Below are 72089 nucleotides of genomic sequence, written 5' to 3' on the forward strand. Positions count from 1 at the left end.
TCAGTAAACCATTTACCAGTGGTTTTGGCACTGTGAGCAGGTGCCAGGTCGTGCTGAAAAATGAAATCTTCATCTCCATAAAGCTTTTCAGCAGATGGAAGCATGAAGTGCTCCAAAATCTCCTGATAGCTAGCTGCATTGACCCTGCCCTTGATAAAACACAGTGGACCAACACCAGCAGCTGACACGGCACCCCAGACCATCACTGACTGTGGGTACTTGACACTGGACTTCTGGCATTTTGGCATTTCCTTCTCCCCAGTCTTCCTCCAGACTCTGGCATCTTGATTTCCGAATGACATGCAGAATTTGCTTTCATCCGAAAAAAGTACTTTGGACCACTGAGCAACAGTCAAGTGCTGCTTCTCTGTAGCCCAGGTCAGGCGCTTCTGCCGCTGTTCAAAAGTGGCTTGACCTGGGGAATGCGGCACCTGTAGCCCATTTCCTGCACATGCCTGTGCACGGTGGCTCTGGATGTTTCTACTCTACACTCAGTCCACTGCTTCCGCAGGTCCCCCAAGGTCTGGAATCGGCCCTTCTCCACAATCTTCCTCAGGGTCCGGTCACCTCTTCTCGTTGTGCAGCATTTTCTGCCACACTTTTTCCTTCCCACAGACTTCCCACTGAGGTGCCTTGATACAGCACTCTGGGAACAGCCTATTCGTTCAGAAATTTGTTTCTGTGTCTTACCCTCTTGCTTGAGGGTGTCAATAGTGGCCTTCTGGACAGCAGTCAGGTCGGCAGTCTTACCCATGATTGGGGTTTTGAGTGATGAACCAGGCTGGGAGTTTTAAAGGCCTCAGGAATCTTTTGCAGGTGTTTAGAGTTAACTTGTCGATTCAGATGATTAGGTTCATAGATCGTTTAGAGACCCTTTTAATGATGTGCTAATTTTGTGAGATAGGAATTTTGGGTTTTCATGAGCTGTACGCCAAAATCATCCGTATTAAGACAATAAAAGACCTGAAATATTTCAGTTAGTGTGCAATGAATCTAAAATATATGCATGTTAAATTTTCATCATGACATTATGGAAAATAATTAACTTTATCACAATATGCTAATATTTTGAGAAGGACCTGTAGATGCTGATGGCTGTGGGCAGGAAGGATCTCCTGTAGCGCTCCGTCTTACAACAGATCTGAAGAAGCCTCTGACTGAAGACACTCTGTTGTTGTAGGACAGTCTCATGAATAGGATACTCAATGTTCTCCATAATGTTCTTCATTTTATGAATAATCCTTCTTTGCACAATGATCTCCAGAGGTTCAAGAGGAATCTCCAGAACAGAGCCAGCCTTCTTTATCAGCTTGTTGACCTTTTTCAAGTGCCTGGCTCTGATGTTGCTACCCCAGAAGATGATGGCAGAAGAGATCACACTTTCCACAACAGACTTATAGAAGATATGCAGCATCTTGCTGCAAACACTGAGGGACCTAAGCTTCCTCAGGAAGTAGTCTGTTCTGTCCCTTCTTGTCGACGGCTTCACAACTGCATCTCCACTCCAGTCTGTTGTCCAGGTGAACACCAAGGTATTTATACTCCTCCACCACCTCCACTTCTTTTCCCATGATAGAAACAGTGTTTGACCTATTCCTGTTTCTCTTAAAATCTATCTCCTTTGTTTTATTCACATTCAAGATGAGATGATTGTGTCTACACCATGCCAAAAAGCAGTCCACCGCCTCCCTGTACTCATCTTTTCGTCCATCTCTGATCCAACCCACAACTGCAGAATCATCTGAGTATTTCTGCAGATGACCGGAGTCTGTCTTGTACTGGAAGTCTGAGGTGTACAGAGTGAAATATGGTGATGAAATGACTCAGAGATAACATTTTATTGTTTAATTGCTTACTGTATAATCTCCTCTACGAGATCATCACAGAGGTAGGTCGTCAGTGAGGCACAGGAGTAGCAGCCCCCAGGCCAAAGAGGCACAGGGTGAGAGGCGGGGCCGCCATCCCTTTAGCAGCCCAGGGCCCGTGCCAACCCCAGGGACAAGACAGCCCAACACTAAGCAGGGGACCCCTCCCCGAGCCCCCAACATGCCAGGCATGCACCAGACCTTTGTGACCGGTGGAACTCAGAAGGACCAATGTAGGGTGGGCACACATTACATTCCTACCTGGCCTGACACATTCCCAGAGGCCATAGGCCACCAGATTTCCACTTCTCCAAGACATGGCCCGAGTACTCACACAAACAACACCACACCAAGGAGGGTAGCCCCCTGCCAGCTACCCTCTTTGGTGTTGAGGATCACCGGTTCTTATTCCACCAGTTCTTTTTTATCTGTCTTTCTTTTTGCAATGCATAGAACTTCAACATGGGCGTGGCATCTATTTGTTTCTAAATCTACTATTGTGTTTTCACCAAGAAGACAAACTGAGGGACAGACTGGGACTTTGTACTCTAGGCATATTGATTGGTCTTCACATAGTTTTAGCCAAGAGTCATAGGCAGACAGTGCCAGAGAGCATGTACACAATCATCGGTTAAATCTCCCATGCAGTTTGGACACAAGTCAGTGAGAAACCCATTTGGAACATCCTTTGTCCTGTATAGTGTGTTCTATAAAAGATTTTGTATTGTATCAGCTGAAAGCTGGTATTTTGGGTCATTCTGAAAGTGTTTGTGCAAATTTTACTAGTAAAGTAAATCTATACTGGTAGATAAATTAAAGCTCTATTTACTGATAGCAAGTGAGATTGGTAAATCTAATTTTATGAGTTGTTGTCACTTTTGCAGAGTAAGTTCTATTATTCTACTGAATAATAGATTGTATTTGGTAATATTCAAATATTTTTTCATCAATGCCATATGAAGCTTCTAAAATATTAAAGGATATGACAGCTTTTCCATCAAATATGTCCTCTAAATGATTTTTTCCTTTATTTTTCCATGTTGAAAGTTAAGAGCCCTTTTATTTTGCAGGATGTCTGGGATGTCCTAAATGGGTGTTTATCTGCATGGCAGAACTGAATACCTACTCATTCTGAGATATTCCCACCAGTGTCACAGTTTGGTTTTTTGATGGACCAATATGCGCGGAAGAACTCCTGAAGCTCCAGGTTTGAAGGTAAGATGAGCCTTTATTTTCCATGGCAGGACACAGACAGGGGGGTAGCAAGCATGCAGCAGGAAACACACATACACATAACGTAACATAAGGAACCAGCAGGGAACAAAGGAAACAAACGGGCTTACATACATAACTGAACAGCAGGGGGAACCAATGACAAACGTGACAAGACAATCAGGGGAAAACACAGAACAGGTGTGGGCTTGGGGTGCAGGGAGACACAAAACAAAGGACTAAACCAGGTAATATAACAAAAACACAAACAGGTATAACAACCAGGCTGTCAGAGATGTACAGATATTGGTGCATTTAAAGACCGAACCTAACTCTAATTGAGATTCTGTGGCAGGAGTTGAGAATTGATGTTTAAAGATGGTCTCCATGCAAACTGATTAAGCTTCAACTATTTTGCAAAGAAGAATGGGCAATAAACGTTTCTCAGCTAGATATGTAAAGTTGTTAGAGATATACTCCAAACAGTTGCAGCTGTAGTTGAAGCGATAGTTCTACTCTGGTAGGCTAAATACAAGGGCATGAGTTTTATTTAGGAAAAGAAAAAAATTGCTAACTATATCAATTTATGTATGAATTCCTGATGAAATACATTTAGCAAACATGAAAAAAACAAGGGGTATGAAGACCTTTGCAAGAAATTAAAAAGTCTAATAATAAATCAATAAGTGCTTAACATTTTAAAACTAACTTGTCAGACTACTTAGTCTGAGTTTTTAGATTTATCCCACTGAAATAAACAAGCTGATGATTTACCAGTAGAAATAAAATTAAGGCTATTTTGCTTAATTAATCTGCGATCAAGACGTACATAAACCGATATATTTTCCCCAGGGCAAACTTCAATCCTGGACAAGAGATTAAACATTTTCAAAGTGATGAGGTATATTTCTAAGTAGTTCAATGGTTCTCACACTAACTTTTGCCAATTTCTCATTATTAGACCTGGCGCTGAGGCATTGAACCAGTTGATACAAAAACTGCCAAGAGAGTGAGTGACCTATGAGACATCTTTCAAGGGTGTGGCCATAGCCTGTAAGCCTAACCGTAGATCTGAAATACTAAATAAACAAAGTTTGTTTTACTATTTTATTTAGAGGAATGTTGAGTCTTGCTTTTAAACATCTACCAAAATTTTTAAGATATCCTCCAAAGTCAACCTATCTATTAAATATAAGATCTGCAGGAATTCAGAGCAAATTAAGTTTGGAACTAATGTCAACTTGTCCAAACTTTGAGATTGTTCTGTACAAATGTCACACAAACAAACAAACAAAAAACAAAAACTGCTGCAAATCCAATCTGTGAAACAAAAGAGTCATTAGATCAGAGAGGAGCTGAAGTGAACTGCAAATATCTTAAAAAACATTAATAGGGATGGGAAGGTATATGAGGGTCACTGAAAGGGGAGATGATAACAGATAAAGGAATGAGATGGACCGATACTGAGTAAGCCCATTTTCATTGAAAGCGTGAAACTAATGACACAATGGAAATGCTTTAGTAAGTCACATTACACCAGAGCCCAGCAAGTGTGATTGCAAAAAGCTTTGCCACAATCTATGATAATTTTCCTCTGAGACCCTATCCCAGGCAGACAGAGCCAATCTCAGTGGCTTTGGCATTGCTCCGATTATTGTCTCCTGTTCTCCAGAGTGAGGCCATTAGCTACACAATTACAGAGAGTTATATTCAAAAACAATTTAGCAGTTTTTTTTTCCTTTCACAATGCCTACACATTAACAATCAATGAGGCAACATATCAGCTCAGCTCACTCTCTATTCATGTGTATGACACTTATGGCATTAACTCACACCTTGAAAACAACCACGACAGCTTTATGCTTGTTTTATTTTAGACGCTTTCATAAATCCCCAACTGAGAACAACAGATTACATCCAAACAAGCAACACTAAATTACAGCTGCTGTGCAAATTTTTTACGGTATGAGTACTTTTTCACAGCACAAAGTGACTGGATTTGGTCCAAAAAGAGCAAATGTAAAACTCCGATATCCACACTCTAGAACAAAAACTGGCATCTGAAAGTACTTCCACAAAGAGCAGCAAAAAGAAATTTATTATTTCTTATTGTTTTGTCAGATCAGAAATATATAAAATCATATAAAATATGAACATAATCTTTATCTGGAGCTTCAAAAAGGTAAACATTTTATGAAATACAATGTATTGGGAATGTTTCATATACTATAAAAATACATATAACCATGTTTTCTCACTGTCTGACATTGAATCTGACAAAATTGTTCCTGTTTTTCACATGAATTAGTCTCTTTATGCAGTGTTTGTAAATATTTTGTTTGAGATGTATGTGGTAAAAGTGTGAGCAAAGTTGGTCATTTGGCAAAACTCCTCATTGTGATCCACTCTTCTGAACACGCTGCCGGCCACATTTGCTTAGTTAAGCACTTTAATTATCTCACAGATGCAGACTGGCTGCATTTATCAGGCATCCTGGAGAGGGTGTCTGTTATCACTGCTCTCCCTTCTTCTCCTTCAGGAATCCCTTGGGTGTTATTCTGTGGAGAGAATTGGCTTCTTCCACAATCTCACATTTAAATGGAAGGCAGAGGGCAGAGCATGGTTCTCCTCTGTCAAAACAGAATAATTGTTTTAAATTGCAACACTACAGCCTCCAAAACAGTTAGTGAAATATTCTTTTGAAATGTACTTTTCCCACGCAAAAAACATTTTCATAAAACAACTACTGCCGGATTGTGAGGCAATTGAGGGTAACGGCATCACCACTAAAATCTTGTCTTTCAGTAATTTTTTTTTAAAGAGCGTTTTGCAAATATAAAAGAAGCAGAAAAAGATGGGAGATTAGCAAAAGTTTAAAAATCAAAAAAGAAAAACCTTTGCAAAAGTGTCTCATGGCCAGCACCAATAAAATCTTGGAGTCTGCTCTTGTTTCCTGGCAACTGGAACAGAAGAATAAATTAAGTAGTTGTGCACAGACACAAGTGGCATTATAGCAATCCGTTCTCCCAGAAATCAGGTGTTTCTGTAACCACACTGTTTTCTTTATGTTTTAGGTCAATCTTTGTGTAAACTTGCTCACAATTAGATTTTTGGTGGCAAAACAATAAAAAGGAAATTATGTATTATGATGCACTCATTACACTAGATAAAAGTTAGGCTATTTCGAGTGGGGGAAAAAGTAACCAGTAATCAGTAACAATATGAGCATTTGCCTCCAGTTGGTGCCATGCCTTTATTTGAATGAGAATGTAAACCACGTATTTCATTTCTTCCATAGTTGTTTATCTGTGTAGCTGCTCAGAAATGCAGTTATGAAACTGGATTACATATTTTTTTAAGCAATGTTAGCTTTGATGGAAGAAAGAAATAACCTGAGATGACGTTTTGTTGTTATTCTATGCAGTAAAAAATGAATTACATTGAACTAAATTGTGGAAGCACTACTAGAAGATGCTTCAACCTTAAAAATATCTGCTTTTGGTTTATTTTTTAAACATATTGACTTCTTTATCTTACAAATTCTCAAGCCTGAAGCTATCTTGGTAGATTGGAGTCTGCAAAACAATAATTCACAACTTTTGTGTCCAGACATGCAAGTCCTCAACAGAGTTTTATTTTTTTGTGACAGGGGTACACAATGTTTGTTCTTGCATGGACGGTGCCCTGAGCGAGCCCCTTCTTCTGCCACCCCATACACAACCAACCACCCCCCACAGAGCCTTTTGCAAAAAAAACTGTTGGAAGGGCAAAAACATGGTGACATGATAACATTTTGGTTGTTTGTCCTGTGTGTTGCTCTGCGATGGACTGGCCACCTGTCCAGGGTGTAATTCGCCTCTCGTCCATAGACTGCTGGAAATAGGCACCGGCTCCCCCTCGACCATGTAAGGAAGAAGCGGGTATAGAAAATGGATGGATGCATGGATGGTAATATGTGAACTAGATGGATGGGTAGATATGGGATGGGATTCATTAGTTTCAACAAGTTGTTTGAGAAAACTAAGAATCCCCCTTTTTCACAGTTAGTGCTTTCAGTCTTGTCTAAGTTAGTCCCTAATGCATTCAAAATGTTCTTTGTGTTTTCACTAATATTATATAGATTTCACTAATCTTAAATTGCATTTAATAGCAAATACCACGGAGCAAATACATTAATACAGACAAGCTGCACTATTTCTATAAATCTCTTTGCATTTAACATTTTACAGCTGTCTAATTACCATAATAAATGTTGTTTAAAATAGAAAGAATCTTTTGCTTTCATAATTCCTGTTTTTAAGAAAAACATCCCAACTTTACATGTAATATATATATATATATATATATATATATTTGTTGCCTCAGAGAGTGGTATCCCAGGAGCTGGTACTCATCCACCACTGCCACTGGTTAATTAGCAAACTTTCTCCCCAGAGAAGTGTTGTGACTTGACCTTTTGTGAATGTAAGGCAGGTTCAATAGGACCACAGGAAATTAGGTGAATTGAAAAGGTTTGCAATGGCTAGTTGTGTGCATGTTTGTGTGTCTGCTTACAGTAATCATATATGTTCTTCTTTAATGGGGAACTTTTGATTAGATCAGTGCAGATTTTGTCATTTGCATTGCATAAGGCATGAGGAAACTGGGGACACACTGACACATTTTGATAAATGCACCAAGATCAATCTGCATGGGAGATAAGTCTTTTTATCTTATTTTACATATTTTAATTCATAGAAACGGCTTGAAGTACCCGACGATGCACAGTGACAGAAAAAACCCTAGGTACTGATGACAAATTCAAAAGGTGCATCGAAGCAGATAGGGGTTAGCTTGCATGCCACTTTAGTGTTTAATGAGATTTCCCCTGGAGGGGTAACAGGCTGCCAAGTTTCGAAACATCCAACAGAGCGTCTGTTCTTCTCATTGTCCATTTGAGAAAGGGAACATGCTCATTATCTGCCATGGCTTTGGCTCATTAAGGGGGACAAGAAGATGTCTCGGAATAAATACTTCAAATCTGTCCCCCAAATGTAGAAAGTCATTTTGGAAAAAAACTGAACATCTCAGCAAAAAACAAGGCAGGGATCTGTTACACCTGGAAATGTCAAGTCATGCAAGAAAATTTTAGCTGACCTGAAAAAGTACATGTAGCATGCCCTTCAAATATTCTAATAGATTGTTTGAAAAGGGGATTTGTTTTATATATTCTGTTATAATCAATTTTATACTCTTAAAGGGCATTCAACACATTCATCAGTGAATAGCTATATTTATTTCCTTGTGCAAAATCTAGAAATAAAAAAGACCTTGAAATAAAATAGCACATGGCAGCCAAGAGTTTCCAAAGGGTAATTATGTTACGTTTGGAAAGCTAAACTCGGACATTGAATTACAAAACAGTTGCCATCCATGGGGGAAAGTAGTGATAACAAAGTTTCCAGCTCTAATTTGAGTTTACAAGGTAATGATTTAAATGATTATTCATCCAGTGAGAAGAGGGAAGTCAGGAGAAATGTTGTCTGAGAGCAGCAGCTTGGAGACCTATTAGACTGGCACCATGTGCAGGGAATTAAAAGCAGTCTGGGATGAGCCCAGTTTGACTTTTTTTTAACCACAGTGATAAATTACCACTTATGAAAATAACTTTATTTTAAAACACTAAAAGTCTGGCAGCATTCAAGAAGATGCCAGACTTTTAGTGTTTTAAAATAAAACACTAAAAGTCTGGCAGCATTCAAGAAGATACAATTTCTGCTCCAGTTCTGGCCAGAATTGTTACTGTGATGCATATGGGTTTCAGGACTCCTTTTCTCTGAACAACAGTCTGACTAGAAAAGCCAAATGCAGTGGTTGTCTAATTGTCATTGGTAAAAATACCAGAGGAATGTTTGAAGAAAGCAGATATTGATTTAATGAGATTTACAGATATCAACAGACACTTTGTACTGACGAAGAACACATACAGCTGTTTTAAAAGAAAGCATTTTCTTGCCTGATAAACTTTAGGCTCACAAAATTACCATCATATTTTAGCCACTTTATTTTAATGGAGCTAAATCACATTTAGAGCATTGATAATCTTTAAAGCAAAATGCTTTCTCCATCTTTTGTCAGCAAGTGCCCACACATCCATTCAATATATGTTGGAAAAATCGTTTTTGTCAAGATAACAATTTGTGTTTTGTTTACAACAATGACAAGACAGTGACAAGCTTGGTTGCAGAGGCTGTCATCATTTATAAATTAAAGTATAATTCTTTCTCTCTTAATGTGTCAGAAAATGACATTTTAAAATGACTTATTTGTTTTGAAAAAGTGGAAAGGCCTAAGAACATTTCATACTTTATAGATGTTTAGTTCTTCTAGTTCCTTTGATACTTGCCCTTTAAATGGTTTTTGTTTTGTGTCAGTCTTTCAATTTCTTTTATTTTCACAACATCTCATATTTCACAGCTGTTTCTCTTTGAAACATTTGTTATTTAAGCTCGAGGTTTAGATGGAATTTAAGATCTTAAACAGCAGCAGTTATAAAAGCCTTTTGGACTGATTATGTTTTAATTTATTGAAAAGGAAACAAAATGCACTCTCACTTAATGGATCCCAGTGTGGACTGTTAGACATTTCTGATGAGCAGCAGAGGTTTATTTTACCTCAGAGTCTTTCAAAGTTCGTGACATTTACAACAGCTTCTTTGGTATTTACGTTGAAGGTTAGAATGGTCAGTAAGACAGCTTTTGGTTTTCCAGTGAACCTTTGTTTCTTTCTAATGAGGAGTTACTAAAATAAATACACAGTTGGCATTGCAGGTTAAATTTGAAAAGCATATTAATAAAATCCTGACTGTTTTTCCGACCTTCTTAGTGCAGGATCCTCTGCTTGGAGTTACAAAAATGACCAAAACGTTCATCTGATGTTTTATAACTAAATCCTCGCAGAAATAACCCATCTATAGAACTAATGAAGCATCAGAGTATGCATTAAGTGTCATATGGTGTGTGAGGGAGAAAAGTTTCCTTAGTGCCATGTCTTCTAGCCCTAAGCATTCTTGGGGAAAACTTATAATTAACTGAATGGAGATAAAGTTCAGCTTATTGCTAAACTGGTATGTCTGCTGATGGCTCACTAAGTAGAAGGCAGCTACAGACAGCACTGGCATGTTAATCAAATATTAATAAGGAATATCGCAAATGACAGTTTAAATACTACTGTTGGCCATCAGACATGGGTTCATCAATTAGGAAGTAAGTGAATACCCAATTTCCTTAATATGGAGGGGTCACATTGTCGTTTTAGTCTTAACCGTGCCTGTATAAGGCGACTGGACTCAGGCATGCAGGTAGGGATTCAGCAATAAAAATGAAACTTGGATGGATAAAGCCAGAGGAATCTTTCAATGCAGTAGTCCAGGCATACAGAAACTGGTGTAGTCCTTACAATATTAGCTTCCACCTATTTCATTTTTTTCTTTAATCCTGTCATTATATAGATCAATATTTGTTTTATGTTACAGTTAAATATCTTAAACTGAAAATTTCTTCATGGAAATACGAGCAATTCCGGTTTGTTCAGATACTGAAAACATCTTCTCAACTTGTCAGGTTCAGCAGGTGCCTACTGTGTTCATGTAAATAACACATGGAAACACGACCACCCTCCCACCTAAAAAAAATAAACTAAACAAAAAATCCGGCATTTAGCTTTAGCTTTTTTCTATGCTGTCAAAGTTTTTGTTTCATAGAAGCTCTATAAATGTTGCACATGCAGCAGCTGCATTAAAAATTTATAGTTTTTGCCAAAGAAAATCAACAATATAGTTTTGATAAATCCACCAATGTTGGTAACTGCTTCTCATAGATGTTTAGGTTTGAAAAGACACCTGAAAGACGGTCTCAAATGTACATTTTCTCTTAAGGTTTGCTGATCCCATTATTTCCTTAGATAAGTAAAGTTATCCTAAATTAATTTTTATTAAATAAAAGCTAATAAAAATATTTTGATTGCTTTGCTAACCTTCCTTAAGTGGACATATGCTTACATTGAGAAACATTTGTTATAACCAGCATATTAAGTTCAAAAGCTCATGCCAATCAGTATAACAATGTGGCCCCTAGGTTATGGTCTTGATGCATGAGTATTATCAACATTTCGTTTTGTTAGACGTTCTGGTTTTACATAAAACCCACATGCTAAAAAGTCTAACCTTGATGAGAGGTCATTTTCGGTACTAATCTGCAATTTAGCTGTAATGTTCTACATAAGCTTTGGGTTTATAATGCAAATTCACATACAAATAATTTGAGTTTGTTATTAAATAATTATTGCTTTTTTTCAAAAATGTAATCCATTTTTACCCCCTTTAAAAATTCCACATCTCTTTCTTATCAGTAATGCATTGGTGTAAATCATTAATGATAACTCTGATTGGCTTCAGAGCGAAAAAGCAAAAGATTAATGCAGCTGCTCAGCATGGAGAACCATTCAGACCAGTGACACCATCAAATCTATAAAAAAAAAGGATTGTGAATGAAAATGAGATCAATGACATGCAGAAAAGCATTTGGAAAGGAAAATTTTATTTTTTGACAGGATCGCTGCAAACTGTCCAGCTCAGTAATTTTTATATTCCACATAATCTTCTCAGTGGGATATGGATGAGTACTTTTTGATTCACTCTGTGTGTAGAGGTTTTATTATATCACCACAGTTTTACCACTGGGAGAACTTTTAAGCTGTGATTCTGACTATTTTACAACAAGCCATTAAGTCATTTATGAAGCACTGTCTTTGGGCTGTTAGGTGGAACCACTTAAATGAGTGCATTACAGTAATTAGTGTTAAATTAACTCTGTAAAACACTGAATAAATAAAACTGTACTGGACTGAATTGCTAGGAAGGTGATTTTAGAGAAAGAAGTGAGAATAAAATCTCCCGAGATATGAAAACAACATTAAATGTGAATAACACCATAAGGCATTCCTGATATTACCTTTAGAAATGTGTTGCACAGACTCCTACAACTATACCTATGAATCATGCAACATAAAAATTATTATTGGAACTTCTGGTTTACAGCTTAAGCAAATGTAGTTGTAATGTCTGAATTCATTTATTTGTAATATAATGTAACAGCACATTCTTCTGAGATCAACAACTTCACTTTTGTAGTAGTTTAAGTGAACCATCAACCGTTATGACAGTAAAGGCACAGGAAAAATACAACAGCTGAAAAAATAAAACAACCAGAAATTGCTGTAATCAACCCCTCACTAAAAGAACAACGAGGAAATGAACGATTGTTTTGTCTGATCATTTTCACCTGTGTTAAGCACCCTGTTTTATCTTCTGAGCCTTATAGAATTACTATGTAAATTAACCACAGGAAAAATGTTTAAAATAAGTACTTTATCCCAAGAGCTATTGTGATTGATATGAATATTAAGCATCTTCATTTAATTGTTTTCTCACTATTTAACTGTAAAACAAGCTTTAAATGCAGGATTGAAAAATTCTTAATTTTGGACAATGTACATGGAAAGTTGGTGGTGCTGTAGCTGGTGCTGGGCTTTACTGGAAGTTGACCACCAAATGGCCCTGTTAGACCACAGTCCTTATTTGTTGAAAGCTCACACATTTATTTGCATGTGATCTCATGTTTTTTGATAATCAAGGAAATGCTGTAGCTTGTTTTAGTTTACATTTTCAAATCAGCTTATTTATATTGCCTTAGTTACAACAAATGTCACAACAGTCACAAAAAAATGTTTTCTTAAGAGATTTTTAAAAAAAAGTCAATCCAATCAGTTAGACACATTTAAAATCAATGACATACATTTCAATTCGATTCTAGTTATAAAACAATGCAGTCAGTTTTGATTTATTTTTCCGATTGATAAAACGTTTTCTATCTAAGGAAACCCAGGCAACTGCATTGACTTACTGACCTTTCTGTAAGTCAATGCAATCGGCTGAATGAACATGTAGTGGCAGTGAATAGTCGACTGCATTGTATCGTTAACTTTACCGCAGTCTCTTATACTGAGCATGTATGTACAACAGTGCAGATGAATGCCCTGTTTACATGACAATGATTTCTGATGAAAACGGAAAAGTTTAATTGTGTTTCTCCTGTTTGTTTACACATTTTCTCTGAAAATGGCACAATTTAAAATGGGTCCCAGAGTGTAATGGTTTGAAAATGTCCCGTTCCACTGTTGCCGTGTAGACGGGGAAAAAAAAATCTTTCTTCAGGTGGAAGCCCTGGCTCATGCGCAGTATGACTGCAATTAGTATAAATTAATGCGTATGCGCACAATATAATGGCTGCCGACCTTTTTCCAACCCCCAGAAGATGAAGATATCAACAATAACAATGATGGATTGCATGGTACTTACTTTTAATGCTGACTCTTATTAATCTAATGACACTTCTCCAACAAAGTCCTAATTTTCTCCCTCTTTTTTTAAGCAGAAAGTGTTTACGCATGTTGGTGAGTTTCAGAGAATATACTGCCAACTAGTGGCATGGCAGGGGAATTACATAATTTTTAGTTCTACTGTAGCCATGTGAATGGAGATGGTAATGGAAACAGTGTCATGTAGATGTGTTAACGGAAATGGAAACAAAAATCGCGTTTTAAATTTAATTCAATTCAGTTTATTTATATAGCGCCAATTCACAACACATGTCGTCTCAAGGCACTTCACAAAAGTCAGGTACGTACATTCCAATTAATCCTAATCATTGAACAGTGCAGTCAGAATCAGTTATTTATTAATGCAATCTGCTGGGTTTCTTTAGATAGCCTTTTATCCAATTTGAGTCAGAGACTCGTAGCAGTCACTCCTCCTGGATGAGCAAGTAGCGACAGTGGGTAGTCACTGGCATTGACTGAAGCAATGATGATCAGTAGATCATCATCGTAAACAGGGTTGAAAACTCCCCTTTAACAGGAAGGAATCTACGGCGGACCCAAGCTCAGTGTGAGCGGCCATCTGCCATGAATGTCTGAGGGTTTGAGAACACAGAGAAAACACAGAAATCCTTAACTAGGATGTCTGATCTGTGTTAAAAAAATACGTACAAAAAGGCAAATTGGTTATGTCCGCAGTAGCTCCTTTAGTAGCTTTATACGGGAGAGAAACACAGCTAAACATACAAACTTCGGGGCAGTTGTAAAATTTAAATGGGTGACAAACAGAGTACATCACTCACTTAGTCTCAGAATTTGCACCTTCAGTTGCTTGGCCTAGGAGAGAGGTGGTTAAACACAAAAAGACAGGGTTAAGTGCATCATCTATAGAAAGAGAAAAAGAAGTTAATAGCAGCAATAGCTCAGCTGATGGTCCCCTTATAAGCAAGGCATCACAGCTAAACAGAAACGCCAGACAAAGTGTTACTTTGATGAGCTAAAAACATAAAGTTAATGGCAGCACTAGAAATCAGTAAAATTGCCATCTTCAGGACCTCTTAGAAAAAACCGAACATGTAACTTGGTATTGGTGTTATGCTGCTGGATAGTCCACTTATTAGAAAGTGGCAATATTTTCACCAGGTTTTGTCAAAAAGTCAAAAAACTCAACTAAATCATAATTTTGTTTTCACTAAAAACATTCTAGTCATTTTTATATGCTTGGTTGGACATAATTAAATTAAACTTAGAGAATGCAAATTTCTGATTAGGTTTAAGCTCTGAAACTATTTGGTGAAGGTTAAGAGAGTTCTGAATTTAATGTATGTTTTTGCTTTGTTGAATTCCTAAAAGGTGTTCATCATTTCCCCTCTTTTCCTTTTTATACTTAAGCGCTGATCCATCACGTTTCACAGCATGGTGTACTGTATATCGTTCTGGCTTTTACATGAGTTTTGAAAAGAGGCTCTCCACTTCACTACATGTCAAACTTCTGTATAAATCTTTGTGGTAATTTGAATTACTGTCACTAATCCGTGCTATTTTGATTGTGCTTGCTTATTATCCTTCCTTTGGCAACCTTAGGTGTGGGTTCGACTATTTCCCTCTTTGTTTATATGTTTGTTTGTTTTTAAACTAAACTACTGCACTAACCATCCAGCAAGTATCAGAATCATCTTTTATGTTCAAAAATACAGGGGTTGGACAATGAAACTGAAACACCTGGTTTTAGACCACAATAATTTATTAGTATGGTGTAGGGCCTCCTTTTGCGGCCAATACAGCGTCAATTCGTCTTGGGAATGACATACACAAGTCCTGTACAGTGGCCAGGTCACTACGTGATAATGGTGGAGGAAAACGTTTCCTGACTCGCTCCTCCAAAACACCCCAAAGTGGCTCAATAATATTTAGATCTGGTGACTGTGCAGGCCATGGGAGATGTTCAACTTCACTTTCATGTTCATCAAACCAATCTTTCATCAGTCTTGCTGTGTGTATTGGTGCATTGTCATTCTGATACACAGCACCGCCTTCAGGAAACAATGTTTGAACCATTGGATGCACATGGTCCTCAAGAATGGTTCGGTAGTCGTTGGCAGTGACGTGTCCATCTAGCACAAGTATTGGGCCAAGGGAATGCCATGATATGGCAGCCCAAACCATCACTGAGCCACCCCCATGCTTCACTCTGGGCATGCAACAGTCTGGGTGGTACGCTTCTTTGGGGCTTCTCCACACCGTAACTCTCCTGGATGTGGGGAAAACAGTAAAGGTGGACTCATCAGAGAACAATACATGTCCTTGCACCATTGAAACCGAAGTTTGGCATTGGCATGAGTGACCAAAGGTTTGGCTATAGCAGCCCGGTCGTGTATATTGACCCTGTGGAGCTCCTGATGGACACTTCTGGTGGAAACAGGAGAGTTGAGGTGCACATTTAATTCTGCCATGATTTGGGCAGCCGTGGTTTTATGTTTTTTGGATACAATCCGGGTTAGCACCTGAACATCCCTTTCAGACAGCTTCCTCTTGCGTCCACAATTAACCCTGTTGGATGTGGTTCGTTCTTCTTGGTGGTATGCTGACATTACCCTGGATACTGTGGCTCTTGATACATCACAAAGACTTGCTGTCTAGGTCACAGATGTGCCAGCAAGACGTGCACCAACAATTTGTCCTCTTTTGAACTCTGGTATGTTACCCATAATGTTGTGTGCATTTCAATATTTTGAGCAAAACTGTGCTCTTACCCTGCTAATTGAACCTTCACACTCTGCTCTTACTGGTGCAATGTGCAATCAATGAAGACTGGCTACCAGGCTGGTCCAATTTAGCCATGAAACCTCCCACACTAAAATGACAGGTGTTTCAGTTTCATTGTCCAACCCCTATAAATAAAGCCTGCCTGCTGAGCAGTAAATACATGTAGGACAATACTGGTCCATCCAAACTAATATGTTGTCATCTGTTGTAATATTAATCACTATGTGAAATGGGATGAATATTTTGTAAATTTTGAGAACAGAAATCAATTTTCTTTAGTGACGATATGTTTTGACATATTTAATTATAATTTAATTGATCACTTGCATTGGCCATATGGTTTTCTAAGCAAACTGCATGGGGTGGCCTGGAGGAGTGGTCACATTGGTGGCAAAAAAACCCAGCAAAGTCCTAAACACTACCCTTTAGACGAGAGGTGACGAAGTCCAGTACTGAAGAGCTACTAGCCTGCATCCCTTCCCCAACACACCTGAATCTAATGGCTAAAATCCCTATCAGCAAGTCATTCAGCTCTGCAGAGGCCTGGTATCAAGCCATTCATTTGATTCCGGTGTTACATTCAGTTTATCCTAGTAAGAAATCAATTTTAACTATCCATAATGTTTATTCTGTATATGTGGATAAGTATTATGATTTGTGGGTGTTTGGTTTTGGGTTTTTCTCATTTTTGTTCTCACAGTTGAGTTTTGAAATCTCTTTCTGTTTATTGTTGTTGAGGTGGTGCTGTAGTTGTTTAGGTTTGTTTTTTTTGTGGATGTTTTTAGTTCATAGTGCTTTCGGGTTTATTTTCTTCTAAAGTTATGTACAAATATGTTCTTGAATTTCTGTTTTGTTCCAGTCCTGTTTTGTTTCCACTCCCTGCCTCTGTCAGCCAGTAATCTGCTTCATTCGGTCCACCTGCACCATGCAATCAGTCTCCTTGCTTCACCTGCATCATGCTCCATATATACACTGCTATTCTGTTCATTCCTTGCGGAAACATTACAGTTTCACTATCCATCTGTTATGCTAAGTCTATTTTGCCTAAGTTTGTCCATGCCAGCATCTGCAACTACCTGCCTGCCTGTAAGTTTCTTTTTGATAATTAAATCTTTTTCAACTCACCATGGCATGCTGCTTCCTGCCTGTCTGCATTTTGAGGTCCACCACCTCATCATGTCCTGACAGATAAGTGCAGCTTCAAACCTAATGCACATGAATGGAAAATTTGACATAATTTGTCCTAGGAAAAATAAAATTTAAGAATGCTGAAATGTTCATTTTGGGTAGTAAAAAAGCCTGGTTATCTCAGTGTCCAAACAATTCTAAGTAAAAACAGACACTGAGTTTTAAACTAGAGGAAAAAGATGATTACTTTGATATTTCTTAACATGGACATAAATGAATAGTTTATCCTAACAACTTCACAGTCATAAACATAGTATTGAGAGATTTTCAAAAGTCTTGGCCAAAGTGTTATTTATAAAACTGTGTATGCAAATTTGTGTAAAAAGTCAGACTTCTGAACATTTGGCTTGTTACTTAATTTAACAAGACAGCATAAAGTGTTTTTTATGCACATTTACTGGGAAAAAATGTATATCCAATAAATCTTTTTTGTGTTTAGGACTTTTATTCTGATGATCACAATAAGAATACAAACAAAGAATAAGCTTAAGTCTACCAAAAAGTAAACATATATCAAAGTTAAAGCATATATTTCATTAAACCTGTTATTTTGTTATTCTCACAGTATTTTCAGTTCTGTTTTCCACAGTTTATGTCACAATGAAAACAAGTTTAGCAGCAGAGAAACTGAAAGGCTGTTTTTATTATTTGTCTGACATTTTGAGGCGACTTCATGTGGAGTGCTCATTTTAATAGTAAAGAGAGCAGATCATTTTCAGAGGAAATAATGAATAAATAAGCAATCTGGATAATAAATATTTAAGCTGTGTCATGACTGTATGGCTGGTGGTGACTGTAAATGACAAGAAAGATGGTTATTTAGTAAATAGGTTGATGCATTAAAATAGGTGGCTGATTATTAAATTGGTGTGTTGATGGGAAGAAAATCTGTTTTTGGTATATATCTTTTGAATCAGTAAATAAATTACACATCTCCCCAGAAGGACCCACAGGAAAAACCCATATTTATAGAATTATATTCTGAATATTGTTGATTTTCTATTAGTATTAACTCTGCATACCACTCAATTAAATATTTTTTAAATGTATCCTCAATTAACTTGTTTCCAGAGGTAGACATTTTATAAACAGTTCTCATTTTTTAATATTACATTGAATCCCACCTAAAGTCTTGTCCCACAGTTTCATAGAATTTGATGTTAAAAGGTCTATAAAACTCCTGCAGCTGCTCTATGACCTCCTGCTCAATCTGTACATGAGTTCTGCCCTTGGATTTCCCAAGGCATCGCGGCTGACTGCTGCTCTCTGGCTTCTTTAAACAGGGAAAACCTTTGGTACGATTGAAGTAGAAGTGCTTGTCTGTGATTATCCGTTTGAGCCCTAGAAAGTCCTGGACACGGCCCATTTCCCCTGCTGGATCTGTAATCAGCCGCTCACCGCTCACAAAATGCATCTGTGACAGGCGAAAATACTGCAGCCAGTTTTCCAAGTGAAGGATATACATCCCAATCCGAATGGCATTCCAAGATGTATCCACAAGACCCAAGCTTCTGTTTCTAAAGGCCAGCTCTTCGAATGTGGGGATGTCGGGCTTCTTAGAAAGAGTCTGAGTATAGTCAGAGATGGCTCTGGTGACAGGGTTTCGTACCACCACAATCAACTTGGTATCATGAGACATGCTGGAGATGCGATGGGGTGCCTCTCTGGTCACAAAATAGCTGGGAGTCTTCTCTAATGTTATCTGGCTGTCGAGTGTGCGTGGCATTAATCCCCTAGTGAGAAAAAAACAGAATAAAACACACATTAAGTTGGAAAAATTATTTTTTATTTTTTTATTTTGCAGGAACACTTCAAGATGTTTTTGTTTTTCAGGATATATACACTATCAGTCAAATGTTTCAGAGCCACTTTCTTATTTAATGGTTTTATTTATCCTCATGACTATTTACATTGTACAAAGATTGTTACTGAAGGCATCAAAATTGCGAATTAACACATATGAAATTATGTTGCAAAAGTAAAAGGTAAAGTAGCCACCCTTTGCTGTGATGACTGAAATATTAACCTTTAGCCATCTCTCAATGAACCTCGGGGAAATTCTTTCAAGACTCTTTGGAAAACCGTTTCAGGGGACCACCTCATGAAGCTCATGGAGAAAATGCTAAGAGAGCAAAACAGTAATCAGAGCAAAGGGTGGCTAGTTTGAAGAATTTAAAATATAAAAATGTTTAGTTATTTCACACTTTTTGTTTACTATATAATCCCATGTGTGTTTATTCATAGTTTTGTTGCCTTTGGTGAGAATCTACAATGTAAATAGTCATGAAAATATAGAGACCTATTAAGTTAGGAAGTGCATCTTACACTGATAGTGTGTCTCAGGGCAATAATTCAACTGAAATATACATTACCTGAAACTTGAGTATGTAAAAAAGTTAAAAAAAATACATTAATGAAGTGACAGCTGTTAATATCACAAAGCAGACTTGTTATCAAAATAAAAAAAAAACAGAACAAATGTAAACCAAAAGCTTTGACTAAAATGTCCACTTCTATAACAAGTGGTCAACATAAATATCCAATGATATCCTATTGAAATTCATTTTAATACATTTTTAATACATTGAATAATTGAATGTATTAAAAATTTATTAAAATGCACATAATTTTATAATTGCAATGCAAATTGAAGTTGACTGTATAAGAGCTGCAAGTTCTTAGCTTTATGTTTTATTTTATGAGCCAGGACACATATGTAATAAATAATTTGTGTGGAGTCATTTGAGGTCAGCAGGTAGTCCTTCATCATGGCTTAGGGCAATTTACAGTATATAATCAGACTACTAAAGAAATAAGAGCAAACATATCCCTGAGTATTGACCTTCAATTTCATCCTAAGATTGTTCATTCATGCTTAAAGCTCTATCTAGGTGGGATCAAATTGCCCAGGATGGATGTTAAGCTGCTGTCACTGTTTCATATTATTATCACAAATATTGGCTTATCTAAAATACGTTTTATGTGAGTCTAACTGTAAAAAAAAAAGTGCATTTTGCTAAACATCAAATCATATCATGTCTATGAAGAATGTATCATTTGTGAGTCAACTGCATTTTTATGTGAGTGCCTCCACGTGATCAAATAATCCTAAAGTGGGTTGAAATGCCAACATTTTGTAGCTACTCCAAGCATTTAGGATGCCCAAGTGAGCCTATCTTCATTAGCGAAGACAGAGTGTCTGCATCACTTAATATAAGATGACTTAATATAATATACCTGTCTGAACTTCAGAGTAAAGTTTGAAGTGGAAAAAAGGGAACTTAAAGGGTTGTAGGTAGATTAGTTCTGGCACGTACTGACTCTGAAGAACTGCTTTAGATAACAAATGACATGCCTTACTCTTGGCCTGGGTCTTGTTGTGTCACTTCAAAATGCACCGGACTAGTCCTCTGGACCTGCGGTTCTGAACGCTTGGTTCTAAGGGAACCAGGAAAAACCTCTGCACATTTGTTCAACCTATAACATCAAGGTTCTCTTTTCAACAAGCCACTAAATTCTTTTATTTGGCTCAGTCAGATGTTTGATGGCAATGGATGCCTAAAGTTAGATTTTTTCCCATAACACTACTCCTAATTGGCAAGAAAGCCTTCTATCACTGTCTGACTGTTGGCATTCAAACAAAAAATAACAACATTGGATGAATTTGGGTGCGAGGGAGATGGTGGGCCTTGAAGAAGTCTATTTCATTATTAAGTTCAAGATACATTGTTTTCAGTTGAATGATCCTTAAAGGAGGTGCCAGATTTTAGGAGCCTTTTCAGACGGTCACCCAATCCTGATGTTTTTTTGTCCACTAATTCTTGCACTGACAATATCAATGTACTTTGTCCACTTCTCCCCCTTTTCACACAATGAAATGTCATTGCATTGCAAAAATATTTTTTTATCATGGGGTTGAAACTATTCATTATCCGGGTTGTTAAATTCAAAATACTTCACTAATGTATTGACAGTAAATCTGGAATAAATAGGAATATAAATAATTTGTTTCACATTTTAAGCCGTTCAGGAAAAAAAATAAGGACAGTGTGAGTCTCAAATTTTCTGCTGAAATAAAACACCCAAATATACAAAATTTGGATGAATTTGTTAGGTACTCTGCAGTGACATGCATCATAATTACCATCATAATACTGCAACAATAATGGGTTTGCAGGCTTCAGGCAAATGACTGCATTTGTCATGTTCATCAAGGAGAGGTTTCTGTCCAGCTGTAATATTTCATTTTGCTCTGGCACTTTTGCCAATAAAAGTTGATTAATAACCAAGTTTGGCTGGCAGTTTAGAGACCAAATGCTTCATTTACAATCCAGAGATCAGCCATACATTCATGGCTGTCTGTTTTCTCCAGATAGAAATATGACTCAGTTGCATCATCAGCCCTGAAACTCAGACGTTTGGGAGGAATCTCATGACAGTTCTTTTGAAAATGGCTATTAAATTGATAATTTCAGAAGATATAGTGTCTACATTTCTACAGTTGCTGTTGCAACATGCAGAGTAGTTCTTGATTGCAGATATATTACAACACGGCGCTGATGATAAACAGCACTCTTTCTTTATTATTGCCAGAGGAAGTCTTCGATTAAAACCTAACCTTTCTCAGAGCTTTCTCTCTCAAGGTAGGGAGAGCCATAGGTTACTGCTAAAGTCTTGGAAATATTGATCCATTTAGTTTTATTTATGATCCCGGGTTGTTGGCTTGGGTGCCTCAGGGCCACCAGGGAACTATTAATCTTTTATGAGAACGACACCTTTCCGAGCAAACAGCTTTGCTACACACGCAGACACATGCACACCGACACACACATAAAAAAAAAAAAAACGTTGCAGCTATATCCAAGATGTTGGAGAATCTTCAGAGCCCTTACTTCTGCTGAAGGGAGGATCTTTGAATTCTTACTTGTCAGTTCCATACATTTTTACCATCTTTAGAGAAAAAAGTAGAACTGTATGAACTGGTTCAAAATTGTAACTTGTCATCTTAGAACTCTGAACTGACAAAACTCACAGTGAAAGTTTACAAATGCTGCTCCTTAAAATAGAACCGCTAGCGGGTTTCATGACAGTTTACAAAACCTGTCTGTTGACTACATGTTTGCGTATGTCGCATCATGTGCATGAAGATGCTGGGACATTCAGGAATGTGGAGAAACATTCACAAAGCTATATTTCACTCAGGTTAGCTGTTTTGTTGAATACAAACTATAAAGATGAGCCTGTCCATCAGATAAAGTTGCAGTACCTAACTTGTCTGGAGTTATTGATTTTTACAGCTGTTCGGTTTGTTTACTCCCAGGGAGTCTTAGTACCTTATAGATTAGATGACTGTTACACAGAAGACAGAAAGAACTGATGGAGCTGAAAGAGAAGATGAAAACACTTCAAAGTGGAAAGCTTTGAAGAAAGCAAAAAAAAAAAAAACATGTCTTCTTTATTTGTTTCTAGTTAACAGTGATTTGTCAATAAAATAGTTTTTAATGCAGAAGTAAAATTTTAAAGTAGATAATTTCTTTAAAGCACTTTGTCATTGTCAGTCCCTGGTAAAAATCTATTTGCATTTGGTAATAGGATGAGATCCAGCAAAACACATTTTGAAAGGTGTTAATGTATACAATACACATTGGCAATTAAAATCCATCTGGATTGCATCTGCAGGCGGTCTCACTCAGTTTGACAGGATGATGTCAAGCTCAGTCTGTCAAAGTCGGTCAATTTTCTTAAGAAAAGACGACAGATGTTTAAAGAAAAATATAGATAAACTACGTAATGACATAAATAATCAATAACCTAATCACCAGAAAATCATTAGAAAAACAACAGCATATGTTAACTAAGAGTCTATGGTTTAATCTTATGTATGACAGACTTGCCACAGAGTCATCAGGTAATCAGTGACCGTCTAAGAGTGAATACATATTATTACCCTTTTTTAGCCAGTTACCTGCATGGTGAAACAGTTGTAAGCATGGTGCCTTGCAGTTAGAAGGTCCATGATGATGCATCAGTTTCCTCCCACCATCCAAAAACATTCATAATATGTTAACTGGCGATTTTAAATTGTCGTTAGGTGTCCATTTTCTACTGGAGATAGGCATCAACCCCCCATTATGACCAAGGATAGAGCTGGCATAGAAAACAGATGGATATATGGCTGAATCAATCCTAACCAGTTACAACTGGAAACTCAAGAACTTATTAATAAATGCCCCCATCAACAGTCAAAATGTAGCTCACAAAGGATATACAGTGCTACTTCTCAAATTAGGGATATTATTCTAAAGAGTAACATGTATAGCTAATTTGCTATGCATTTCTCCTATGGAAGGACCTACCCTTGGCTAATGTCCAGTGCTCTGTTCTGTGTTGGACCCACATCCTGTCCAATATGTGTCAATAGCAAAAAATAATTAGTGCCAAAAGAGCACCTCGTAGCAGCAGTGCTGGTGTGTTTTTGTCTTAGGTCCATCCAGCCAACTGGTTGCACATCATTATGCATGATGAGGATACAATTCCAGCATTTAGTAATGGGAATTGTCATTTAGATACCAGATTTATGAAGATAACACAGAAGTTTGACTTATTTTCAAATTTATCTAGAACGTTTATTGCCAAAATAAATGTTTAAGAAGGATGGATTGCTATGGTGACTCGATAGAATGACGGGGAAATTAAGTTGTGTGTGACCACAGGAAAGGAGAAGATAGTGCAATCAAGTGATCAAAGAGCATTCGTCTTTACTTTTGTAATGAAATCAGGGATGCTTTCATGTCAGTGGGAGAACTCTTGGCTGATAGGTTCCATGTTGTATTGCTGTAATGTTAATGAGGAACACTGTGGGGTGGCTTTAGTATCTAAACAAATCTTTTTTGACCTAATATTTGTAGTGAAGGCATGATTCAGGCTCATTTCTCTAGTTTTAATAAAATCAACATTCCCCACTAAGATAGCTCTGTGTGACAGGATTTATTATGTTTAAGAACCAACGATGTTTCTTATAACAGTGAAATATTTTTATACTAAAATTTGTTAAATACATGGCAGCACAGCCCTATTTATGTGTCTGCTGGTTACTGAGATAGCCAGAGGTAGTGAGAATATTTTACAAATGAGGCGGATTTCTAAATCAACCATCAGAAATTTACTTTTCACCTTTTTTTTTTCTTTCACTACACCCTGAAGAAATTAATAACGCTGACTTTAGTATCTGAAATGAAAAGATAAAACTGAGTTCCAAATGCTTCAAGTTCCTCAGTTAGAAGATAATAATTATAAGCAATCAGAAAACCCAGATAGGAATTCCCGTGGACTTGGTCCAAGGGTTACTAAAGTTTATGGAAGTTGGAAACACTCTCCTTCTGCCTTGACAAGTGGGGAAAGTTGCTCACACTCACGTCTCACATCTTGATTAACAGACATGTCGGAGAAGTGCCTTGTTTGATTACCTCCGTCTCACTCAGAATCAACAGCAAACTTCTTTGGGGTAATTTACAATCTTCTTCACAATTCCTGGTCAAACGTCAAGTCAGGATACATTACAGTTTTGGCCGTGATGATTTAATCACTCTGAGAAAATGAACTCATGTGTGAAAGATCTGCTTGATACTGTAAATAAAACCTTCTACTAGAGAACATGGTTGAAAGCTAATTTGTACAGGATCCTTTACCCCTGCGATTGGTGCTGTAACTGCAGAGGATTTGAGCTAAACAAAGAACAACTTACAGAAAGTAACTACTGAATTTGTTTAATACTAAAGACACCAAAGAGAAAAAAACTATAAAATAAAATGGTTTGCTAAAAGACTACCAAAAGTTAGAGATATGCTGTTCCTTTCAATGGATTTTTGATCTGGGTCTCTTTACAGTAGATCGACTTTATATTACAGTGTTTATGTTGAGCCTTTTTACTTTGTTTGTTTTATACATATTCTAATGCTACAAATAATTCTTTCAGGCTTCATTTTCCTACAAATAATCCCTTCATCGATCTATTGTTTATACCCGCTTGTCTTTTGGTTGTAGGGGGTCTGGTGCCCCCAGTGGTCACTGGGTGAGAGGGTGGTACACCCTGGACAAGTCACCAGTCCATCACATGGCAACACAGACACATACAGGACAAAGAACCATACACGCACACACTCATACTTGAGGGAAATGTAGAGACCAATTAACCTAATAGTCATGTTTTTGGACTTTGGGACCTGGAGAGAACCCATGCATGGACTGGCAGCACATGAAATGCAGACAGGCTCCAGGCCAGGATTCAAACCCAGGACCTTCTTGGTTTAAGGGAACAGTACTACCAACTCTTCCACCGTGCAGCCAATTGAGAAATAAAATTTGTCATTTTTATTGTGATATATTTGGTCAGTGATAATATAACATTATTTAAATTATTGTTAGAAAAGAAATCTTAAAAAAATACCGTAAAATAAATGCTTTACTTTAGCTTTTCATCTTTTGCTGAAAACATAGCAGTTATTGCCTCTCATTAAATAAATATTTCTACTAGATATCCACGATTTAGTCTTGCCTTGGTTTTTGGGTTAGGTTATTTCAAAGTATTTCCACAAGAAGAGTGAATGCATATCACTTACACTGATAAAGTCAGGCCAGTCATATAAATCTGCCAAATCTTAACATGCAATACTTCATGCGACTGTATACCTGGAGCAAATTTATCTGAACTTTATGTCATTTCTTTACATTTTTCTAGAGCAATAACATTTCTGAATTCCTGCTTAGCCCTGGAAACAATGAACATATGTTGTTAATATATGTACTGCATCAAATCTAGCAGTATTAGAATGAGGAAACAGACTGGTAAGTCTGCTGCAGACAGGTTTGTTCTGCTGAAAAACCTCTACCACTTAAGAACAGTGCAGTCTCATCAGTGATGAACATTATGAACATATAAAGGTCAATTTTGAATCATCTTGTGCACAATCAGTGAACTTGAATTTATAACAGTAATACCAGAATAGTTTGAACTTTAAACATATTGTTAGATGGTGTCAATCAAAGAAAAGGTCTCTCTGCAGTTTTCAGCACAACATATTAATTTTACTGTAACCATACAAAGCCAAAACAATCAGAATTGGTAATTTAGAGAACAGCAACTTGTTCAGATGTTTTTTTGTTGAACATCACACATAACAGGACAAAAGAAACATGTTTTTTGTTTTCATGTTACAAATTGGTTATAATAACACTTCAAAAATTCTAACCATATCTGAAAGAATATGTAATTAGTGTAAAACAATTTAGTCCAGGTTTGACCAAAATACGTGCTTCACTAAAAATTCTCTTTTTGGGATTTCACAAATAAAATAAAGGTTTTATAAATCTCCAACTATGTCTTAAAGAAACTACATAAACCATGGAATTACTCAGTTCAGCTTTTACTAGTCTAGATTTTAAGACTAGAGCTCATTAAATTCAGTCCGAAGACTTTGAAAACAAAGAAATAGCCCTTTAATTAAGCACCACTGAAATAAATGCTCTGCTGCTCTCTGACACAGTGGTGCCCTGGGCAACCAGCTATATAGCCTCTATCTAAAACCACCAGTGTTGCCAAAACTTTAAATATCTCAATCTGACATTCACATTATTACAAAAAGCCTTTAAAAACTGTCACCAACAATTGTGGTCAATGATTGAATGCTTGAAAACAAAAAGTAATCAAGTGTGTGAGCATTTCTAAAAGTAGAAGAGGAGGCAGATCCTTTAGTTATCAAGCTCATCTCCTGTGCAACCAGCTCCTAGTTTTAGCCTGTGAGTTTACACCCTGTCTACTTTTAAGACTAGGCTTAAAACCTTCCCTTTTGATAAAGCTTACTAGTTAGAGTGGCTTAGGTTATTCTGAGCTATCTCTGTAGTTATGCTATGCTATGCTATGCTGCTAGGCTGCTGGAGGACATAATGACCACTTTCACTCTCTCTGCTACATTCTCATACTGTTCTCCAATTTTGCATTATTTGCTGTCATTTCAGCTTTTAACCTTATGTTCTCTCTGTTTTTTTCTTTCTACTGACTTGATGCAATCTGGTGGGTTTCCTTGCAAAGAAAAACGTTTTAAGCAATTTGAATAATAAACTGAAACTGACTGCACTATTTCATAGTTAGGATTAATTTGAATGTATTGTAATATTCTCTCTGTCTAAGCATTGTAACTCCTATTAAGAATGACTCTCGGTAAAGATGGAACGATTTATTGAAATAGCTGTGGTTGGCCACAGCCACACCGTACAGAACCAGTCAGAGAGAGAAAAAAAACCCGTCTCCTTTTTCTTCCCGTCCGCAACCCCTCCCTGCTGTAAACTGTCGTGAAGGCCAAACTACAGAGCTGCTTCAGGAATGTATAACTATAAAAATGCTCTGGAACAATTTAACTACAGAACATGCTACACTACCCCACCCCGTAGCCAAGTCCTTGACCCGGAGGACAAAGTCTCTGAACCTTGGTGGGAGCCGACGTTTTCTTCTTGGGTGCCGTGGTGTGATGACATCCCCCAGGAGCTCCACCCTTGATCGAGGATATTCCTCCTGCCCACCCCCAGTGGCCATTGAACTGTTTGTAGCACTCTCCCCTGAAGAAGACCATGTGGGTGGCACTCCCTTGTCCTGACCTAGAGGAGCCGCAGTGCCCCTGTAAGGTGCAAGTCGGTCCCGGTGCAGAGCTACCCGGCGTCCCCGCTGAGGCAACTGCACCCGGTAAACAACCTCCCCCGATCTCTCCAGGATTGGACACGGCCCAACCCAGTGACTGCCTAGTTTAGGGCACCTGCCTCTCTTCCGTGTGGGAGAGTAGACCCACACTAACTCCCCAGAGACTCCCCAGAAAAAAGAGCCGCCCCTTGGTGTGCATGTCATAATTCCTCTTCTGTTGTACTCCAGCATCCTGAATATGCTTCCTGGCATATTCGTGTGCCACGTCCAGCCAATCCTGCAGTTGCCTAGCATAGGCAGGTCCAGCCGGGGTCCCTGGTGTCTCAGGCGGATGCGAACTGTGCAGGAGTCCTCAGCTCACGGTCAAGCATCAAAAGGGCAGGTGTACAAGAAGCTGAATCCTGGACTGCCGTGTAGCATGCCATGAGGACCAGTTGCAGGTGTAAATCCCAGTTGCTCTAATGACCAGACGTTATGATGGACAGCTGCTCTGCAAGAGTCCGATTAAATCGCTCCCCTAACCCATCATTTTGGGGGTGGAGGGGTGTGGTGCGCGTCTTGGCTATAGCCACCTTCTCACACGTTGGAGAAAACCCTGGATTCAAAATTTCTCCCTTGATCACTGTGGATGGATTCTGGGACCCTGTTAGGATTATGAATCTGATAATATTATTTAATATTTAATTTTAATATTTTAATATGTTATCAAATAATATTCCGGTCTCTTAAGGGTTGTCCTGGGAATACCAGCCCAGTAAGGCGATGGTATTAGGACAAAATAGAAAGGTGTGAGACAAGCTCTGACATTATTGAACAGCATAAACTCTGCACACACATGGAATGAATTCACACAATTTCTTAAAATACAAGAATTTATTAACAAAAATAAGTCAACTCAAAGTCAAACATATTTAAATCAACAAACTCTTTACTATGCTAAACCAATCCAACTAACTACCAAGCAGAATGAAAGAATAACGAAGACTCATGGGCTATGTACAATATAAACAAGTTGATTAAAGATGATTGAAAACCATGGACCAATGGGAAAGGGGGGTGCTTTTATGCTCTGTAGACCAATCAGCAGCTCCGAACACTTTCAGCTCTCCGCACTTGGGACTGGTTAACTCATCCTCCTCTATGTCCCCCCGGTCAGCCGTATTTAGAGCCTGCTCTCGAGATTCTCGTCGGTCACAGTAGTGGCAGCCATTGTCACTGCATGGTCTTCGAGACAGAGCATCTGCGTTACCATGGCGATCTCCGGCCCTGTGGGTGACTGTAAACTCATAGCTTTGTAGCTCCTCCAGCCACCGGGCCAGTTGTCCTTCCGGTTCTTTGAAGGTCATAAACCACTGCAGTGATGCGTGATTGGTATGTATGGTGAAGGACTGTCCACACAGTTAATATTTGAAATGATGGATGGCCAAAACAACAGCCAGCAGCTCTCTGCGGGTGACGCAATACCTTCGCTCCACCTTACTCAGAGCCTTACTCTAGTAGGCCACTACTCGTTCTCCTTCAGGTCTCACCTGCGACAGGACCGCACCTAGATCCACACCACTTGCATCAGGCACTACTGTGTCCAGGATGAAGGATAACTGTGGGTCTGGTGGTGCCAAGATGGGTGCACTTGTGAGGGTCTGCTTCAGGCTAGCAAAAGCCCCGTCACAGTCCTGTGACCAGATGAATGGCTGGTCCTTCTGTAATAGCCGGAACAAGTGGGATGCAATACATGAAAACTCCTGCACAAACCTCCTATAATAGGACGCCAGCCCAGAAAACCTTTTGACTGTCTCTGATCAAATGGTGTGGGCCACTCATTGATAACCCGCACCTTTTCTTCAGCAATTCCCACTCCTTCACTGCCAATGCTGTTGCCTAAAAACTCAATTGTCTGGTCAGAAATCTACACTTCTCAGGGTGCAACTTCAGCCCCATCTCTCTAATGCTCTCCAGCACCCTGCGCAGTGCTCTCACACCGGAATCAAAAGAGTCCCCATGAGCCAGAATGTCATCGAAGAACATCAAACATTCTGTTTGTGGAACACTCGACAACACCCGCTCCATCAGATGCTCAAATGTGGCAGGTCCATTGCACAGGCCAAAACAAAGCACTTTAAATTGCCACAGTCCTTTGCCCATGCAGAAAGCAGTCTTGGGTCACGTGTCTGGGGCCAAGGGAACCTGCCAGTAACCGCTCCTTAAAAATCCAAGGAAGACAACCTGGAGGATCCAGCCACCAAGTCTAGGCATCCGTCCACATGTGGAAGGGGGTATGAATCTTTCTTGGTGACCTGACTGAGTCGTCTGTGGTTGACACAAAAATGCCACTCCCCCCCCTTTCTTGGCACCTTAACCACAGGCGATGCCCAAGGGCTCTCAGAAGGCTCTATAATGCCCATCTGCTGCATTTTCTCCAAAACCTGATCTGCTGCCTCCAGATGACCTAGGGGAAGATGCTGTGGACGCTGACGTTGGCGCTCCCTAGTATCAATGGACTGCTGCACCAGAGAGGTACACCCCAGCTCATCCTTCTCACATGAGAAGCAGTCTTGAAATTCTCTTAAGACTCCACATCACCTCCTTCTGGTTGTTATCCAGATCCACGACACTCCTCTGCAGGAGCCCCTGAGCAGCTCCATCCTTTTTCTCTGGTTCACAAGTGCACAGGCTGTGTCTGCGCCACTGGTACCGATGTCGGCAACACAAGTGGGTGAAATAATTGCCTGTGCAGCATCAATCTGGAACACACCACCAGTAGCAGCATCCAGGAGAGGGACCCCCCCACACACACACAGTACTGTTGGGGCATTACTGTCAGTTCTGCACCACCACCGACATCCTGAGGCCTCATATGAACAATACAATTCCCCCCAACACTCAGTGTGGCCCTCTTTAAGTCCAACTGACAGTCATGTGCTCTCAAAAAGTCCAATCCAAGGATGTATGCATTCTGTACATCAGCCACCCAGACAGGATGTGTGACTTCCTGTCCCCCAACTGTGAGCAGCAGGTTACCCCTCTCCTGCATTGGTGCTAACTCGCCAGTTACAGTGCGAAGCAGAACAGTTGTTTCCTCCAGCTGGGTCCCCGATGGTACCACCTCCGGTCGCACCAGTGTCACTGTTGACCCTGTGTCCACTAATGCCACACTGGGAACCCCCTCAATGTATATAGGAATATGGCAGAAGTCTGAAATGGAAGTCCTCCCCACCACAGCACCCAGGCTCTCTCACCCAGCCGTCTCCTCCCAGGGCGATGGTGGGCATATTGGCTGTGCGGGACCAAGGTGTGGGGAGGCGCAGTTTTCCGCCTACTGCACCCCTGGTTCGTTTCCTAGTTGTCTGGTCTGGGTAGTCCTTCACCAGATGCCCAGGGTTCCCACAGCCCCAGCAGAGATGCTGCCGCAGCCTTGGCGGTGTCTGCTGACGTTTCTCTGGGGGTACTTTCAGACCCCTTATTAGTTCAGTGGCTTCTTCTAGTCACACTGGTCTCTCTGCTGCCCTCTCACCCCCAGTCACTGACCTGGTCCTTGGTGGCACTTCCTCTGTGTGCCCTTGCACAGAAGCCCTCACCATCTCTTTCTCCAGTGCATATTCCAGAGCCTCTTGTAGCGTGCGTGGGCGCGTGAGCTGGGTGTGGGCACGTAGGTCAGGAGGAGACGGAGCCCTCATAAACTGATCCCGTGCCAGTTCAGTCAACACATCCAGCGGCATGTGAGCATAAGCTCTCCTAGTCAGGTTCTCCACATCGTTCGCCAAAGCCTGCAGAGATTTTCCTTCACATCTTCGTTGCCCACTCAGTTCCGATCGTAAGAGCTCTGGACGGAAGCACTGGCCGAACCGCCGCTTCAGCGTGCTCATCAGCACGTCATAGTCACCCCTCTCAGTAGGATCCAGCAGCAGCAGACAGGACAGGCTGTCCCCTGTCAGACACATGGCAAGTTGAAGAGGTCTTTCCGCCAGCGACCAGCTGCTAGCAGCTGCCAGTATTTCAAACTGAGCCCTGAAAGCTTCCCAGTCCGATTTACCATCGTCTTTAAGTGTTTTACCCCACACAGTCTGCTCGGTCCATGGGTGGCCCCATATTTCTTTACGTCCATGGTGCTGGGTCCTGAAGCTTCTGGGTCCTGAAGACCGTGGTGGTCTGGACTGGGTTCTCTATGGAACATGGCTCTGTCTTCACCTTGGCACCAGCAGCGTGGCCACCCAACCACTGCGCAGCCCCTGGTCCTGCCTCTTCAATCCTAATGCGGACCGGAACATCCATGGTAATGTTGCACTAGATAATGACCAGCACACCGTAAACTGTTAGGCTGCGCTTGTTACAGGTTTCCAGGTCCAGTAAGGTTCACTTCTGACACCACTGTAATATTCTCTTTGTCTAAGCATTGTAACTCCTATTAAGAACGACTCTCGGTAAAGATGGAACGATTTACTGAAATAGCTGTTGTCGGCCACAGCCACGTCGTACAGAACCAGTCAGAGAGAGAAAAACCCCGTCTCCTTTTTTCTCCCGTCTGCTCCCCCTCCCTGCAACAAACTGTCGTGAACGTCCAAACTACAGAGCTGCTGCAGGAATGTATAACTGTAAAAATGCTCTGGAACAATTTAACTACAGAACATGCATGTACCCGACTTCAAATCTGTGTGATTCCATCGAACTGACTTTGTGCAGTGCCTTGAGATAACATGTGTTGTGTATTGGTGCTATATAAATAAAACTGATTTGTATTTAACTGAATTAACATCGTCCTCAGAGATCTTATATCCAGGTATGAATTGTATGGGCTCCTGTAGTTAGTAATATTTTTCACACTATTTCAAACTGCTGCTGGCTAGTTAGCTGAGAACCAGTGTTTTAGCTTATTGCTGTAGCTTCTATTACATGCCCTGATCTTCTTGGTCAGTTTGTTCCTGGCGCACTTATACAGTGCCCAGTACGTACTGTTGTAAGCCTCTTAATTGGTTCTATGCAGCTTTCTCAGATGTAAAGTGAACTATGGTTTATTGTTGTTGTTTGAAAGGTCTTGGTCTGCACTCCAACAAATACTGATGAAAGAAGTCACGGTTTCAGCAAGTTAGTCGCTAAAGTTTGAAAAAACAACCTGTGCAGTCAAAGCAGGTCTGTAACATCTGCTTTGACTACTCTGTCCACCTTCTAACAGTCCAAAGCACAGGCTTTTCTTTTTTTTTTTTTATCTTTTAGGAGTTTTTAACTTCTGCCTATAGGTTGAAATGTGATCAAAATCATCCAATTTATACGTAGAAAGATATAATCAATTCAATCTAATCATGCAGACAGATTCAAAGTCAATTACAGTATATGCATTGTAATGTGATTATAGTTATTAAACAATGAAGTAAAGTTCAGTTTATTATTCGAAATGGAAAAAAAATTCTACTGAAGGAAACCGAGTCGATTGCATTGAATCACTGACTTGCAACTATCAGTACGGCATCAGCATGTGATGACAAAGGACAGTCAATTGCTTGGAGTTAGTAACTTTGCAGTAATCCGTCATACTGAGCATGCAAGTATCATGCTCAATGTAAAAATGCTGCATTGTAAATTTGAAAAGTGGACTGTTCTTAACCTTTCATTATACTTCATGGTTTTGTCAAATCAGTTGTAAGCTATTCCAAAAACCTAAAACATATTCATCTATGTTTTACATAGTGCTTATTCAAAACTAATGGATTTTGTTATATAAACTCCAAGATTGTGTTTAATTTTTTCACATACAGCTAAATTTGGGTGTCCTTCTCTTAATTAAGTAGAACAATTGAATTTGCACTGAGTTTATCCATTACCCACTATTTTCCATTACACAGAAAGCATATGAATGTGTTGGTATAATAAAACTCACTATTGCTTTTGCATATCATCCTTCATGTTGCTTTTATGTATCGTAGCCACATACTGTAATGGCATTTAGGACTTCATGTTTATTGTTTTGTATTGAGGTTTAATTTAGAAGTTTAGCAACTTTTTATTTTTTGAGATCTTAGTTCTCATTTTATTTGGTAGTCTGGCTCCTTGGGTGCTACTTACTTCCTGTTTTCCTTAGTTTTGGTGTGTTATCTTGACTCATTCTTGTGATAGGATTTGCTTAGCTTCTGTTCAGTCATTCCTCTAATTAGATTACCTCGGTTTACTTCATCTTATGGTTTCCCACTCATCTGTTTTCACTCTGGTCATTAGTCTCTTGTCACCTACGTGTTTCTGGATTTGTTTCTATTACCTCTCTGTTCTGGACTTTACATACGTTTCCATTTTTAGTAGACGTCCTTACTTTCAATCTTCTGTCTTTCCACCTGCATTTGAAGACTCATATTAACATTAAATGAGAAATAATTTAATGCAAACATTGATCACCAGATTTACCTTAGTTTGTTAATCACAAATGTAAAAGTGTCTTCAGGCAGTGGGCTCTAGTTAATAACCCTAACCTCCCATGGGACAAAAACCAAATGTTTGCCATTAAAAAGGTCTAATAATGAATCTTACCCATTTAACAATATGTTTTCAATTTATCCATTACCTTCTCTAGTTGTACACTCTCTGGGGTAATTTAGCAACAATATAGCAAGACGAAGTAGTTTCAAGAATAAAAAGAACTATTCTTCGCCTGGTAGTCAACATTTCTGGTAGACTCATTTCTAGTGAACCTGGCCCCTTGATAGTTTTGTCTAGTTTCTTGTTTTTGCCTATTTTTCTTGTAAGCTCAACCTGATTTTTGCCTCTCAGTAAAAGTCAGGTTACTGCATTGCCTACACGAATCCCTGTGGCAGAAGAACAAGGACCTCTCAAAGACATTTTTTGACCAAACAAACAGCCCCATCACTACCTGCCTGTCCACTCTCAGACTTTGTGCAAACTACCCACAGACCTCTTAAAACCACTTGGCTGCCACACCTTAAAATACATGGATCAATTGCTACCCGGATCATTAGCCTGCCGTTCAGCCTTCGCCTTTCCCTGAACCTGGTAAGCCACCTGTCTGATCACCATGCTGGCAGAGATCTCTACCATCCTTGCTAACTCTCTTCTCCTTTTCCCAGACCCAGATGAATATATTGCCTGAAGTCATCCATTATTATTGTTGTAAATAAATATTTAAACTGCTTCCCAAGTCCTGTTTGATTCTGCATGTGGGTCAAAATACTCCCTAGCAAGATAACATGGACAGTAATGGTAACAGTTTATGCTTTATCTGGAAAGCAGTTATATAAAGAAAATAACATATTTACATTGTGACATCTACTGAGTAAGGATTTTGGTATTTTAAATGAAACTACAAATATTCATTTTATTATTAATTGCAAGTTAGGTATATTTATTATGCTTATTTATTAAATGTGTACGATCTTTGTGTCTTTATTCTTAAGGTAATAGTACAAACTAGTTATCCTGAAGTTTCATGAAAAGGCAGCATCAAACAGAGATGGAAAACTTGCTGTCCAAACTTATCAACAGTATCTATTACACAGATTAGAGCAGAGAAAATGTTCTTGTGCTGTGTGATTCTCATGTCTGCGGCACCTTACTTCCTAAAAATGGCATCGTCCTCCCTTCTGATATGACAGGATAAATCTTCTGCTGAGGCTGCTCCATTATTAAACTATCACTCACTTTGATTACAGATGTGATTTCTGATCATTAATCACCAGCAACAGAAGACTGTCACGTCCAAAAGTCTATTAAGAGTTAACAGTCCAGCAGTCCAGGTGATTACAGCAATCCTGTGCCCATTTTAGCTCAGTGAGGAACAGATCTGAATGGCAATTTACCATCATGAGAGCCACACATATATTTCTCTAATTTAATTGGAGACAAATTGGCTGGAAATAAAAGGTTGAATGAGCCTGATGTTGCAAGAGACTTTTCTTTTGTCATCAGAAATCTTCTTAGTCAAATACCTAAATCAGAAGCATATAAAGACTGACAATGCAGTGATGGAAAAAGGGAAAAGTAAAAAAAAAAATGCTTTGAACAAGATTCTGTTTAACTGCTGTCAGATCAACTTCGGGCTCTTGTGTCCCTTGGAATAACACTTACTCATGGTTTGGCCTGCAAAGGGAAATGACTGACTCTTGCTCTCCTTGAGCAATAACACGTTCAATTTAACTGAGCTCTGAGCTGTCACATTAACATGTCGCAAGGCAAAATATCCAGAGACACTGAAATAAAGACAATAAGACAGACAAAGAAGCCTTTGAAATCCCAAATATTCACAAATGAATGTTAGTTCTCCTGAGAGTTTTCTCTATGGCAATTTTTTGAATACTGAACCCATCAGATCATGGCCATCAGATCATTGAATATTCTGCAGGATAAAAACATGATTAATGTTGCAACCATTTTTAGCAATAGCATTATTTTTGTAGAAACTAACATTAAACTGACAATTCACATCACATGTTTCTCATTAAATTAATAATAATGGTCGAAATCAATGATAATGATGATTAAATACCCACTTTTTCCTTTAGTTTCCGACTTGTGTGTGCAGCTTTACTGCAGCATCTTAGAAGATGCACATGGAAAGATGAACATAAAAAAAATCGTCAGCAGCTCTTTCAGGATTTATAGTAAAGCCTCTAGCAATGTGACAGTCAAGGATATTTATAAATAAGGAGCAGACAAATTGCGTATCTTTAGAACATTTCACTCTCGGATGGTGGAAGAGTACAAAAGAAAACAGAAAGTTGAGGCAGAGGAGAGACAACTCAGACAGGGTTTGATCCTTGGTCAATAGACACACTGAGTTTGCCAAGAGAGGAAAGTTAACAAGCTGAAACTCTTTTATAGGTGGCTAAGAATGACTAACTGCTCAATATATCTCCAGAGACATCGTCCATAAAGCTATGGCCTTTAACAATTTTGTGACCAATAGAAACAGCTTGAAATGAACTTGAAGCTGTGTAATATGATATGTGGCTAAACATGCATCAATATACACCATCATGAAATTTATTGCTAACATTGTGTCCACTTAATAGTAGGAAAGTAATATGATAGACTAATGATATCCAGGTTTATACATGTTTGTGAGGCTGTTGTACAGGTGAAAAAAATACGGATAATTCTTTGTCATATCTAAATCGGATATTTTGCACTTTTTGAACTTAGTAGAGCATTTCTTCTAAGGCTTGGCCGAGACCTGCCTAATAACTTCTAACCTTACTTAACAGTCATAACACATTTTTCCAATATCCTCAAAGGTCTTTCTTCCTCAGTACATGTGCTAATTAAAGACGGTGTAGTCGTTAAAGGTGGTCAAAGTACTTTCATATGAAAGTGTATAATTGACATTGTCACACAACACTGCAAAATTTCCACTTGATTTAAGAAACACCAATACTTGCATTTTAATAAAACCGTTGCACTATCTACATACAAATACCACTGCAATACTAAATGTGATTGTTTACATAGTGCACAAAAACTAAATAAAAAGCTGTCTTTTAGTTACTTACTTACTGACTCAAGTGCTCTGCGTTTTGAACACTGAGTCCCACTTTGCTTCATATTTGCAAACCATTTGCGTCTTTCTCCCAACACATGTTGATGTGCCCTAGGGCATGACATTAGTTGGCTGCTGATCTGCGCATAATTGTAAACCTGTGTGAACATCAGTGCGACTGAGTGAATGTGACTCTAATGTTAAGGCTCTGTAGAAACTAAAAAGGTGCTATATAAGTTCCGCCCATATAGCATTTAAGCCTTTTATCAGAAAATAAAACATTTACAAAGATTCAATGGGGGCAAACTCGGTGAGTATTTTTGCAGGATGAAGATGTCTTCATTTAGAGCTATATATTTCTGTATGGGTGTCCAAATATCCATACAGAAATACAAAAATAACCCACATTGTTGATGTCCCAGGAGAACTGGAAATGGACAAAATTTATATCATGCTTTTCTAGTCAAACTGACCCCTTAAAGTATTTTACACTAGAGCCACATTCACCTATTTGCTGTCACAACCGTACACACTTTTAACGTGGCATGTGGCTGAAGAAAGATGGAATCAAGTTCACCACTTTTCAATTGCAAGACAACTGCTCCACCCAAAAAGCCATAGTTGCCCTAGAATTGATGGACTCACAACTTGTCATTTAGGGAATACAATCTCCGAAAGTAAAACTTTGAAGGAGATGGGCCACAGCAACAGTCGACCACACAACACACTAGGTGCCCCTCCTGTCAGCTGAGAACAGGAAGCCGAGGTTACAGTTTGCACAGGCTCTCCAAATTCGGCAACATTTAAATTACAACATTCAAAATTTGGAGTACACAACATGAAAGTAAGGATCCACCCAAGCTATTATGCATCAAAAGGTTAGACGGGTACTGGTGGAACAATGATGTGGGGGATAATTTCTAGGCATAATTTTGGTCCATTAGAACCAATTTTTATTTTTATTTAGTTTTTTTTGTTTTTTGCACAAATATCCTATTAGGCATCACAGAGTTTACTGGAGCATTGTTGCAGAACATGCTCATCCTTTTATGACCACAATGTACCCATCTTCTAATGATTGCCTCCAGCAGAATCATATCACCAGGCTTAAGTCAAATGTATTCCTTGAACATAACAATCAGATCACTTTACTCCACTGGCCTCCACAGTCACCAGATCTTAATCCATAAGGCACATTTGGGATGTGGTCAAATAGAGGATTTGCATTTCGAGTGTTTAGCCAATAAATCTGCAGGAAGTGTGTGATGCTATCATGTCAATACAGACCAAAATCTCTGAGAAATTTGTGTGAAGGTTGAATCTAAAACACGAAGAATAAAGGCAGTTCTGAAGAAGAAAGTGGGTCCGACCCATTCATAGCAAAGTGTCTGATAAACAACTACACAGACTGAGAGCCTGTTTAAAATCAAAGTTACCTTTTTCATGTTCTCACAACAATGATTTGTCAATCAGCCTGAACGGATTAAATTACACATCAATCAGAAGTAGGAAGATACATGTAGAGTCAGTTTTAGTAAAAACTGTACGTTGTTTTAAAATATTAGCTTTTTGTTGCATTTTTTAAGATGTAAACTGTAGTGGAAGACTCAAGGGAAATATAGAATAAACAAGCACTAAATTGAGTAGACGTTTTTAGTTGAATGTGCTTATTGTGCAGAATATTATTCCTTTGTGTTGTTCCGCATTTAATTTTAAAACAATGGGAGTCTAACAAGCTGATATTAGCTGGTTAATTAACTTGGATTATCTGCCCATGTAGCGAATCTGCAGCATGCTGCTTAACAGACATATTACCTTAAATTATAGTAATAGCGTGTGCTCCTATATTTGCCATTCCATGACTTTCAAACACAGCCACTTTCCTTCTTGTGAACAAGACAAATGTGTAGGAATCTCCTTTACCTGTTTCAGGTCAAGGCAGACAAACTTTGCTTTATTTAGCCGGAGGAAACTCATGTCAACCAATTTCTCAGGAATCTTTATTTTTATCTGTTTGAAATCACAACTTTTTAAACTACTGGTTTCATATGGTAGCATTACTGAATTCAGTCTGCAAAAACTGCAGTGCATTATGAAACAACAGTGCATAAATACAGTTTACACCTCAACATAAATTATTTACTATAAAATAACTGGGAGCATAATTCCAATGCAACGTAATGTTAGTATTGCTAGATTTGGCTGTGACTGCTTAAGTTTTATTTAACTTTTCAGACATAAAATGGCTGTTTTTCAGTTTGTGATTTTGTTCTCAGCACCTTGTCCAGTTTAGCTATTAATACATTCTGTTGGGGTCTAAAACAACTGCATCACTCATCCTGGTTGTGAAAATACAGGATTGAACTGGCTAATTTTCCTATGTGCCATGCAAAAAGGCAAAGGCTACAAAATATGAACAGTTTATTGAAAATTTTATTGAAAATTCAAATTGACTCAGTGCATAGTTTAAATGGAAAAACTGTACAACGGTGTTAGCATTAATGATGAGCACCACACCTCAGACTTGAATCTCTTGGGAAATGTCTTAAAACAAGTTGTGATTAAGGGTAACGAGTGCATGCTGAAGACTGTGATGGAGTGAAGACAGTTCATTAATAAATTAGAGTTATGTCTCACCATCGTTCATTCTATAATGTGCAGTTTTCTATGTTAAACGAGAGCCATCCGGCTTTCTATCCTCATCAACCTTCTGATGCTACTGTTCCAGAGTTCCCTGCCTCCCAAAGCCAATTAATGTAGACGTGGAGAATATTTGTAGCTGCAGCCTTTTATACAATTTCAACACTTCTCTGAGAAGTAACTGCAAGTGCTTCAGACTTCTGTGAAATCAATAGAGCTGAGATGCCCTTTTAAGTCTGCATGATGTATGGCAATGTGTTTTTGTTTGATCTTTATGATTCTGCAGAGAATGGAAAAAGTGGAGGGAAAAGAGTAAGGAAATTGGTGGCAGAGGAATGTCTTTTTCATCAGGTCCTTTATCGTTGCGTGAATACCTGCACAAAAAATAAATGAGGCCATGCGTGTGTTCTCTTCAGGAGCCACGGTAATGAACACTGCACCATTTTTCTTCTGAGCCTAAATAGTCTGTCACATGCTTAATGTAAGAAGACAGACTGTGCAGAACAACTGGACAGTACACTGAAACTCTGGGCGAGTTAATTTGTTGTTCCAGTTTGTAGATTTCTGCCTGACTATTAAAGGACACATACAGGGGTTGGACAATGAAACTGAAACACCTGGTTTTAGACCACAATCATTTATTAGTATGGTGTAGGGCCTCCTTTTGCGACCAATACAGCGTCAATTCGTCTTGGGAATGACATATACAAGTCCTGCACAGTGGTCAGAGGGATTTTAAGCCATTCTTCTTGCAGGATAGTGGCCAGGTCACTACGTGATACTGGTGGTGGAAAACTTTTCCTGACTCGCCCCTCCAAAACACCCCAAAGTGGTTCAATAATATTTAGATCTGGTGACTGTGCAGGCCATGGGAGATGTTCAACTTCACTTTCATGTTCATCAAACCAATCTTTCACCAGTCTTGCTGTGTGTATTGGTGCATTGTCATCCTGATACACAGCACCGCCTTCAGGATACAATGTTTGAACCATTGGATGCACATGGTCCTCAAGAATGGTTCGGTAGTCGTTGGCAGTGACGCGCCCATCTAGCACAAGTATTGGGCCAAGGGAATTCCATGACATGGCAGCCCAAACCATCACTGATCCACCCCTGATGCTTCACTCTGGGCATGCAACAGTCTGGGTGGTACGCTTCTTTGGGGCTTCTCCACAACGTAACTCTCCCGGATGTGGGGAAAACAGTAAAGGTGGACTCATCAGAGAACAATACATGTCCTTGCACCATTGAAACTGAAGTTTGGCATTGGCATGAGTGACCAAAGGTTTGGCTATAGCAGCCCGGCCGTGTATATTGACCCTGTGGAGCGCCTGATGGACAGTTCTGGTGGAAACAGGAGAGTTGAGGTGCACATTTAATTCTGCCATGATTTGGGCAGCCGTAGTTTTATGTTTTTTGGATACAATCCGGGTTAGCACCCGAACATCCCTTTCAGACAGCTTCCTCTTGCGTCCACAGTTAATCCTGTTGGATGTGGTTCATCCTTCTTGGTGGTATGCTGACATTACCCTGGATACCGTGGCTCTTGATACATCACAAAGACTTGCTGTCTTGGTCACAGATGCGCCAGCAAGACGTGCACCAACAATTTATCCTCTTTTGAACTCTGGTATATCACCCATAATGTTGTGTGCATTTCAATATTTTGAGCAAAATTGTGGTCTTACCCTGCTAATTGAACCTTCACACTCTGCTCTTACTGGTGCAATGTGCAATCAATGAAGACTGGCTACCAGGCTGGTCCAATTTAGCCATGAAACCTCCCACACTAAAATGACAGGTGTTTCAGTTTCATTGTCCAACCCCTGTACATTTATGTATTCTGAAAATCAGAACCAAGTCATTTTGTTAAGTTGGTTATGTAAACTGATTTCAGTGATGCTAGGTAAGGTAAGGTAAGGTAAGGTAAGTTTATTTATATAGCGCTTTTCAGTAACGAGACACTCAAAGCGCTGTTACTTGGTATTGAAGTTTAGGGTTGAAATCTATTAAAAACAGCAAAATAAAAGAAACATTTCAGCAGCATTTTGTCAAATATTCCATCAGAAACTATTTATTTGATCATGGACATCAAGGCAGCATAAAAATCATCAGTGACCATCTTTGGGAACTGACTAGATTGTGCATAGATTTAAATATGAGGTCATAAAACAAAGGTTTACTTGCTAGTTAATGATTTATGCTTTTTGGCAACAAATATTAGAGCCAGTTGTTTAAGAATTTTACATTACAGCCTTTCCTCATTACTCAGTAATTGGTTTGTCTGTTCTTTCCCTGGCGCACATTTGAAAGCACTTAGTCTGTAAGAAAATATTTTTACCACAACCATTGTAATGTCTAGTTTAATGTACTGCAATGTAGAGTTTTTGCTTTGCATCATTGTTGATCATTCAATAACCCCAAACACCACCCATTCCTCTCTGTTTTTTTAAATGGCTATTCCAGTTAGATGAGTCTTTGTTTTTGCTCAGCTCAGAAAGATACATTGATGTTGTGACTTTCAAGCCCATTTGTTCTGTTTAAATTTAGGCTAAACAAAGATGCTAAAAGCAAGGCTTTGTTAGCCCATTTGATCAACACCATAACAAACATTGTGGCACAGTACTTATAATTTAAGTAGAACAAATGGCCTTAAAAAGTCACAATTTTAATGTACTTATCTGAGCTAGGTAAAAAAAAAAAAAAACATCATCAAAAGAAATTAAACTGTTCTCCTTTATGATAAAGGTTTAAGATGCAAGACTTGGTGTACAGACAGCTGCTTGTAGTATTGCTTTAAATATTTTATTATTCAGTGGAAAAATTGGCACCAAAAATACTCTGCAGGCCAAGCGGCCTCTGAAACACTATATTTTAAGGGGGACATGACTATGGACACAATTTTAACAACAGGTCCTTGTTGCAACTCTGAGAGTGAAGCATTATTTCAAAGGGAACCTGAACTGACTGCAGTGCAGTCAGCTGCTACAGCCTAACATCATGTTTAAACAAGTTTGCACAGTAAAAACAGCGCATATTACAAAATAAGCCTTCTGGGAAAACTTGGTGTTCAAAATTTATTATTATAATAGCATCTCCTAATATTGAACACTAAATATGTTATAGTTGCAGTTTCCAAAATTATGGTTATTGTGCAACAGTGTTTGTTACAGTGGTTTGCTTGTGGGATCGCTCTTCCTGTTTCATGCACCATTCTATAAGTTCTCCATACATGCATATTAAATATCATAATGTTCATCAAACGCTTGTGTCTGCACCTTGGTCCTATTCCATACAAAAAGTACTTGACACCAATAGCTAACTTACTGACAATGAAAAGATGTCTTATCACTTTGAATTTGTAGTAAAATGAAGAAATTCTCAGTGCTGGAAGGCTAACAGCTAGAAAAATGGGGGTGCCATTTAGCTAATTTGATCCAAAAAAAACTTAAACTGAAGATTTTTATGCCCATGAGATACAATATTGTATTGGATTTTAACCGACCACATTTTTACCAGAGCGTTATACTTGTTTTCTAAGCCTACAATTTCCATGTTACTATGTGAAATTCAGTTAGCAAATGCTCCTATCCGCATACTTCATGTCATAAGCTGCAACTTAGTCTGCCATCAACAGTTAAGTACACTGAATTGCAACAGGTTGTGATTTGTGCAAAGATGGTACATTCTTGTGCTTTTCTAGCTCCTTTGGCTGGATTAAATGATCCCAGTGAACTCGGTGGGATTGGATAAACCAGCAGCTTCAATTACCATAATGTTATTTTATGGAGCAAAACATTTGGTTGTTGTTTACCTGGGAAACTGATGACAAACCTAACGGTCTCTTGTGAATGTGTATATGACTAACACCTTATGATGACTATGATGAGAAAAAACAAAGATGTAACTCAAAGGAATTAGGAGGCATATGGTAAGCAGGGAATAATTTTGAATAAAGAAGCTATTTAGTCTTGTTCTGCAGACTGTTGTATATGTATGTTTTAAACACAAACTGTCAACTTATGAAAATAGTGAACTTTTCAGGTTTGCAATTTCCACAAGCAGTCCTGTATCAGCATGAGACCTCAATAAGTTACAGAAAAAAAACCTAAATCAAAACAATTGTTTTCTTACATCTGAAATGGTTCCTATTTGTCACTGATCTGTCCCGAAAGAGTAGTTTTAATGACAGAATCACTGAGTCACAGAATGGATCAAAGATGAAGCAAATACAAGGTTTGATAAAAGCTGACATTTTTCTACTTTCACATTTGGTGAACACAATGTTCCACTCCATCATGCAGCTCTGCATTTGAAATTTGATCATTCCTCTAGTACTTGTTTTCTATTGCCGTATTAATATAAACACATCTCTAAGTCTAAATACTCTAATATTTGTTGTTTCTACTAAATTTTGTAGTTTCAGTTTAGCCCAGTCACACAAGGAAATGTGTACTATGGTTGTCCACCTGTCCAGAACACAAGGGTGTTACTTTAAATGCACACAAATTATGAACTCACAATGATTGGCTGTTGTTTCATAAAAGACTAAGTTAATATGATCCCAAACTGCTTCATACAAGTCTTAATAAGAAAGCAAAATCCTGTTATTTATCCCCACCACAAGGATTGCATTAATTCAAATATAATTTTACCCATGCATGTAATGATATCGAAACCTAACCAGCATGTTTGACTGTGAAATTTAAAAGTTGATTCTGTTAATGGAGTTAGGGTTCGAGCTTTTCAGTAACACCCCTGTCCAACCTGTTCCTCATTTTTCTGATTTTAATTTCATGTTTTTGGAGCTGTGAAAATAAAAAAAGAATTTAAAACATTTGTACACACCTATAAAGTTTAGCATTCCTTTGGACAAGAAATTATGTTGTTCACATACCGGTAATTTAAATGGAGTAAAACAAGTCATGAAATATTTTTGATCTAGTTTAAATGTTGTTGCCCAACACTACCCAGATATTAAACATGGGAATTTATGTTTCATAATCAAAATACGCTTTGCTTGCCAGGATTGTGGAATTTGACTTTGGTTTCATGCACTCATAGTGTACAGACAAATAAATATATAAACTTTAGAGGAAATCAAATAATGGATAAAAGGCACAGTGTGTGCATGTATGTGTATGTACAGCAATCTTTTATATAGAAAAAGAAAAAAAGAACGGCTGCCTGAGGTTTTTGCAAAAAGCACTCTGCAGCACTGACCTGAAGGTAAATGTCTAAACAATTTGTTTCCAGGATGTGTGGGGTCTGCAGAGATGTTAGCTACCCTTTTCCTGATCCTTGACCTGCAGAAGTCATGGATCAAGGGAAGGTCAGCCCTGTTGATCCTCTCTACAGACCAAATCGTTTGTTCGAATCTGTACCTGTCCTGTTTTGTGGATGAGCTTAACCAGACAGTAATGGATGTGCACAGGAGAGACTGAATAATGGCCCGTGGAAGGTTGTACATCTTATTGTCAGGGATTGTGAGAGGATGGAGTGTTGTGGGTGTTCTTCAGAAGTCCATCGTCATCTCAACAGTCTTGAGTAGGTTAAGCTCCAGGTAGTTCTGACCACACCAGTGGACCAGCCATTCCACCTCCTGTCTGTATGCAGACTAACCACTGTTCTGGATCGGACCAATAACAGTGTGGTCATTTGCAAACTTGAAGGGTCCACTGAGGTGCAGTCATTCGTATACAGATAGAAGGGGAGAGGAGAGAGAACACACACCTGGGGTGTGCCAGCACTTATTCATTTTCCAGAGATGATGCTCCCCAGCCTCACCTGCTGCTGCCGGTCATTTAGGGAGCTGGCGATCCACTGACAGGTAGACACTGGCAGTGTGAGCTGGGTAATGTTCTGGTGAAGGATGTTTGGGTTGATGGTGTTGAAGGTCAAGCTGAAGTCCAGAAACACGAGTCTGGCATACGTCCCTGGGTGGTCAAGGTGGTGCAGAATGAAGCGTAGTCCTAAACTGATGGCATCATCTGCTGACCTGTTTGCCCGGTAAGAAAACTGACGGGGGTCCAGCAGGGGGCCTGTGATGTCCTTTAAATGCTTCAACACCAGTAGCTCAAAAGACTTTATGACCACAGACATCAGGGCGATAGGCCTGCAGTCATTTAACCCTTTGATGGTGCATTTCTTGGGGACCGGGAGGACTTTTTGTATTGACGTGTTACCTAATGAAGTTTATGTTCATATGAGTTGGCAATTCAAATGGAAAGAAATCAAGCTGAAAAAAAGAAATATATGACTGCCTACCATATCTTTACTAAAATGATTAACGAAATGTCAGTGGATGAGAATTTGAGGCTGTTTATTATATCACGTTTTATATGCATGGAGTTATTGACCACATCTATCCAGCCAACAGGGCCTAGATAGTAGTCTCCAAAGATGGTTTGGCCTTTGGACAAAAATGTTTTTATTTATGGTAATTTTGTTCAATGTTCGAGTTTAATTGAGAGTTTGTTGCTTATTTAAGCTGTCTGTTCTTGAATAGTTACCACTATTACATTCTCTATTTAAATAAAAGGTGATGTTCTTCATAACAGAATCATTTCAAATAAACAAACTGTAGACAGCTGAACAGGTGCAACAAATAAAACGCAATTTGCACTTCTTCTGCTCCCCTGGTCAGTATTGGAATGAGCTGAATAAGAATGTGTTAAAAGGTCAGTCAAGTTTTGAAATCCCACCCACAGAATTGGATTGCTGCAATTTATTTGATTGATTGTCCAGTTACTAAACTAAGATTCATATCAGAAAAGCCAAAAATTCCTCAAAAACAGGAACATGACTGACATGACTTCATTTTGCCTCGTGGGTTATTTGTTTGGTAACAAAAAGGCCAAATTCTCTTTATATCAGCATATAAATACTCTTGAGTCAGTGCAAAATATGCATGTGTGTCATTCCGATTTTCTTGCATCTGCATGACTAAAACAACATTCTTTTGTTAAAGGAAAGTTTAGAATAGGAAAAATTGCACTGACAAAACATCTCTATTTTACTTTTAGTTTTTTTTTGTCATCAAGGATTAACCCTGACTGAACAATGTTAAGTTTTCATTTAAAATAAAAAAATAATTTTAGTGGCTTAGTGGACACTTGTAATAATTTGTTAAAGATGTCCTTTTTACTACAAAACATGTTTTTGATTTCCTCTGCGGTGTCTATGTTCAGGAACAAACTAACTATATAATATAATATATATATATATATATATATATATATATATATATTTATATATATATATATGAAAATAGGACTTTGGACCACTGAACAGCAGTCTTGTCATTTTTCTCTTTAGCATAGGTAAGATGCTTCTGACATTTTCTCTGATATGGGAGTGGCTTCACACATCTGTAGCATATGTCCCTCACATGTCTTGTTATTTTCCCTCAAACTCATGAGCTTTGCTTCAACATTTTCCTATTGTGGTTGCTATTCCTGATGGCTGTGCACCTTTTTAAACCTAAGCTTCAACTTTTTGGAGATATCTACATACAAAACAAGAAAGAAGACACATGTAGATGAGGATCAAATCCTTGTCTACATTTGCTTTGTCATCTCCATACTTTAAAAGCCAAAACTATAACATTTGATCTGGGTGTGGTATAAAGCCCATGGTGATTTGGGGCTTCTTTAGTCTTCTATGATGCTGGCTATGACTTCCTTTTTGACATAAAAAGGACGTCATAGACATCACCTCAAGGAATGGATCATGAGGTGATGTCTTCTCAGGAACATGAAGCTCAACTGACATAACACCAAAACTGCAAGGTGACATGAAACTTTGTCTTGTGACTAGGCTACTTTTTGTCTGGTGTGAGTTTTAAGACTTTTAGAGTGGAGCACAATTTGATAATGTTATAAGCACTTTCAAGGTTGCTCTACAGATGAAGCATTTGGAATTTTAAGTTGCGGCATAGGACCATAAAAGCATGCGAGAACAGAGAAAAAGACGGAACAGAACATGTGCAAAAAGGCTAAAATGTTCACATTTTATTTTTACATTTTCCTCACCTGTACCAGTCCAGCCCTCTGTCATAGTTTCTGTCAAAGAAGTGTGGCTCTGTTCCGAGTGCGCGCACATCTGGATGTATCCGGATGAACTCCAGCACCGCCCTGGTCCCCCCTTTCTTTACGCCGACTATTAACGCATTGGGCAGCTTCTTGTTTCCATATTTCTGCGCAACACTCATGTTTTTTAAATTCGCATCAGTCTCGTGAGCACCAGGCGAGGCTGGAGCTTTGCTCTGGTCTCGGGGATCCCATGATACTCGCTGAGCTGCAGACCTGACATCCAGCGAGGCACAATTCTCCAGTTTCTCAAGAAGTTTCTTTCCTCCTGCATTTTTGTTCGGCGGGCAGCGTTTTCCGTCGTAAGCCTGGTTTGTCATGACTGTGCCGCGATAAAAAACAATATTATAGCATAAGTACGCACAGGACAGGGACAAAGTGAATATGAAGGCGAATCGAGCGGTGACTCTAGTTGCAGATGTGAGGAGCCTTTGTGCCATGTCTCCATGGGTTCAAAGTGCTGCATGATTTTCCATCGGAGTTTTCCTTTCCTGTCGATCTGCGGTGAGAGCCTGCTGAGAATAGTACAGATTCTAAAGTGAGACAGAGCAGCCCATGTGGACAGGGGTGTTTTTTCCGTGGCACCAGCTGCGCATAAGTCCTACTGGCTGATGAACTGACAGAAAACTTGGATCCGCTGAGAAGATGGGGTCAGTTCTCATCGAAATGAGCTTCCTTAGAAAAACTTGAGGCAACCCTTCTGTTTTCAAACGCATAGTCTATGAGAGAGGATATTTAATGTTTAATTTAATCCACACTGTGCTGTGCGGGTTAAAGAAACAAGGTCGACTGCGTCCCAGTGCGCCAGAAACTCTCACCAGCGCAATCTTTCTGCTCGCCTCTTGAAGGATTTCAGAGCTCATCCTCTTCTTTCTCTCATTCTTAAGTTGCGAAGTTATAGAAACTTTCACTTCCTAGTATAAATATTTAATCAACCTTCTGACGTCACGCATAAGATCATAAATCTCAGTGCGCCCTTTTTTTTTTAAAGAAACGTGGAATAAATACCTGCAAATGTCGGGATGTAGGACTTTATCTTTTCGGACCACAGTAATTTGAGTCATCTATTTGTATCTATCTGAAAGCTTTCGCTGAAAAGTTTCATCATCCTAAACAGACCAAACACATCTGTGATATGCAGCTATAGAAACAGCACGGGCTATAAGACACAGGGTGATGTCTACACTTTACTGCGGCACATCTGGTGAACCCTTTTTTAAAGTTTTTACGGTGAGATTGAAATGTCACCAATTTATCATTGTGTTCTTTAAAATTAATTAGATATTTATAGAACTGGACATTTGGTTTACTTTTATTTGTTTTACTGCGTTACACCCTTATAATTTCTTTAGACACCCAAAAATAACTAACCTATTGTTTTTGAGAAAACTGCATACTATTTTGTCATCTAATTTCTGCTGTGTAGCTTAATGCAGGTTTACCTTTCACTTGAAACAGAATGATTTATCAAGGCTCAGCGGTATCCTCATGCTGATAATATTTCTTAACACACATAGGCATTAGCAGCCTTAGAAAGTCAAGATCACATTTGATCTTCTCTGTTGCTATGATGCAAGGTGGATTAGGACTGGAATGCAAAGTTTTCTGCTCCTTTACTTCCATGGCTAGAATTTAGTTTTGAGGGAATGTCAACTTTCTTGACAGCACCCACAGCAACCTCTCCGCATTTTATTGGCAACTCTGGTTAAGGTTTTGAAAAGTCTTAAAAAATGTATCTTTCATTACTATAACTTTGACGACTTTGTGTATTTTTTTTTAAGACAAATCAGATATAAATGGGATTTATTGCTATCTTACAACTATAGTCTCATTTGCCAATAAATAAGACTTAAAGAAAACAATAAGACTTGGTTTGCAGGCATATTCCTTATGAGCGTATTGCCACAGATCCTCCGCTACCACACTAAGAGTGAGGATGTGCCCCTTTATAAACTATCTTACTGTCTTGAAAAAAAAACACTCACTCTTAGCTTCAGCACTCAAGACCAGTTAAAGTACTTCTAGCCTTTAGCACATTATACACATTTTAATGTTTGTGATAGTAGGACAAAAATAACTTTTTCTGGGCATGCCTACAAACAACTGGTTGGCTTTAGAGGGTGTTTAATGGCTGCTATGGGGACCTGGTGACCCCAAGACACCACTCTTTGTTGCTGTGCTCCTGCGGTGAGCTTTAGAGATGTGTTTATCTCCTGTACCATTGTCTTCACCGTGTGTGGTGACAAAATAAACTCGGGTCTAGGTTCAGCTTTGTTTCAGTGATTTCTCTTTTATTTTTGCTATTGCTCAATCATTTCCTGACTTATGAAAATCAGACGTATCTGTCTTACTTGAATGGCATGTGCTCCTGTCTTTTACATTATGCAGAGAAGGCCTCTGTGTTACAAACTGACACTGTAGGAAAACAGAAAGTTATGGACTACTAATCCTTAGGTTTTAGACATGCTGACCAAGTTCAGCTAATTAAATGTACTTACATCAAAGACTTAATTGTTGTTTAATTCGTCAATGTGAGATTATACTACTAAGATCAAGTATACATTGTATTTTACAGTTTTTACACATATTTACCAGTGGTGTCAATAATTGTAAATAATGTAACTGCAAGTTAAATAATTTACTGTCATGCAGAAGTGCATGCAAAACGCTTGCCCTGGTTTGCAAGGACACACATCATTGTAACTGCCATAAATGAAAATGTACTCCACAACTGAAGGACAAACAAAGATTTTAAGACATTTACCAAACAGTCGAATATCTGAAAAGGTCGTTCTTTGTTCTTCAATGTGAATGTTTTTCATATTTAAAGCTCAGTCCACAAGGTTATCATGACAACAGCATTTATTTGTCAGGATGTGAGATTTTGGACTTTGTTTGTGGTTTGGTGTTTTTGTTTTACTAGATGCTCTTGTTTGAAGTTTTGTATTCTTGTTCATCACTTTGTGTTCTGACAATTCTGGTTTCCTTTTGCCTCGCTGTCTGTTCTCCTCTCATCATTAGTGTTCCTCTTTTAGTTGTTAATTACTCAGTTTCTGTTCCCTTTACATTCATTGTCCCTCTTAGCTCTGTTTCTTCTGTTTATCTTTATTCTCCAATTCCTCCTTTAACAGGTTAGCTTTAGTTACTGTTTACTTTTATTCTAGTAATCTTTTCTCCTGTTCTGCTTGGGTCTGTGTTTCTCCTTATTGGTTAATCTGTTTCACCTGCTTGTGTCACCTGTTCCCTGTTCCTCTGATTACCTGCCCTATTGTTTCTTGTCCACCTTTGTCTGTATTTATGTTTGCCTTCGTCCTTTGTTCCACGCGGTGTCGTTATGTCTTTTCAATGTCCTCATGAGATGTTTTTTGGATTTTGTCCTTGAACTGGATAATCTTGTCACCCTGCACCTCGCCTGCATGTAAGTAGACTCGCTTAAATTAAAGGAGTTTTTGACCACTTCTCTGCTTTTCTCTGTGTTTGTCTGCCTTTTGGTCCACCACAAAAAATAGAACTATGACATTATTTGTCAAGGACAAAAATGTTTTAATTTGAGATCAAGTCACTTTAATTTAGGATTCATTGATATGGCTTTTATAAAACACCCAAAATGTGTACGGACATTACCGTCTAAAAAAATAAATTGAATAAGTTGTATGTGAACGTGACTTATATTTTAAACAAAAGGGATCAAATTTACATGGTCTAGGCCATTTGGCAGGACAGTGATACTGAAGCAGATTTCTTTTTCTAAATGTTCTATGACATTTGGTGCTGCTTTGTTGAAGTTTATAATCAATAAGAACTAAATGGTTAAATAAATATAAGCATTAAGGCTGGGGAATGCTGTTGCAGATTCAGTCGATAGTCGATTCAGTGTTTACACGGCTAATAAAATTGCAGGTTTTTGTGTTTTCATTTAAAAAAATGAGACCATGATAATTTCAAAATGCTTTAAAAGATTAACTTATTATTTGTGCTGTGCAATTTAAATGCAAAAAAGCATAAATGCAGTAGTCTTGTCCTTTTGTGTAGATTCTTGAACTAATAATATGCTAAAGCATATTTTCATTCAGTCTTCTTTGATAAGAGTCCATCAGTATTCCACATCTTGATGCAGCAATATTTACACCTTGCAAAAGCATACTTCAGATTGTGAGGACATCTCTTGTCTTCAACCCTCTTCAGGTGACCACACAGATTTTGTGACAAACGTAGTTCTGGACTCTGGCAGGTTATTTCAGTGTTGTTGTCCTGATGCCATTCCTTTGTTGGTTCAAATGTTCTGTCTGAAGAATAATACCCCAACAGCATAATGTTGCCAGAACTATCTTTCAATGTAAGCATGGTGTTCTTCTGATGATGATCATGTTGTTTATATTTTTAAATTGTAGAGCAAAAGTTCAAGTTTGGTTTCATCACACTTCAAGATGTTCTGCTACAAGGTTTTGAGAGCCAGAAGAATACACCCAACCCTTGCAAAATTTTCTGCAGAGCTCCTTCATTATTACTGTCAGCATCTCTGCAGCCTCACTGAACATGTTTCATTTTATCATCTTCATCTTGTCTAGTTTTTGGCATTGTTGTCCCACATTGCAAAGTTTTTAACTCTTTTAAATTTATGGTTAAACTCGGTTTTAAGGGAACCCTGGTTAAGATGTGTAAAAAGACTGAGATACTGAGATACTACAGGTCCTTCTCAAAATATTAGCATATTGTGATAAAGTTCATTATTTTCCATAATGTCATGATGAAAATTTAACATTCATATATTTTAGATTCATTGCACACTAACTGAAATATTTCAGGTCTTTTATTGTCTTAATACGGATGATTTTGGCATACAGCTCATGAAAACCCAAAATTCCTATCTCACAAAATTAGCATATTATTAAAAGGGTCTCTAAACGAGCTATGAGCATAATCATCTGAATCAACGAGTTAACTCTAAACACCTGCAAAAGATTCCTGAGGCCTTTAAAACTCCCAGCCTGGTTCATCACTCAAAACCCCAATCATGGGTAAGACTGCCGACCTGACTGCTGTCCAGAAGGCCACTATTGACACCCTCAAGCAAGAGGGTAAGACACAAAGAAATTTCTGAATGAATAGGCTGTTCCCAGAGTGCTGTATCAAGGCACCTCAGTGGGAAGTCTGTGGGAAGGAAAAAGCGTGGCAGAAAACTGCACAACGAGAAGAGGTGACCGGACCCTGAGGAAGATTGTGGAGAAGGGCCGATTCCAGACCTTGGGGGACCTGCGGAAGCAGTGGACTGAGTCTGGAGTAGAAACATCCAGAGCCACCGTGCACAGGCGTGTGCAGGAAATGGGCTACAGGTGCCGCATTCCCCAGGTCAAGCCACTTTTGAACCAGAAACAGCAGCAGAAGCGCCTGACCTGGGCTACAGAGAAGCAGTACTGGACTGTTGCTCAGTGGTCCAAAGTACTTTTTTCGGATGAAAGCAAATTCTGCATGTCATTCGGAAATCAAGGTGCCAGAGTCTGGAGGAAGACTGGGGAGAAGGAAATGCCAAAATGCCAGAAGTCCAGTGTCAAGTACCCACAGTCAGTGATGGTCTGGGGTGCCGTGTCAGCTGCTGGTGTTGGTCCACTGTGTTTTATCAAGGGCAGGGTCAATGCAGCTAGCTATCAGGAGATTTTGGAGCACTTCATGCTTCCATCTGCTGAAAAGCTTTATGGAGATGAAGATTTCATTTTTCAGCACGACCTGGCACCTGCTCACAGTGCCAAAACCACTGGTAAATGGTTTACTGACCATGGGATCACTGTGCTCAATTGGCCTGCCAACTCTCCTGACCTGAACCCCATAGAGAATCTGTGGGATATTGTGAAGAGAACGTTGAGAGACTCAAGACCCAACACTCTGGATGAGCTGCATTGAAGCAGTCATTTCTGCCAAAGGATTCCCGACCAAGTATTGAGTGCATAACTGTACATGATTATTTGAAGGTTGACGTTTTTTGTATTAAAAACACTTTTCTTTTATTGGTCGGATGAAATATGCTAATTTTCTGAGATAGGAATTTTGGGTTTTCATGAGCTGTATGCCAAAATCATCCGTATTAAGACAATAAAAGACCTGAAATATTTCAGTTAGTGTGCAATGAATCTAAAATATATGAATGTTAAATTTTCATCATTACATTATGGAAAATAATTAACTTTATCACAATATGCTAATATTTTGAGAAGGACCTGTATAGCCAAAGGACAGACATCAGCAGATGTCATGATGATTCTAACGTGAAAGAAACTTTATTACTTGGTTTATCTGATTCAATATAATTAATGTTAGGTGTGTACCAAAGAAGAATTGGCGCTGAAATTGTAATTGTGCTTCAGATTTTTCTCCGTAACAAGTTTTCTTGTTTGTTTGTTGAATTGTATACATGATGTCACATTTAAGGTAGCAGAAGTTATTTATTATGATCTCATTTATTTGCATCATTAAAACCTGGCATTTTAAGGGATCTCTACACTATTTTGATCCACTGTTTTATATCATCTGTGTAAAGAGTCTACCGTGATGGTAGATGGTATTGTGTGATGGAGTGTACAATGGATAAAATAGAGTGCTTGTTGGATGTCTGTTTGCATTGCAGGAAAAGCTGCTAAACTGATTTTTATTTTTGGCATTGTGTTATAGTTTCTGCCACAGAAAGTTTTATGAGATATGACAGTTTCAGGGCAGCATTCCTACTTTCAAGCTTTGATTTTTGTTCTCATTCCAGCAAAAGCAAACATATCAGAATCTGTATTTAAATATCATTGTATATCCATTTACTATTGTTAAATAAATACAGAATAAGAACAGCATTCAAAGCTAACTTTAAAAATATGTACCTTTTTAGCTGGCCACTGACTGCTGTGTCCTAATTAGCATCACGCTGCCTCGCTGCCATTTATTATGGCGTCACCGCAACTGGGCTTTAGCTAAAACTTGTTTCCTGTAGGGAAATTTGTCCTGGGAGATTCAAACACTGACTTTTTAAGTTCTTAAAAACCAGAAATAATAAGCAACCCTGTCTAGCAGAGCACTTGTCATAGGGATGCATAGTTATGTTTGATGAAAAGTCTGTCATGACAAAACATCAGGTTAACTGATAGACAATACAATCTAGAGTGAAACAGATACTTTCCTGACTGTAATTCAACACAAACTCACCAGAATAAAAATGGTAGGTTCAAAGGAGAAAAAGGTTTTGAAGAACAAAAGTGAAATAAATTGTTTTTGACTGGTCAAATTGTAAAAAGTTCAACAGAAAGAAGAGCCACACAGAATATGTTGGTGCGCTCAAGCTTTGTGAGGAAAGCTTTTCCTATTTTTCAAATATCAACTCCAGCATAACTTCACCGTTTTAGACCATTTTGGAACAACCAATAGCATAATATTCTTTGTAAGCCTCTCAAAATCTAAAAGACAAATATATATTTTTTTCCTTTCGAGAAGAAATGTGTTTGTTTAAAAAAACATGGTAATTTTTCTGACATTGGGCTGGAATGACATAATAAAACCTTACTAACATTTTTATGCACTCCTGATAAGTCTGAATGTTATATTGATTTTTAACCTTTTAGGATTTATTAGAAGTGGGTTTTTTTTTCTGAGTGGAATGATTATATAACCCATTTCTATGGCAAGAATTGTACAATGCGGAATTCTGTGGATTTTTTTTCACATGGCAATATTACACATACAGGCTCAAATACCTATTTGGTTAAATGTCTCATATGCTCAAGTTAATTTAAATTGTACGTTAATGTACAGGGGTTGGACAATGAAACTGAAACACCTGGTTTTAGACCGCAATCATTTATTAGTATGGTGCAGGGCCTCCTTTTGCGGCAAATGCAGCATCAATTCGTCTTGGGAATGACATATACAAGTCCTGCACAGTGGTCAGAGGGATTTTAAGCCATTCTTCTTGCAGGATAGTGGCCAGGTCACTACGTGATACTGGTGGAGGAAAACGTTTCCTGACTCGCTCCTCCAAAACACCCCAAAGTGGCTCAATAATATTTAGATCTGGTGACTGTGCAGGCCATGGGAAATGTTCAACTTCACTTTCATGTTCATCAAACCAATCTTTCACCAGTCCTGCTGTGTTTATTGGTGCATTGTCATCCTGATACATGGCACCGCCTTCAGGATACAATGTTTGAACCATTGGATGCACATGGTCCTCAAGAATGGTTCGGTAGTCCTTGGCAGTGACGTGCCCATCTAGCACAAGTATTGGGCCAAGGGAATGCCATAATATGGCAGCCCAAACCATCACTGATCCACCCCCATGCTTCACTCTGGGCATGCAACAGTCTGGATGGTACGCTTCTTTGGGGCTTCTCCACACTGTAACTCTCCCGGATGTGGGGAAAACAGTAAAGGTGGACTCATCAGAGAACAATACATGTTTCACATTGTCCACAGCCCAAGATTTGCGCTCCTTGCACCATTGAAACCGACGTTTGGCATTGGCATGAGTGACCAAAGGTTTGGCTATAGCAGCCCGGCCGTGTATATTGACCCTGTGGAGCTCCCGACGGACGGTTCTGGTGGAAACAGGAGAGTTGAGGTGCACATTTAATTCTGCTGTGACTTGGGCAGCCATGGTTTTATGTTTTTTGGATACAATCCGGATTAGCACCCGAACATCCCTGTCAGACAGCTTCCTCTTGCGTCCACAGTTAATCCTGTTGGATGTGGTTCGTCCTTCTTGGTGGTATGCTGACATTACCCTGGATACCGTGGCTCTTGATACATCACAAAGACTTGCTCTCTTGGTCACAGATGCGCCAGCAAGACATGCACCAACAATTTGTCCTCTTTTGAACTCTGGTATGTCACCCATAATGTTGTGTGCATTTCAATATTTTGAGCAAAACTGTGCTCTTACCCTGCTAATTGAACCTTCACACTCTGCTCTTACTGGTGCAATGGGCAATCAATGAAGACTGGCTACCAGGATGGTCCAATTTAGCCATGAAACCTCCCACACTAAAATGACAAGTGTTTCAGTTTCATTGTCCAACCCCTGTATGTACTGCAACGAAGTTGAAGTCCAAGCGCTTATCCTGCTTTATCCATTGAAAAAACACATATTAAAATGTGTTTGAATCACTTTCTATTTCGGAGCATCCAATCTTGTTAGTTTCAATCATTTTTAAGTTGATTTGAGACCATGGGAATGAAGAATTTGAAGATAGTCATCCATTCCTTTTCCTTCCATCTTCTGCAACATATGTGCACTATTGGCACTGGAAGCAGCCCCACAACATGAGGCTACTACCACCATGCTTGACATGGGGTGCACCGTTCTTTGAATTGAATGGCACATCCATAATTTTCTTTACTGTGGCAAAATAGCTTAACCTCTGTCTCATGGATAAAGCAGGCTAACATTAAGCTTCTAGAATTACCTTCCCAAAGCCCTGGCTTCAATCATATTAAATTTATGGACTATGCTGAAAGGCAGTGCCAGGAAACCAACCAATTTCATCAACTCTACTAATTCGGGCAAGATGCCAGAATTATGGTAAAAGTTGCTTGATGCTTATGTGTATGATGCAGGGTCCTTCATTTTAATAAAATGAAAGGTTCAGAAAAATAAAATTTTTGTTTGCAGTGAACGACAAGAATCGAAATTCCCTTTCGGAAGCTTTGATTGTAAACAGTATTCTTATTCTGTATACAGTTATTTAATAGTCTTTTTCTACCTCCTGTGTATTAGTTGCTGAGCTGCACAGAAAGGACAAGATGAACAAAAGCATGCAGTGACTAAAGGCTGTTGAACAGCAGGTTACCTCTCTCCTTGTCAACCAGTGTCAGATAATTGTTGCTGACATTTTGCCTGTGTTTTTTTTTTTCTATCCGAACTAGTCTGATGCTTAATTTTCTTTTGTTTTTTCGTATACACAGCACACAAGTTCAAAAGTGCCATCTTCTTTGCTGTCCAGTGCGATATTCAATATTTGACAAAAATCAGCTAATTAGAGCACAGTTGGCTTTGACAGCGCTCAGCGGTTTCCCTGAATGTAGAGTAAGTCTAATCCTATTGCAGGAGGGGAAAGGTCAACATACATACAGGTCCTTCTCAAAATGTTAGCATATTGTGATAAAGTTAATTATTTTCCATAATGTAATGATGAAAATTTAACATTCATATATTTTAGATTCATTGCACACTAACTGAAATATTTCAGGTCTTTTATTGTCTTAATACGGATGATTTTGTCATACAGTTCATGAAAACCCAAAATTCCTATCTCACAAAATTAGCATATCATTAAAAGGGTCTCTAAACGAGCTATGAACCTAATCATCTGAATCAACGAGTTAACTCTAAACACCTGGCAAAGATTCCTGAGGCCTTTAAAACTCCCAGCCTGGTTCATCACTCAAAACCCCAATCATGGGTAAGACTGCTGACCTGACTGCTGTCCAGAAGGCCACTATTGACACCCTCAAGCAAGAGGGTAAGACACAGAAAGAAATTTCTGAACAAATAGGCTGTTCCCAGAGTGCTGTATCAAAGCACCTCAGTGGGAAGTCTGTGGGAAGGAAAAAGTGTGGCAAAAAACGCTGCACAACGAGAAGAGGTGACCGGACCTTGAGGAAGATTGTGGAGAAGGGCCAATTCCAGACCTTGAGGGACCTGCGGAAGCAGTGGACTGAGTCTGGAGTAGAAACATCCAGAGCCACCGTGCACAGGCGTGTGCAGGAAATGGGCTACAGGTGCCGCATTCCCCAGGTCAAGCCACTTTTGAACCAGAAACAGCGGCAGAAGCGCCTGACCTGGGCTACAGAGAAGCAGCACTGGACTGTTGCTCAGTGGTTCAAAGTACTTTTTTCGGATGAAAGCAAATTCTGCATGTCATTCGGAAATCAAGGTGCCAGAGTCTGGAGGAAGACTGGGGAGAAGGAAATGCCAAAATGCCAGAAGTCCAGTGTCAAGTACCCACAGTCAGTGATGGTCTGATTGCCGTGTCAGCTGCTGGTGTTGGTCCACTGTGTTTTATCAAGGGCAGGGTCAATGCAGCTAGCTATCAGGAGATTTTGGAGCACTTCATGCTTCCATCTGCTGAAAAGCTTTATGGAGATGAAGATTTCATTTTTCAGCACGACCTGGCACCTGCTCACAGTGCCAAAACCACTGGTAAATGGTTTACTGACCATGGTATCACTGTGCTCAATTGGCCTGCAAACTCTCCTGACCTGAACCCCATAGAGAATCTGTGGGATATTGTGAAGAGAATGTTGAGAGACTCAAGACCCAACACTCTGGATGAGCTAAAGGCCGCTATCGAAGCATCCTGGGCCTCCATAAGACCTCAGCAGTGCCACAGGCTGATTGCCTCCATGCCACGCCGCATTGAAGCAGTCATTTCTGCAAAAGGATTCCCGACCAAGTATTGAGTGCATAACTGTACATGATTATTTGAAGGTTGACGTTTTTTGTATTAAAAACACTTTTCTTTTATTGGTTGGATGAAATATGCTAATTTTGTGAGATAGGAATTTTGGGTTTTCCTGAGCTGTATGACAAAATCATCCGTATTAAGACAATAAAAGACCTGAAATATTTCAGTTATTGTGCAATGAATCTAAAATATATGAATGTTAAATTTTCATCATTACATTATGGAAAATAATGAACTTTATCACAATATGCTAATATTTTGAGAAGGACCTGTAGAGTTGCTTTTTAGCAGGTGAGTAAAAGACTCCTAACTGTTGAGAGAAATTATAAAACTTAAATTGGATTTAACGTCAAAGAAAAAAAATGCTTTGGAGTATTCGAGAGAACAATGCTGCATTCTGACACATTCATTTAAATGTAAAAATATTCATCACTGAATTACTTTGAAAAACTGAGTTTTTAAGTTTTTGTGTATAAGTGCCACGACACCAGAAATACATTCTAAGTGACTCATTTAAAGTCAATCTATTTTTATGTAACAGCTCTGATGATGGACAGCTACCTTCAGAGCAGAACATCGGTGTTAAAAATGAAGCCATCTATTTTCTTCGGGTGCGTCGGAACACAGTTGCCTATTGATTTAGACAAACGATGGGGCAGATGGATTTTTGTGAGTTTTATTTGGATCTCAGTGTCACAGACAGAGTCTCTTTGGTCAATGATTGATCACTGTGTATAGAGGGCTACACCCCCTGTTTCTGTGGTCTAAATGCAACACATTTTATTGATGGCTGTGAAGTGGATTTCAATGTCCTCTCAGTGGGTCTCAGATTTGTGTTCTTTGATTGCATCACAGCTTCTTCGTTCCAGATGGCCAACACGCAGAGAAAAACACACAAACAACGATAAGCTCGCAAATACTGAATCAAGCTGAAATGAGAACAGTCTTTCTTCTTCTACAGGCCAGTATATCACAGACCACTCAATCCAAGGAAAACAAAAAAAAAACACTCACGATGACATTGGACATTACATATGTGTGCAAATAAATATGTTGCTGCCACCATAACTTTAATGTGCAAAAAACATTTATAAAGCAATTCTGACTGTGTCTAAATTAATATTTACTACCTGCTGTTAAACAAAACCATACATTTCTTAAAACACAAATTGATACTTTAAGCACACTTGTTGTAGAAGTCCCAATATTTCATTCCCTCTTGTCTAATCTATGACCCCAGGAGTTAATTAACAACAACAAATATTGACTGAAATGTCTTGCAGCGTTTTATGACCAGCAAAGATGAGCATGTTTAATTTGGCACTGTTCTTTGAGCAAACAAATTATATTAATTTATTTTCATAGAAATTAGCGTAAGCACATGAACTGAATGTATTTACAAGTTTTCCTCTCCTAATCATGCTGTCAACTAAATTAGCATGTTAAGCAGGGGGAAATCAGAGGGAACTGCATGTGTCTGTAATGTCAGACTTTGGTTTGAAAGAAGTTCATCTTTGTGCATCATAAGGGCAAAAAAGTAAGGACTCTGCATTGCAGTGTGTCCTCATTCAGTCAATGTTGATTATTAGCTGTATATCATAGAGTCAATCAGTGCCTAGTTGAATAAGATATTTTCTGAAGTTTTACATTTTAAAAGGCACAGTAACTTCCATTGTTTTGGACTTAGAAAGGTATAACCTTATGAAAGGGCAGAGATAAGAGAACAAAACATGAGACATTGTTAACTGCCTGATCACACCTGTCTGTCACAGCTTTGACTAAAATTACCTCAATCACTCACAAAGTATGCGAGTGGAAGAATCTTCTGATGTAGCAAATATTCATATATAAGCTAATACTTTACACAAATGTGTGTGGAAGCCACTGAGCACTGAGCAGAGTAAATGCATTATGGCTCCCTATAGAACAATATCTAACCTTTCCATGATTATAGTCCTTGTCAATCCATAATTTAGTTTAACGATTGTTCGAGAGCCAACCACATCAATTAAAAATTCCAGTCCGGTTTTAAATCTGGCTATTGCGCCAAAACTGCCCTTTTAAGAATTTGTTTATGACTTTCTTTAAACTGTTCTTCTGTTTTAATGCTTTTAGGTATCTATGCAGCCTTTTATAGCCTTGACCACAATGTTCTGTTATGGCAACTTGAACAGATGGATTGGTGTTAGAGGCACAGCTGTATCTTGGTTTAAGTGATATTGAACGAACATAAGATTTTTAGCCCCTCATGGTCATCGTTCCTCTTCAGCATCTCCTCTTACTTATTGGGTTGCACAAGGGTCCATTCTGGGCCCACTACTATTTAACCTGTAGTTGTTGCCTCTGGGTTCCATCTATAGAAAACACAACATTTATCTCCATTGTTTTGCTGCTGATATTCAGATTTACCTGTTTAGTAAATGAGACAGCATCATCCCAATGCAATAATTTCTGAACTGTCTAAATGAAGTGAGAATCTTGTTAAAAATAAAAATAAATGATCAGCTTTGGAAGGTAGAGCACCACTGATGTCCCTTGGTTTCAAAGTGAAATTTAGGCTTTTGACAATTATTTTAGACTGGACAAACAGATCTCTGAAGTTGTTTAATCCACCTTTTTCCAGCTTAGGCTTATAGTAAATGTTAAGCTGTATTTACCCAATGCATGTCTAGAAAGAGTGATTTAGGCTTTTATTACTTCTCTCTTGTACTATTGTAATAAATGGCATGCTGGTTTGGACCAGTTTTTCCCCCACCACCTACAAATCATCCAATATGCAGCAGCCTGTCTTCTTAAAGCCAACAGGAAGCAAACTATATAAATCCAGCCCTGACTTTTCTCCATTAGTTCCCAGTTTTAGAATCGACTTTAAGCTTTTATCGTTTTAAAGCTTAACATGGTCTTGTCTCACCATAGTGATCTGAGCTATTTGGCATTTTGACTCCAGTCAGAGCACTCTGGTCAACAAACTATTTTTTCTTAAATGTTCAAAATCTAAACTACAACACAAAGCTCATCAAGTTTTTGCATGGTTGGTTCCAAAACTGTGAAACACTTTGCCACAGAGTTTATGGATGGCTGAGACTGCTGAGACTTTTAAATCAATGCTTAAGACTCATTTGTATTCTTTACATTTAATTCCAGCAGAGTCTGAAACATAGTTGGAGCAGGTGGTGTTTCTTACTTTTTATATTTTTGTATTTCTGTTCTTTGGCTCATTTGTAAAGTGCTTTGGTTAACTTCAGTACCAGTAAAAGCAATATATCATTAGCACCTGAAAATGTGGATTCAACTGGTTTTGTACCAGTGACTCAGCTTCCCTAGTTAAAATTCAGTGGAATGGTGAGACTATCAATATTATCTTCTTTTAACATAAGATGCTTTATTATTAAGAGTGGCTTGGAACCAATTTCTACCAGTAAACCTGGAAGGATTATTAATTATTATTACTCCCAAGGATTATAAGTATCATTTGATTTGTTTTTCTGTGTCTGTATCTGTTTATTTTTGTTGTGATTGTATTGTAATTGTTTTTCCTCATGTACAGCGCTTTGAATGTCTTGTTACTGAAAAGCGCTATATACAGGTCCTTCTCAAAATATTAGCATATTGTGATAAAGTTCATTATTTTCCATAATGTAATGATGAAAATGTAACATTCATATATTTTAGATTCATTGCACACTAACTGAAATATTTAAGGTATTTTATTGTCTTAATACGGATGATTGTGGCATACAGCTCATGAAAACCCAAAATTTCTGTCTCACAAAATTAGCATATCATTAAAAGGGTCTCTAAACGAGCTATGAACCTAATCATCTGAATCAACGAGTTAACTCTAAACACCTGCAAAAGATTCCTGAGGCCTTTAAAACTCCCAGCCTGGTTCATCACTCAAAACCCCAATCATGGGTAAGACTGCTGACCTGACTGCTGTCCAGAAGGCACTATTGACACCCTCAAGCAAGAGGGTAAGACACAGAAATACATTTCTGAACGAATAGGCTGTTCCCAGAGTGCTGTATCAAGGCACCTCAGTGGGAAGTCTGTGGGAAGGAAAAAGTGTGGCAGAAAACGCTGCACAACGAGAAGAGGTGACCGGACCCTGAGGAAGATTGTGGAGAAGGGTCGATTCCAGACCTTGGGGGACCTGCGGAAGCAGTGGACTGAGTCTGGAGTAGAAACATCCAGAGCCACCGTGCACAGGCGTGTGCAGGAAATGAGCTACAGCTGCCGCATTCCCCAGGTCAAGCCACTTTTGAACCAGAAACAGCGGCAGAAGCGCCTGACCTGGGCTACAGAGAAGCAGCACTGGACTGTTGCTCAGTGGTCCAAAGTACTTTTTTCGGATGAAAGCAAATTCTGCATGTCATTCGGAAATCAAGGTGCCAGAGTCTGGAAGAAGACTGGGGAGAAGGAAATGCCAAAATGCCAGAAGTCCAGTGTCAAGTACCCACAGTCAGTGATGGTCTGGGGTGCCGTGTCAGCTGCTGGTGTTGGTCCACTGTGTTTTATCAAGGGCAGGGTCAATGCATCTAGCTGTCAGGAGATTTTGGAGCACTTCATGCTTCCATCTGCTGAAAAGCTTTATGGAGATGAAGATTTCATTTTTCAGCACGACCTGGCACCTGCTCACAGTGCCAAAACCACTGGTAAATGGTTTACTGACCATGGTATCACTGTGCTCAATTGGCCTGCCAACTCTCCTGACCTGAACCCCATAGAGAATCTGTGGGATATTGTGAAGAGAACGTTGAGAGACTCGAGACCCAACACTCTGGATGAGCTAAAGGCCGCTATCGAAGCATCCTGGGCCTCCATAAGACCTCAGCAGTGCCACAGGCTGATTGCCTCCATGCCACGCCGCATTGAAGCAGTCATTTCTGCCAAAGGATTCCCGACCAAGTATTGAGTGCATAATTGTACATGATTATTTGAAGGTTGACGTTTTTTGTATTAAAAACACTTTTCTTTTATTGGTCGGAGGATATATGCTAATTTTGTGAGATAGGAATTTTGGGTTTTCATGAGCTGTATGCCAAAATCCTCTGTATTAAGACAATAAAAGACCTGAAATATTTCAGTTAGTGTGCAATGAATCTAAAATATATGAATGTTAAATTTTCATCATGACATTATGGAAAATAATGAACTTTATCACAATATGCTAATATTTTGAGAAGGACCTGTAAATAAACTTACCTTACCTTACCTTCTGTTGCTTTTAATGTGCCAAATAAACCACCTCCAGATAAAAACCACAAGGTACCTCATGACAAAATAATAACAGACACAAATAAACTACATCAAGCTAGAAAAAAATAAATGTCTTCGGCTGTTTGAGTCCATAGAATTTAGATTAAAAGGCAAAGAGTTATTTTTAGGGGCTATAACTCCCAAGGGTCGGTCACTTTTATTTTAAGTCTTAAATTTAGGGACAAATAACGAGACTCAAGTTCCTGGTTGTTAACTATGGCCGTACAAGCTCACAAATGTGTAAAATCTTAAAGGTACAAATCAGAACCTGGTATAGTTTTTCTGTATCAAACAGGGACCCAGTGCAGAGAGATCAGCAATGGTGTGACATGGGTGAGGTTTTAAGATCTAATCAAACATTTTGCAGCTTAATTTTATGTTGCAGACAATGCAGAAACGTTTAACTGAGGCAAGTAAAATAACATTACTGTAAAACCATACAAAGCAAAACAAAGGCATAATTAATCATCCCTGTCTCAGCATAGAGTATTAAAACACTGAGCTGAGTTAACAAATGACTACCAACTATCTGAGTCATCAAGCTCTCTGGCACATATTACCATACCACATCTCTATCCAGCTGGATAAAATATTAGATGTGAGGATGCAATCATCACAGCAATGATAGGAAACACCAATGAAAGGATCCTGAAAGATGGTTTAAGTAAAGTGAATAAAGCACAAACTAATTAAGGGCAAGAACAGAGCCCAGGTGAAACACTATGTTTAAGAGTAATATAAGATGATTCACAACTGATTTACCTTTTATAAGGGAGCATTAACTCATTTAGACTTTCTCAAGTATTAGGATTTTTTTCTGAAATACCATACAGTAATATGTCTAAAACTTAAAAGGCTCTGAAAGTTTAGGCACACTCAGCTTTGATTCCTGCTAATATTTATTACATGTGTTTTTATTACTTTTTGTTGAAGATTGTTAGTATTGCTGGGTACATAAGACATTTAAGATCTGTTCCTTTACAAAAATGTAGCAAAGATTTTGTGCTTTTGTAAACCACCTTACTAAGATCATAAACAGCAAACAGTCAAAGTCCAGGGGGAAAAAAACTAAACCGGAAGCTTGAAAGCAATGTGAGCATTTCAAAGAAAGAAAAAAAATGAACAAGCATCAATCAAAACAAAGGGAATCAGGATATGTTTATACTAACAGCGCATACAATTTATATAATGGCGTTAGCAAGCAAACAACAAAACCTGAATAAAGAAATAAAAAATTTGAGAAATTTGCAAACAAACCATTTATCAAATCATTTTCCTTACAGTCATCCAACTTGTGAAATTAAATCAATAAAATAAAACTAAAGCAAGGACTTAGAACAGAACCTATGACAGAACTTCAAATTTAAAAAGACAAAAGAAAAACAAATCAAGAAAACTTAAAATATATTAAAATAAAACCCACCCCCAGCAACATAGAATACAATGACCCTAATACCTTGGCCCAAATACAATTGGGACAACCTGGTTGGAGTACTGATTATTTTGATGCATTGTTTAGAGGCTGAAAGTTGTTGCTTTCCTTCATCTTTGCCACATTTCCAACATTGTATTTGGGGACAGTGGACAACAGTCGGTCCAGCAGAGTCCATTTGTTTTTCAAAACTGAATGCCTATTATTAAGTAAATGTTTACCCCCAGCAAAATTCATAGGAAGGGTACATTATGATCACTTGCTCTCAATAGATGATGCCTGTTAGGACTTGAGCAACGGAGGAATCCAGAATGCAGACTAGCAGGCAGCATGATGGTAAGTGATAAGGATTTAATGACTAAAAAACAAAAAACTCACTCTCAGAAGAGGTAGGAACAAAACAATAGATGGGCTGGCAAGACAGACATGGCATGACCCGAAAAACAAGACATGAGCCAGATCTGAAAATGTTTCTGCAAGGAATAAACAGAGCAGGTGTGTATATATGGAGTGTGAACCAGGTGGAGCAAGGAGACAGATTAGCTTGGAGCAGGTGAACCGAAAAAAGATCATAAACAGACACAACACAACATGACAGGGGCAAAACAGAACTTCAAGGATACAAACAAATGGAAATCTAAACATGAAACCAAGGCATAACCAGAAGCCCAATCCAAGAACACAACTTAGCAAAACATGAATACAAAAACTAAAGCATGACCAGGAAAACAAACAGAAACATGATTCAGAAACTGTGAGAAGCATATATGAAAAAAACACAGAAACCAAACAACCCCAAATCATAACAATGCCAAGTAATAGTTCTGAATGCATCCATTAAAATATATATATTTTTTTGTCTCCTGCACAGATCTACCAGCAGCCTACCTTCTACAATTCTGAGCCTATCATCTGGGATGATCCAGGTGACTGAGATGAGCAGAGTACCTATCTGTCCGTAACCGTACATTAATTTAAAAAAATATCTGATACTGACTCCCCTACAGCACACTCTTCCCTCAGCAGTAATAGTAGTTTCCAGAGAAGCATAGCAGGTCATCAAGTATCACAGTGCTGTAAGTTTTGTGAGTGCAGAAGGAAGGGGCTTTGCTGTTACAGAGAATCTCACTGTAAAAACAGCGAATGCAGGAAATGTGTTTTACTAAAAATAACACTGCAATAAATAAAAAGTAGGTGCAGCACTAAGCTCCCAGGACTCATTATCTGTATTTTCTTCTTGTTAATATAAAATACACATCATTGGAAGAGCTTTGCCTCTTTGCAGAATAATATTTAAATCAAAAACTTGATAAAAAAGAACAAATACTATTCCTGCAAACACCAGTGTTTGAACTGGGAATCCATATGGACTAGCAGAGAATTCAACCGCATCCATTATTGAAGTGTACGGGGGAATTTTTAGACCACTCAGAATTTCTGCTGTATTCATAATTTATATTTAAATCCTTCTTGGTCCCCACTACATATTCTGATCTCATTTACTGTCATCCGTGCAGACTCACCACCTTTATCCTCGAGGAATCTAGTCTCAATTAAAGTTCTTATTGGGATTTGGGGGAGGATTTGAGAGGGAATGTGATTGACAAGGACTGAGAAAAACAGATAGTAGAAAAAAATATGTGTATTCTCAGACAGTGGAGAAATTGGTTGGCATTGATTTTTTTTTTTGCTTCATTTTATTTTCACAGGGATCATGCTCCATTTACTAAATTCCTACAAACTAATTTCTATATGTTTCAGAAACGAACATACAAATAGGAAGTCTGTTGGAACTCTGAATATATCAATAACTTTTAAATAAAGAAGATTCTGCAAATAGAGCAATACAAGTTCAAATGTATTTAGAAACAGAAAACAACCTTAATGATTGAATGATTCATTGTGCTTTTGCATGGCAGCACAAGAGTACTGCAAAATTTTATTTAAAAAAGCTAATTTAGAACAATAAGAAATAATCTTGATTTGTGTCAACTTTTGAACTTGGCATGGTCTCACAGGTTCTATTTGATGACACCAAAACAAAAGCCTGATTAATGATAAGTCTGAAAACAAAGACGGAGAGCTACAGTCAAAAACGTTATTGTCTATTTTGCATCAAATAGTCTGCTAGGTAATTTGTCTTCTTCTGGTAACATTGAATAAAATTAAAAGTGATTTCAATACATATCATTTGAAGCTTTAAGCGGGATTGTAGTGGTACTTCACAATAGTAAAGGCCTTACTTTCAGGAGACAGGAAAGGGGTTTTACACTAGGAAATTGGGGAGAATTTCCCATGGGAGAATTCAGAACAAACCAGTGCTCAGATCATTTAGGAGGGAATTTCTGTGCTCTAACAGAACTCTAACATTAGCAATTTAAAGGTAATTCAAGTGAACACTTTGTCATTTTGTCCATTGCAAAGGAATATGTAAATACAGTCATATTTAATAAATTAGACTTTTTCTGAAAAGTTAATTTATTTCAGTTAATGAAAACACAATATATATAATTAAAATATTACATCAGTACAACCAATAAAAATACATTTTAATACAGAAATGTGGGCTTAATCAAAAGAATATTATTACCTACTTTTTATTTTTTCAAAATGCCCCTGCTTCCGCCTCTCTGCCTGCTCAGACGCTTTTCTCCTAAGCTCCCTGCTTGCTTGCATTCTTTTACTCCTAACTTTTTATCTCTTAGCCAAAATTACAGAAATATTGGATTAAAACAACTTCTTACCAGTGACTCCCAAGGATTATTATTATTATTATTATATATTTTTTCTAAAGGATTTTGATGTTTTTATAATCAAACTCGAAACAAGGACAAGTTGACGCCAGCTAATCAGCACAAAATGCCTCGCTTCACCACAGAGGACTTTGACAAACTTTTACAGAAATTGGCTGTTTTGGAGATGAAAATCCATCGACTAGAAGTGAATGTGGAGGTGAATATGGGGTACAATGATGATTCAACTCTGCCTGTGATCCCAAACAGTGACAGCCAACTCAACAACTCAGCCGGCAATCAGAACACTGAGAATAAACCTACCGGCAGACCCCCCTGGCATGTTTTAGGGGCATGCTGAAAAAATCAAAGTGGACGACTCCCTGGAAGATCTCAGTAATTAAATAAATTAGAATGGCCAAAATTACAGAGAAATGTCCCTGTTTCCCCTGGGAAAAGGAGGCTTCAACAGCGAGCTGCTGTCACAACAACTGATAGGAGTGAGGCAGCTGGAAATAATAGAATTCCCCTCCAAAACAGATTTGCCCCACTACAGAATGAAAGCCAGGAAAATTATCCATTTTCTGAGAACAATGAAAGGTTGGAGAACAACCTTCATTCTAAACAGTCTTCTCCTAAATTGCCAGAGAAAGAGTTCTCCACCGGACCAAGAACCCTAATAGTGTGCAACACAGCTGTGGATGGGATTAAAAACATCTGCAACAAGAAAAACACAGAAGTTATGATTGGTACCAGTAACATTGTGTCCGATATCTCAGAGAATATTCTTGCAATCACAGAAAAGCGCCCATCTCTAGAAAACCTTATGTGGAGCTATGGATGACATGGCTAAAAAAAAATCAGAAGGACTGAAGGAGGATTTCTCTCGTCTTCTGAATATTGTTGGAGGTCTCAAAATCAAGGCGTTTCTCAGTGGACCCTTTGCACCGATTTTCTGTAGAGATGGGATTGTTTCAAGACTTCTGATGATTAATAAGTGGTTGAAAAAAACATGTGCCACCACACACCTGTGAACTTCATTTACAACTTTAATATTTTTTGGGAAAAAAAGACAACTCTTTAAGCAAGATGGTTTCTGTTTGAACAAGCCAGGAGCCAGACGTCTCACATCTAATCTCTTCTATTCAGTAAATAATTTACCAGCAGCTTTGACCTTCAGCAGAGAACATGGAGTATCAACAACAATGATAACGCTGCCCCCAACAGCTCCAGCAGAAACAATCGGCCAGTTGGTTGAGAAAGAGACAGAAAGAACAAAGCCAAAAGGATAAGAGACAGTAATAAACAATTTTAAAAAAGCCATAAACTGTCAGGTAGAACCAGACACAGAGTTAATATCAACAACTAAGTCATATAAACTGGCTTTACTGAACATTAGATCTCTGTCAGGAAAATCATTTTTAATCAATGACTTCATTACTGACCACAATCTGGATGTTATGTTTTTAACAGAAACATGGTTACATGAATTTAATGAAGCTCCCATTCTGATAGAGGCGATGCCTCCGAACTACAATTTTCTTTGTGAGAGCAGACAGCACAGATAAGGTGGAGGAGTGGCCACTTTGTTTAAAGATTTATTAGAGTGTAAAAAAGTATTTCTGGGCAAATTTGATTCTTTTGAATATTTGGCTCTCCGGGTAAAGAGCCTGGTCCGAACCATGTTCTTGAATATTTATAGGCCTCCTAAGTCCGAAACAAACTTTATCAGTTATTTTAATTAGCTTTTATCTGTGATATGTGTTGATTATGACTGTTTAATTATTGTGGGAGACTTCAACATTCACATGGACAATCCTGAAGACAGAAGTCCAATAGATCTATGTGACACTCTTAGAAATTTTGGTTTGACTCAACATGTTAAAAAGCAAACGCACAAACAGGGACATATTTTGGACTTGATCATCACTAAGGGTCTAAACATTTCCAAGGTGTCTGTAACTGATGTTGCCCTATCTGACATTTTTTCTGTTATTTTTTAAAGCATCATCTGCAATGACTCAGTTTGTCAAAGAGACATAATAAGAAAACGCATCTTTAAGGACGGTGCTGCTGAAACCTTTAACCAGATTTATTTTTCTACCTCCACTTTGCCCTGTAACACTGTAGATGAGCTGGTAGATAACTTTCATTCTAAAATCTCGGACATCATTGATTCAATTGTTCCAATTAAAGTAAAAGTCGTTTCTGGGAAGAAAATGTTTCTGTGGAGAAGTGCTCCACCAGTCAGAAGTAAAAAAAAGGAGTGTCGAAAAGCTGAACGCAGGTGGCAAAAGACTGGACTAAGACTATACAGATATAAGCTACAACTGAAAAATGCAAGGGAATCTTTCTTTTCTGAGATCATCAGCAAAAACATTAACAATGCTCGTGCATTATTTGCCACGGTCGACAGGTTAACAAACCCTCCTGTAACTGTAGCATCTGAACTCAACTCTACCAGGGCCTGCAATGAATTTGTTAAATTCTTTACTGAAAAAACCCAAAAGATCAGAGAGGCAGTCAGGACATCCACATCAACTCCAGTACCAATGTTGTCTCCAACTAGAACTGATTTTGACAAAATTTCCCAATTTCACCAAATAAACTGCAAAATCTTAGAAGAAATCGTACACCTACTAAGCACACTGTGGAATAACCACAGTGCTGGTATTATTGGACCTTAGTGCAGCATTCGACACTGTTGATCACTACATTTTATTAGAGCACCTGGAAAACTGGGTCGGCCTTTCTGGTACAGCACTCAACTGGTTTAAATCCTATTTGAAGGACAGGGACTTTTTTGTGTCAGTAGGTAACTTTACATCAGAGAGCACAAAAATCACATGTGGCGTTCCCCAAGGGTCCATCTTAGGGCCCCTCCTATTCAATATCTAC

General features: G+C 38.6%; 1 protein-coding gene and 1 long non-coding RNA gene across 2 annotated transcripts; one reads left to right on the forward strand and one right to left on the reverse strand.

Annotated features, from left to right (window-relative positions):
* The first annotated feature begins 8849 nt into the window (after nt 1-8849).
* On the forward strand, nt 8850-35263 carry LOC124863413. Its single transcript, XR_007037128.1, has 3 exons — nt 8850-13465; nt 34885-35124; nt 35199-35263. It is a non-coding gene; the product is annotated as an uncharacterized LOC124863413 (long non-coding RNA).
* On the reverse strand, nt 17868-51319 carry LOC124863412 (heparan sulfate glucosamine 3-O-sulfotransferase 2-like). Its single transcript, XM_047357775.1, has 2 exons — nt 48277-51319; nt 17868-19177 (listed from the first exon to the last, which is right to left on the reverse strand). Exons 1-2 carry the CDS (start codon nt 48771-48773, stop codon nt 18553-18555), a joined length of 1122 nt encoding a protein of 373 aa, XP_047213731.1. The 5' UTR covers nt 48774-51319; the 3' UTR covers nt 17868-18552.
* Between the last annotated feature and the right edge of the window lie 20770 nt (nt 51320-72089).

This window comes from Girardinichthys multiradiatus, chromosome X (genome assembly GCF_021462225.1).
Source record: "Girardinichthys multiradiatus isolate DD_20200921_A chromosome X, DD_fGirMul_XY1, whole genome shotgun sequence".
Lineage (NCBI taxonomy): Eukaryota > Metazoa > Chordata > Actinopteri > Cyprinodontiformes > Goodeidae > Girardinichthys > Girardinichthys multiradiatus.

What these genes read in the sequence shown, in the direction of transcription:
- LOC124863412 (XM_047357775.1), bottom strand. Translation starts at nt 48,773, where the DNA reads ATGGCACAAAGGCTCCTCACATCTGCAACTAGAGTCACCGCTCGATTC. An exon ending in AGAGGGCTGGACTGGTACAG is followed by an intron (nt 19,178 to 48,276) that starts GTGAGGAAAATG and finishes TTTTCTCACTAG; the next exon opens with GGGATTAATGCCACGCACAC.